This window comes from Spermophilus citellus, assembly GCF_964194105.1.
Source record: "Spermophilus citellus genome assembly, chromosome: 12".
NCBI lineage: Eukaryota > Metazoa > Chordata > Mammalia > Rodentia > Sciuridae > Spermophilus > Spermophilus citellus.
This window is the reverse complement of record NC_138198.1, coordinates 129,153,892-129,225,980: the sequence shown is the minus strand read 5'-3', so window position 1 is coordinate 129,225,980 and position 72,089 is coordinate 129,153,892. Positions and strand designations below refer to the sequence as shown.

The 72,089-nt window shown below is 48.1% G+C and overlaps 1 protein-coding gene across 1 annotated transcript; it reads right to left on the bottom strand.

The window, feature by feature from the left end:
- Positions 1 to 52,738: 52,738 nt before the first annotated feature.
- GALR1 (galanin receptor 1) lies at positions 52,739 to 66,325 on the bottom strand (the record flags this gene model as incomplete). Its single annotated transcript, XM_081263294.1, has 3 exons — positions 52,739 to 53,056; positions 61,090 to 61,155; positions 65,660 to 66,325. 3 exons carry the CDS (start codon positions 66,323 to 66,325, stop codon positions 52,739 to 52,741), a joined length of 1,050 nt encoding a protein of 349 aa, XP_081119420.1.
- Between the last annotated feature and the right edge of the window lie 5,764 nt (positions 66,326 to 72,089).

The following is a 72,089-nucleotide window of genomic DNA, read 5'->3' as shown; positions in this document are numbered from 1 at the left end:
AAAATGGGTCTTTGCCAGTGTATTTAAGCACCTGGAAGCAAGACCACCTTGGATGGTCCTGGGTGATCCTGGGCTCAAGTTCAGTGCTCCTCCTCAGACCTCCCTGTGCGCTCTGACCCTCTGAGGCCGGCCACGAGGGAGTCACCAGCACTGGTCTGCTCTGCCAGAGCCAGGGCCCAGCACTCACCTTCCCTGGAAGCCGTGAGGCCCTCACGCCGCCAACGTGCTGACGGGGCGTTCTTCACTGTCTGCTCCGGGGAAAATGCCCCCAGTCGTGCTATGATGGTTCTTTTACACCCGTGAGAACCAGGCATCCAGCTTTCAAAGTCCCTCAGCCACACCAAGGTGCTGAAAACACAGGTATGTGGAGGCCCACGCATTCCGGGCACTGGCTCTGTGACGCTGGCGACATCAGACACAAGCCCTGGCAGTTTGGTGAGGAAGGCAGCTACGAAGCAAAGAGCTACAAACACCGACGATTCTGAGGCAAAGTGCTGCGAAGAAGACAGCGTTAGTACCTCCAAGCGCAGGGAGGTCTTCCCACCGCCAACATCATGTGTCTAACCCCAAGGATGACTGGACATTTAGTGACGCAAAGAGAAGGCACACCCTGGCGCTTCAGCGGAGGGACGGTGGGAACAGATCCGGGCAGCCAGAGAGGCAGAGAGAAGGCGCGGGGGCAGGAGGACCCAGAGTCCACTTGAGAAGGTCAGGTGGGAAAAGAGAGAGACTGAGAGAAAGAAGGAGGAACGGATGGAGGGGAAGGGGGGTCTGTCCAAATCGGGGAACACAAACGTGACGAGGAGCTGGCAGAAGGAAAGGGGATGGTGGACTGGCTGGCTGAAGTGGCATGTTCCCTGTGCAGAGGGGACAGAGCACAATTCCTGGAAGGTGTCCCCTAAGGCTCTCACCCACAGTGAGGCAGGACAGGGAGTCCCGGCAGAGGGCCAGGAGGCGGGAGAGGGTCAGAGTAAGACTCCAGTGTAGAGGGTGAGCCCGGGAGGGTGGGATCCTGGGGCCGCTGACCTCCACACGAGAACCCAGGCCTTCCTGTGGTCTCATCGGCTGGGGTATCATTGTCTAGAGCAAGCTCCGGTCTGGCAGACCCCAAAGGATCATGGGATTCACCAGCAAAGCAGATGAGGTGCACAGGAATGAGGGTCTCGATGCCTTGGGAACCAAGGGTGTAGGCTGTGCTGTCCTGGCCACCAGGAGAGTGGCTGCGTGCAGAGGTCACCTGTGAGGGCGTCACGGCTTCCAGGGTAGGGCCAGGCAGAGGCGGGCTGGCTGGAGGCAGCGATGGCCTGCCTGCCAGGAACAGGGGGCCTCACCAACTCTGAGGCAGGGGAGGGGGCGAGAACCACAGGCAGTGCCTGGCAAGGACACGTTGTCCTTTGTCCCCAGTCACGTTGACATTAATTCTGGTGGATCAGGGAACAGTTTCGGAGAGCCTGGAGATTTGGAACCCAAATTCCAGAAGAAACAGGGTAGTGTTGAGACAGGGGCCCTGATATAGGCCGGTGGATTGTAATGTTCACTGACGGGCCTTACCCAGGCCACAGCCCAGGTCCACGGTGGAGTACCATGATGGAAGGGGAGCTGGAGGCCTCTGGGAAAGCCACTGCAGGGGCATGGGCCTGCAGCTAGTTCTGGGACGGATCAGCTCTGCAGCCCACGAAACTCTGCTCACCACACAGACGTCTCTTCCCGTGGCTGAATCAGAGTGTGACGCCAACCACGCAGGCTGCTGTGAAGAAAGACTCTTAATGCGAGGTTATTGAGGGCAAAAGCGTTCACTTCAGAAAAGAGATGCAGATGCATTTCGACAATGAAGATGATGCAAATTTGAACCCATGTGTCTTGGAAGGCCCGCTCCACCCCCCCAACCCCCCACCCCCCCACCCCCCCCACCCCCCCACCCCCCCCACCCCCCCACCCCCTCCCTTTCCCTCCCACCCCTCTTCCCTATCTAGAGTTCATCTATTCCTCCCACGCTCCCCCTCCCTACCCCACTATGCATCAGCCTCCTTATATCAGAGAAAACATTCAGCATTTGTTTTTTTGAGATTGGCTAACTTCATTTAGCATTATCTTCTCCAACACCACTCATTTACCTGCAAATGCTATGATTTTATTCTTTTATTGTTGAGTAAAATTCCATTGTCACATTTTTTTATCCATTTATCTATTGAAGGGCCTCTAGGTTGGTTCCACAGTTTATCTATTGTGAATTGTCCTGCTGTAAACATTGATGTGGCTGTGTCCCTGTAGTATGCTGTTTTTAAGTCCTTTGGGTATAGACCAAGAAGAGGGATAGCTGGGTCAAATGGTGGTTCCATTCCCAATTTTCCAACAAATCTCCATACTGCTTTCCATATTGGCTGCACCAATTTGCAGTCCCACCAGCAGTGTATGAGTGTGCCTTTTCCCCCACATCCTCGCCAACACTTATTGTTGTTTGTCTTCATAATAGCTGCCATTCTGACTGGGGTGAGATGAAATCTTAGAGTAGTTTTGATTTGCATTTCTCTAATTGCTACAAAGGCACTAAAAACATGCATTGGAGAAAAGATAGCCTCTTCAACAAATGGTGCTGGGAAAACTGGAAATCCATATGCAATAAGATGAAATTAAACCCCTCTCTCTCACCATGCACAAAACTCAACTCAGAGTGGATCAAAGACCTAGGAATTAAACCAGAGACTCTGTGTCTAATAGAAAAAAAGTAGGCTCTAATCTTCAGCATTGGGATTAGGCCCCAACTTCCTTAATAAGACTCTTTTGACACAAGAATTAAAGTCAAGAATCAATAAATGGAATGGACTCAAATTAAAAAGTTTCTTCTCAGCAAAAGAAATAATCTGTGAGGTGAATAGAGAGCCTCCATCCTGGGAGCAAATCTTTACCCCGAACACATCAGATGGAGCACTGATCTCTAGGGTATATATATAAAGAATTCAAAAAGCTAAACACCAACAAAACAATTAACCCAATCAATAAATGGCCAAGGATCTGAACAGACACTTCTCAGAAGATGATGTACACTCAATCAACAAATATATGAAAAAATGCTCATCACCGCGAGCCTCATGCTTCACAGGAGAAGCACCAGCACCGGCTGGGTCCTCCCAGGGCAGCTGAGCTGCGTCTCTGACCCTGGCTCCTGCAGAGACCCACTGCCGGGGGCCAGCCCCGGCGGGGTCCAGGGAGTCCCGAAGGAGGAGTGGCGTCGGCGAAATGATGAGACAGGAGTCGTTCCCTTTGAGCAATCTTCAGAGAGAGAGCTAAAGCAGCTTTTCTCTGGGTCCCCTTTTTATTACAATTTTTCTCATCATTATAGATTCACAATACGTCATTGATTATATAACTTAAAACTTTGCCAAGACATGACATTTCCTTAACCATGATTGAGAGCACACCGATCTACATTCTTCCAGGATATGACCCCCAGCCATACAATCATCAAAGTACAGATTCATCAATAAAACATGTCACCAATTTACATCCTTCAGATTTTCCCAAGATTTACTATTTTTCCCAAGATGTTATTTCCTTATTAACTAATGTCAAACTACGTAACCAGACTCTAAGTCTCCTAATTAATCATTAACCTAAAGTACACCTGTACTTTATTTTTAATCTAAAATTCCCATCTAAAAAAGTCCCTTTAAATCTTATATTTAAAATGTCCTAAAGTTTATGAATCATCCTTAAAGCATATCAGAAACCTATATAACTAAAGACTTAATAATTTCTAAACTTAAGAATCTAAATAATATTTTTAACATTATTCTAAAACTGTGTCTTATAAAGCTATTTTAATTAATTCCTAAATTTATTCTCATAAAACTGGTTGAGCTGCTTTCTCAGAGAGTTTCTTTTGTTTCTCAGTCAAGGTACACTAGTTCTCAAAGAATTTGTTTCTCAGTCAAGGTGTACTAGTTCTCAAAGACTTTGTTTTTCAGAGGATGATTGTTGTCTGTTATTAGGTTTGTCCACAATGTACTAAGATAGAAGAATAGCCTTTTATTTTGTCCTTGATATGCTGAGGGGTGGGTAGCAGAACAGCTTCCAAGGCATGAACTACCTGTTCTGTTCTAGCCATCTGAAATTTAATTGTTTGGCATTTAACATACTCATGCCTCCTGTGAGAAACATAAGCATGAAAATGCAAAGTCCCAATTACATAAAAAAGGGTCTCATGGTTTCAGTTACCCACCAACCAGTGTGGCTTTGCCAGCATTCATCCTCACTGTGACCCTGTCAAGACAGTGGGAGAGCGGCTTTGCCAACACTTTTTCTCACTGTGACCCTGTCAAGACAGCGAGTGGGGGATCGCCTTCACCAACCCACTGTGGGGCAGGGATGGCTGTGTTGGCAGGACTGTGGAAAGCTGATCCAGGGAGGAGGTGGAGCTGAGGTGGCTGCAGGGCATGCCCTGCTCCTGAGTTTCCTTCTTCCCCGGGGTCCTTCCTGGCACAGGGACCCCTCCTGAGCTCCCCTCCCTTAGAAGTTGCTGAGACTGTGCCGTGATGGGACAGGAGGGCTGAGGACAGCAGTCTTGGTCCTGCAGCACCGTGCCTTTCCTAGGCCCAACTTCCCATCTGTCTAAATGGGTCTTCACATAGGAAAACCTTCCCCTGGATAAAAGCCATGCTGTCTGACATGCCACTCTCACCAGGGACACATGCTGACCCCCTCAGAGCTCACTTCCACCTGGAAGGGTCCCCAAGTGTCCACATGCAATGTCTCGGGCACCAAAAGTGTTGAATGTCACCATGTGCAGAGACCTGAATGTTGCACCTATGGGTGAAGAGGTCGCCAGGAATATGACCCTTGTGCAGGTCTTGTCTTGGGGTGGGGTCTCACAACAGCACAGGAGGCACCCCAGGAGGGGTGGGTGGTGACCAATGCCCTGAATGTGTGGGTGCTGTGTCCAAGAGCTCCGCTGTAGGCCTCCCATGAGGCTCAGCCTCTCTGCTGTGCAGGTGCTTGCATCCTCGAGCACAGTTCATGGTCTTCCCTGGGCGGCAGGAAGTGGCTGGAAGACCTGGGGACAGAACCAGCATGCACCACTGCTTCTGATCCACCAAAGTCAGACTCTTGCAACTCACCCAGGGACTTTAGAACCTACTAAGCTGTAGATCATACACAAGCAGTAATTATCTGGAGATCGTAAGCTAAAAAGTGCTCAATTACATGCAGATAATTGTTGTAATTAGAAAGGTAATTCAGCTTGGAAAAGCTGCACATAAAAGTGCTACAAATAGTCTTGGTATTGAGTGACAAAGGCAGTGACATAGGTCAAACATAATTTTGGTTTTAGAGTCCCTTTGGAGAGGGGCATCATTAGTACATGGAGACTTTTAATTAATCCATCTGCTTTACTCCGGCGCACAGACTGAACCTGGGCACACCCACTGCATTAAGGCAACGTCTTCCTTCAGGGAGGGAAATGGGGGATACTAGTGTGTCATTTTACCCACTTATGCCAAATTTATTAGTCTATGTGGCTTCCTTGCCTTTGAAAGACTATAACCCACCGTTTTTAAGAACCAGTCTGTCATTTACTCACTGAACAGCCACAAGGAGAGTTGACATTTTCATTAAAGGAACAAGAGCAAATGATTATGCCTGTGACATTCATCTAATAAATAAATTTTGCTGACCTTCCATGTGTGAAAGTCCATGCCATTTCTTTAATTATTTCACTCTTGGGAATCTCAGAAAAGGAAAGATAACCAGAAGAGAATTTTAAGCTCCAAAACTTAAAGTACTGGGAAACTGGAGTCGGATGGCCCAGGGTACACAGTGCCTGAGGGATTCTGGACCCACAGATTTCAGAACCTTGACTGCAGCTACTTGTGTGCTCCTGGTCTTGGGGCAGATGAATTTTTAAGTGGATGTTTTGTGGTGGTTGTGGCTTCTGCTCAGGATGAAGAAAGCCAGGACACAGGAGACCAGGGCACAGAGGGCTGCTCCTGCTGCCCTGAGCTGCAGCAGGCCCAACACCTTGTCACGACTTGGCTCTAGACTGTGCCCCAAAGGCTCGTGTGCTGAGGGCTTGGTTCCCAGTGCAGCAGTGTTCAGAGGCAGGGCTTTGGGGAAGGACTGGATCACGAGGGCTCTAATTCTTCAGTGGATTGATTATTGATTATTGATAATTGATTATTCCATTGATAAGTGAATGGACCCTCAGCAGATGGCAGAACTTCAGGTCCTGGGCTTTGGAGGAAGTTGGTCACTGGGAGATTTCTCGTCCTGGGTTTTTTCCTTCTCCTCTCAGTAACCTAGGAGGAAAGCCAACAATGAGCAGAACTAAAGAAACAGATTCCAAAATTAAAGAAAGAAAAAACACAGATTCAAGACGCTCAGGATACACTAACCAGAATGAACAACCAAAAGTGCCCTCAAATTTCTGGGAGGCAGGATAAAGAGAAAATCTCCAAAACAGACAGAAAGCATAAATATTGGTCATCACAACCAGCAAAGCGGGGGTCGGCAAGCTGACTCCGTGCACTGCAGAGAGTGGGGCGCCATTGGAGAGGGGCTAATGAGAGGAAAATCACTTCCTGGGGCAGCCCTACATTCAGAAACTACCTGTCAATGAAAAGCTGAGATAAAGAGTTTCCAGACCTCCTGCTCTCCAAAAAGAAGCTGAGACAGTTCACTGCCAACAGATCTGAGCTACAAGAAGTGCTAAGAGCTGGGGCGCAGCGCAGGGGTGCACACCTGCCCAGCCTGTGTGAGGTTCCACCCTCGGCTCCAAATAAGAAAGAGAAAGGCGTGCTGAGCTCTTCAGACAGATGTCTGATGTCAAATGGCACAGGGATTGCACAAGTCTTGGAAAGGGGGCAGACACAGGTGGATACGCAACAGGCTTTGGGTTTCATCCAGTTAAGTTTCGTTGGCCTCTAATACTGAAGCAGTCACAAAGCATGAGAAGGTCACTAGCATACAGGGGTGGGCAGAATGACCAGCTCCCAGAGCTGTACACTTCTGGAACACTGAATCCTTCAAATATGTCACTAACCAGGCAAAGGACCCGGGGACAGGGAGAGCAGTCTGGATATGCAGTGTGATCACATGGGCCTTGAACACAGAGAGCTTCTCCCACCTGCTCGGAGGGAGACTGGCTAAGGAGGCACACTTGCAGAGCTGCAGTGTTGCTTTATTTGAAGATGGAGGAAGAAGCCAAGAGCCTGGAAAGGCAGGCGGCTCAGAAAGGCAAAGATCAGTTTCTCCACCCATGCCTTCAGAAAGGAGCTGCTGACACCTTGATTTTAGCTCAGGGAGACCCTGTGCAGGACCTCTGACCTCCAGAACTCTATTAAATACATATTACTTTTGTGGTGGTTTGTAACCATGTTACCATGAAAATTAAGAAAATTAATTACTATGCAGAAGTGAAATACATAAGAACCATATGGAGGATGTGCACATCTCTCAAAGACAGGAGCAGGGGACGCCATCACACCCCTTCCCACGGAGGCGTCCACCCTGGAGCACTTACAGAAATAAGAGGTGCCACAAGCAGGCAGGTCTGGGGAAGACATGGAGCCACACAGGGCTCAGTCAACCCAGGAGAAGGGAGGGACTGAGGGAAGACCACACAGGACCAGGACCTCACCTCCAGGGCAGGGGATAAGCCCCAGCATGATAATAGTTAGTGCATGACACCCAGAAGCAGGACAGTCCAGTCAACAAAAGAAGCTCACTTTAAGGTAAAAGGATAGAAAACAGACACCATACTAATAAGGGGGAGGCTAGAGCAGGTAATGACTATCCAAGAATATTCTTAGAGACAAAGTGAGACACAATGAAGGCACTGATTCAACAGGAAGACGCAAAAATCCCAAATGTGCATTCACCTAGAAACAAAGCTTTAAAAAATAATAATAAACAAAACAAAAAAAAAAATAGACCTGCATTTATCATTGAAAACTTCCATAGTTGCCCCTCAAAACTTTACAGAAGCACGGCAGAAAACCAGCCAGGACATGGGGAAGTGAACGAGGTCCATAATTGATTTAAGGCAGTGAGTGCAGTCCACCAACAGCAGCAGAAGGTGTGTGTTTTGGGGAGTCCACAGGAAGTTTGTCACCAAGGGCTGTACTCTCAACCACAAAGCAATTTTAAATGTTTGAATGTAAAAGAATTGAAATATCCAAAGAAACGTTTCAAACTCCAACAGAACTAAACTATAAATAAATAACAGAAAGGCACCTCAATATCTGGAAATTAATCCACTTCTAAGCAGTCCAGTGGGACAGCTGAAGAGAATTTGGAAGTATTCTGAACGGAAGCTCAAACATATCAAGACTTGTACATTGGATCCCATCAACATTAAACTTAAAAGCCTTCCCTCTTCTACGTGCACCTTTAATAAAATGAGATTGTTGATGAGAGGATGGGTAGCCATTTTAAGATTCTTCTTTTGTTTTGTTTCACTTTTGTTTTAAGTTGCCTGTCCCTGGAGATGGGTGAGATGGAAGAAAAACCGCTCACATCTGAGGAAAAACTATTTGCGTCTGAGGAACAGATAGGGAGAAAGGACTGATGGACATTTCAGGAGGATACAAAGGCTGATATAATGATTTTTTGTTGTTCCATTTTTTTTTCATTCTGTTTCGGTTTCGTTTGGTGTTATCTTGTTGGATTGTATTATAGTTATAGTAGAAATATGGGATCAGAAATTAGTGAAAAACAAACCGAAAGAGTATTAAATAAATTGTTAGAGGAAAGAGGCATCCCAGTAAAATCAAGAGCAGTCAGGGCATACGTTGATACAATATAAAAATGTAGCCCATGGCTTTTTAAGGAGGAGTTGTTAAATATATCACAATGGAACCATCATGGTGAAGATTTAAAAAGAATAGAAAAGAAAATCCCAGGGACTCTGCCAGTTGGCACATTGCCGTTGTGGACGTTTGTATCTTGTTTGCTTAGTCCAAAGCCTTCAGTTCAGACAATGGTAGAGGAAGGAGAAGACACATTGATTCAAGTAAAAGAGAAGGTCTCTCAAGCTAGTCAGACAGAGGAAAAAATTCAAGTAAAAGAGAAGGTCTCTCGAGATAGTCAGAAAGGGGAAGAAAGTTTAGAGCAGAAAAAGCCATCAAGGGAAAAGTTACAACAGGAGACTGCTACTAACACCTTTGTATCTCCAGAGGGCGTAAGTGTCCAACCAACAGCGCCACCTCCATATGCTGGGAGCCCCCCAAGCCCCGTAGTTGATAGATGGGATCCTGAGACAGGACCTCAAATATTAGCATTCCCTGTATTTGAGCAGGCAGGAGGGCAGCGAATTCACCATGCTTTAGATTTCAAAACAGTGAAGCAGCTAAAAGAGGCTGTAACAACCTATGGTCCTCAAGCATCCTTCACTGTAAGCTTGGTTGAATCCATTACCAACTTGAACATGATGCCAGCAGATTGGACTAGTATGTGCAAAGCTGTGCTAAATGGAGGACAATATCTGTTATGGAAGGTTGCCAATGAGGAATTTTGCACAGAGATGGCTAGGCAAAATGCAGCAGCCGGTTATCCTCAGAGAAATCTAGATATGTTGTTAGGAAAGGGACCTTATGAGGATCAGCAGCAACAAAATGCATATGATCCTGCCATATACTCACAAATTGCTGCAGATGCGGTTAGGGCATGGAAGACTTTACAAGGACATGGAGGTTTACAAGGTCAATTATCTAAGGTAATACAAGGAGCTAATGAACCATACCCTGATTTTGTAGATAGGCTTATTCAAACAGCTACCAGAGTTTTGGGGAATACAGAACAAGCAATGCCATTAATAAAACAACTGGCTTATGACCAAGCGAATCGTTGGTGCAGAGAAGTCATTAGACCATGGAAACATGAAGATTTAAACACATATATTAAATTATGTAGAGACATTAATGAACAAGGGCAAGTCTTGGCAGCTGCAGTACAACAGGCTTTAGATGCCAGGCCAAAAACATGCTATAATTGTGAACAAACAGGACATTTTAAAAGGAATTGCCCCATAGGACGTTTTAAAAGGAATTGCCCCATAGGCAATTATACTCCTTTGATACCTAGTTTTGTTAAACCCTCCATAGGAGGAGGGTTTAGGAGGGTTTAACAAAACTAGGTATCAAAGGAGTAGAATACTGGGTATTTGTCCACAATGCCATAGAGGGAGACATTGGGCTAATGAATGCTGTTCTCAAACCACCACAGAGGGTACTCCACTATCAAAAAATGAAAAAGGACCAGGTGTCTATCCACGATTTCGTGGAGAAAGGAATCGGGCTCCATTGCCAAAAAATGGACAGGGGGCCCAATGCTCCGGGGCCCATGACCACAAATATATGTGTCACTAAAGGAAACCAGCAACACCATTAGGGTAGTGCCCAGGACACATTATCCATTAGATCCCTCACTAAACAAACCAGAGGGTGCGCAGGGTTGGACATCTGCGCCTCTGCCAGATCAGTACTAACTCCAGAGATGGGAGTTCAAATCATTCCCACAGGGGTAAAAGGACCTCTTCCCAAAGGCACAGTAGGCTTATTATTGGGATGCAGTTCTTCTACTCAAAAAGGATTTATGATAAGTTCTGGGGTAATTGATCCTGATTATGAAGGTGAAATAAAAATTATAGCCAGTTCTCAAAGGGGTATATCAGTAATTTCACCAGGAGATAGAATAGCATATTTATTAATAATACCCAGCCTGCATGATAAATTTTCCAGTTGTAATGTAGAAAGAGGTTCCAAGGGATTAGGCTCCACAGGTGTAGATTGGGCAATGCTGTCTTTAAATTTAGATTCTCACCCAATGCTAAAACTAAATATTCAAGGACATGAATTTAATGGGCTACTTGATAAAGGTGCAGACATTAGCATCATATCTCATCAAGAATGGCCAAAACATTGGCCATTACAACAAGCCACTCAAACACTTCGAGGCCTAGGAGTGGCAACTAATCCCCATAGAAGCGCAATGGTATTAGATTGGAAGGATCCTGAAGGATGTGAAGGAATTATACAGCCATATGTATTGGATCATCTTCCTATAAATTTATGGGGACGAGATGTCCTAGATCAATTAGGTTTGACATTAACAAATAACATCAATCCAAATGTGCCCACTATTAGGGCTAGACAAGGTTTTAGAAAAGAAAAAAGATTAGGAGAACAAGAACAAGGTATAGCAGCACCAATTCAAATAGATCAAGGAATAAATAGACATGGATTGGGTTTTCAGAAGGGGTCACTGAGACAATAAAAATTACTTGGAAATCAGAAAGACCAGTATGGGTTCCTCAGTGGCCCCTGACTAAAGAAAAGATACAAGTAGCCCATGACCTGGTCAAACAACAATTAGTGGAGGGACATATACAACTTTCCGTATCTCCCCATAATACTCCCATTTTTGTCATCAAAAAGAAATCTGGTAAATGGAGATTATTACAAGATTTAAGAGCCATTAATAATGAGATGGTTATTATGGGACCTACTCAATCAGGGATTCCCCAATTGTCTGCTTTGCCAAAAACCTGGTATGTTTTAGCTATAGATATTAATGATTGTTTTTTTTTCAATTCCAATTCATCCTGAGGGTAGTCCACGTTTTGAATTTACTATCCCTGCACTGAATCATGAAGGTCCTGATCAGAGATATGAATGGAAAGTACTCCCTCAAGGGATGGCTAACAGCCCAACTATGTGTCAAATTTATGTTAACAAAGCAATCCAGCCACTTAGAAATTAAAATCCTGAACTACAAATATTTCACTATATGAATGATGTATTATTGGCACATAAAGATAAAAACACATTGCTAAAATGTTATGCCACACTTACAAATTTATTAAAAAATTATAATCTAGAGATAGAAATAGATAAAGTACAATTAAATTTTCCAATTAATTATTTAGGAGTTCTATTATCCTCAACCATGGTCCATCCACCAAAAATTCAAATACAAGTAGATCAACTCAAATCACTTAACGACTTTCAAAAGTTATTAGGAGACATAAATTGGATAAGGCCTTATCTAGGCATACCAACAGGAGAGTTGGGACCTTTATTTGATATCCTAAAAGGTCCATCAGACCCAAATTCACCCCGCATGTTAATGCCTGAAGCAAGAAAGACATTAAAATTCATTGAAACATATATGGAAAATATGCATTTGGATAGAATTGATATAATTTTGCCTTTATTATTTATTGTAATACCAACAAAAAATATTCCTACAGGAGTATTTTGGTAAGAAGGTCCATTATTGTGGATACATTTATCTTATTCTCCTAACAATAGTCTTACTAGGTATCCTGAGGCTGTAGGACAATTACTACTCAAAGGAATAAAAGCAGCAAAGGGAGTGTTTGGAATTTCTCCCAATAAAATTATTACTCCATATACTATGGATCAAATTGATGAGTTAGCTAATGAGTTAAATACTTGGGCAATAATCATGTGCAAATCTAATGTTTCATTTGATAACCACTTACCATCTAATCCTTTATTGTCTTTTTGGTCTTCGCATCCTGTAGTTTCTCCAAAAATGACAAGAAAAACACCTATCATGAATGCTCCAAATATATTCACTGATGGGTCAAATAAAGGTACAGCAGCAGTAGTTACACCTGATCAAACTTTTACATTTTTAGTACCCAAACAATCAGCTCAAAAGGTAGAGCTTAATGCAGTATTACAAGTTTTTGTGATGTTTAAAGTTTCTGTATTTAATTTATTTTCCGATAGTCGGTATATAGTTAATGCTAGAGTATCCCTTGAAGATGCTGGTAGGATTTCCCCTTCCTCTACTGTTTTCTCTTTGTTTTCCACTATACAAAGTCTAATCTGGGACAGAAAAGATCCATTCTTTATAGGACATATCAGGGCACATACAGGATTGCCTGGAGCCCTTAGTATGGGCAATGAACTAGCAGATAAATCTACACATGACATACATATTTTCTCTACACTAGAAGAAGCTACAAATTTTCAAAAAAAGTTTCATGTCAATGCTAATACTTTACAAAAGTGTTTTAAAATAACTAAGGAACAAGCTAGACAAATAATAAAACAATGTCAAAATTGTGTGACATTTTTACCACAAGTTAACCTTGGAGTCAATCCTAGAGGACTGATACCTAACCATATTTGGCAGATGGATGTCACACACTTGCCAGAATTTGGAAAATTAAAATATTTGCATGTTACAGTTGATGCTTCTTCCAGATTTTTTATGGGCTCCCTTCATACAGGAGAAAAAATTAAAGATATCATAGCTCATTGCTTACAAAATTTTGCCACTGTGGGCGTTCCAAAACAATTAAAAACAGATAATGGTCCTGGCTATACTTCTACCTCTTTTAAACAATTTTGCTCATCATTTGGCATTACTCATATAACAGGAATCCCATACAATCCACAGGGACAAGGCATAGTTGAAAGAGCTCATCAAACTATTAAAATGTACTTATTAAAGCAAAAAGAGGGAATTGGAAAGGGGTATATATCCCTCAAAGATAAACTTAAAATAACCCTTTTTACTCTAAACTTTTTAAATTTCGATTCATCAGGGCTTAGTGCTGCAGACAGGCATATGTGTCCAAAAAATGTACATAAGCCCAAGCTACTTTGGAAGGGTATTCTAACAGGACAATGGAAAGGTTCTGACCCAGTGATTGTCTGGAGTCGGGGGTCTATTTGTGTGTTTCCACAGGGAGAACAGCAGCCAATTTGGATTCCAGAGAGATTAGCTAAAACGATTTCTACAGACCAAAAAGAAGATGATTTGGCTCAAATCCATAACAGCTGATATCCAGAACTCCAGTTTGGCTATCCTTACATATACAACAGTGGTTCTCCCACACCTGGAGGCTAATGAAACCAGGATGCTTTTTTTAATATCTATTTTATTATAGCCCTTTCCCACATCATGAAGTTCTACTTTGTTTTTTGAGCTCATACAGACCTAGGTTAATGTTTTGCTGATCAGTTCTATTTTTTGACTATAGAGTTTTTAAACATTGCAATGGAGATTTCACCTGTAAAAAGTTATAAGGCCTTTATTATTATGTTATGTGTTGTATGCATTATATTATGTGTGCACACTTGTGTTTTATGTTGTGTTTGTATGTGCGTATGTCCGTATATCATATATGATGAGCGCTCATGAAAAAATGGATCCAAATATTTTTTTTCTTATTCACTATTATTTAAATCGTTTAATTTAAATTGGGTAAACAGCTGTTGAGGATTGATTTAATATACAAACAAAAAAAAAGGAGGTTAACAGATCTGTTTGTTTACTTTCACCTTTCCTTTTCATTATATTTAATAATTCTGTTCAGGATAATGTAAATTGTTCAGAAAATTGTTTTCTTTTAGTCCCTGCTGGAATGTTACATAATTTTTTCTTTAGCCATTATTGCCAGAATTTCTATCTTCATCCCAGTGCTGGTGAAGACAAAGATAAAACCAATCTTCAGCTTCTGCAATAGCTATCACTGAACTGCTTGCAGAACTTGCCTGAACTATGAATCTCTTCTATGCATTGTGAACTCAATTGTATGCATTGTGAACTATCTGTTGGTGCATTGACTTGTGGTAGTGTTGGAGTATTTTTGCTGATGGTGTCATCGGTGGTACAATTTTTCCAAAAGAAGCCGTCAATTGGCTTGGTGTATCCTCCTCCCTTCTGCTTGTGATGGTCGTTCAGCTAAAATTTGGGGGCCAACAGAGGTGAGGCAAAGAACCTCATCCCCCCCCGCCCCCCCGCTGGTACAAAGACCTATCCACAGGTGTGGCTGTATGCTGGACCGGTAGTCAATGATGGGTAAGATCCAATTGCAATGATACTAACCTACGACAGGAGGCTGATGCCTTAAGGTCAGCTCATCGATGACGGATAAGGACCATAAGTAGTATTGGACAACCTAAGGCAGGTATGGTACCTAAGCCACATGCTTGTTGTTTAAACAGTGAGGGGGAGATATTGAGAGCCACAGCCAAAGGGGCCCCAGCAAACTTCCAGCTGATTGGCTCACCATGGCCCCAGCAAACTTCCAGCTGCCAGCTGATTGGCTCCTCTGCAGTGATACTCATTGGGCTGTTTCCTGGCCCTTTCAGACCACAGAGCTGCTCATTGGGGGACTCTTTTGGCTCCACCCACACGACCCAGCCAATCGGCCTCAAGAGCAGGAGGAGTGGGGAGTTGAGAGGCTCGTAGGAAGCCGTGGTGGCAGTTGGGCTCTGAGGGAATTCCTGAAGAGCTCGTGTGGTGCAGTGTGTGTGTTCTAAAAATAAAGTTAATTTCTTCTTGACAAGTAGCTTGTGAATTGTGCCCAGCCAGACTGCGGCATAGATGACACCTGGAGAAAGCCGGTGCACACCAGTGTTGGGTACGTGGCTTACAGAGTGCAGACAAGCACATAGCTGTTCACAACTCAGCTGTCCAAAGACGGCCATGCAAATGAGCACTTCACCAGGGAAGAGACTCATACTGCCAGCAAGCATATGAAAGGGTGTCCGTCTCCATCGCTTAAGAGGGAAATGGTAACTAAAATCACGGCTCTCAGGTGGCAAGTTTTTACTTTTTTTTTCTCTTATTGGTGCATTGTAGTTATTACACACAGAGTTGATTCATTTTGAAATAATCATTCAAGTGTGGAATTTAACTTACTCCATTTCAGTCCTCAGTGTCCCCCTTTCCCTCCTTCCTGGCTCCCCCATTCATCTTCCTCCACTCTACTGTCTATCTACCACCCACTGTGTGTGTGTGTGTGTGTGTGTGTGTGTGTGTGTGTGTGGTGCTGGGGGTTGAAACCAGGGCCTTGGGCGTGCGAGGGAAGCACTCTAACAAGTAAGCTATGTCCCAGTTCCCAGGAGGAGTTCACTGTGGCACAGCTACACGTGCACACACTGCAGTCTTATCAAACCTCCCCTCCACGTTCCTCTCCCTCCCGTCCTCCCCAGTCTCCTTCTTCTACCCCTCAGTGCTTTGGTCTTTAGGATGCCCACCCTCTACCCTCAGTGCTCTGGTCTTTAGGATGCCCACCCTCTCCCCTCTTTTTCCCTCTTCCTCTGCTCTAGCTTCCACATATGTGAAGAGAAAACATTTGGCCCTTGATTTTCTGAGTCTGGCTTATTTCATTTAGCATGATATTCTCCAGTTCCATTCAGTTCCCAACAAAAGCCATAATTCCATTTTTTTATGGCTGAGTACAACTCCATTGTCTATGTGCCATTTTCTCAATCCATCCCTCCATTGACAGCAGCCTGGCTGGTTCCATGACTTAGCATAAGTGAGCTGAGTTGCTATGAACACTGATGTGGCTGTGTCACTCTAGTGGGGGATTTTACTGCTTTTGAAGAGTGGGATAACTGGGTCATGTGGTGGTTCTATCCCTAGTTTTTTGGGAGTCTCCCTACTGCTCCCCAGAGTGGTTGTACAATTTGCAGTCCCCTCAACAGTGTCTGAGTGTACCTTTTTCCCCACAGTCTTGTCAGCACTTGTTATTTGTGTTCTTGCTAACTGCCATTCTGACTGGAATGAGTGAGATCTTAGTGTAGTTTTAATTTGCTTTTTCCTGATTGCTAGGACATTGAACATTTTTTTTTTCGTTTATTTGTTGACAATTTGTGCTTCTTCTTCTAACTGATGTCTGTTCAGTACCTTTGTCCATTTATTGATTGGGTTATTGGGGTTTTTTCGTGTTCAGCTTTTTGAGTTTTTTCTGTATTCTGGATATTAATTCCCTGTCAGAGAAGTACCTGGCAAACATTTTCTCCCATTCTGTAGGATCTGTAATCACACTCTAAATCATTTCCTTGGCTGTGCAGAAGCTTTTTAATTTGATGCCATCCACTTACTAATTCTTGGTTTTATTTCTGGAGCTTCAGGGGTTTTGTTAAGGAAATCCGTGCCTGCATCAGTATGGTGAAGTGTTGACCGCTATGTTTTCTTCTAGTAGTTGCAAGGTCTCTGGTCTAATTCCTCACTCTCTGATCCACTTTCATTTGACTTTTGTACAAACAGGGTTGTAGTTTCTTTCTCCTACATATGGATATCCAGTTTTCGCAGCACCATTTGTTTAAAAGGTTGTCTTTTCTCCAACATATATTTTTGGCATCTTTGTCAAGTGTCCGATGACTGTGAGTACGTGAATAGAAGTGGTGATAGTGGTTATCTTATTCCTGATTTTAGAGGAAATGCTTTCTGTTTTTCTCTGTTCAATATAATATTGGCTTTGGGTTTGTCATATACAGCCTTTTGATGTCGAGGTAATTTCCTTCTATCCCTAGATTCTCCAGTACTTTTGACATGAATGGGTGCTGGACTTTATCAAAGGCCTTTCTGTGTCTATTGAGATGACCACATGATTCTCGTCCTTGATTCTCTTTATATGGTAATTATGATTACTGATTTGTGTGTTGAACCAACCTTGCATTCCTGGAGTGAAGCCCACGTGATCATGGTGCACTACCCTGTTTTCAAATATGGTTTGTCGTATTTTGTTAAGGACTTCTGCTTCTGTGTTCATCAGGGATATTGGTCTGTAGCTTTCTCTTCTTGATATGTCTTTGTCTGGTGTTAGTATCCAGCTGATACTGGCTTCATAGAATGTATTTAAGAGTGTTTTCTCTCTTTTGATTTCCTGTAATAATTTGAAAAAGACTGGTATTAGTTCTTCTTTAAAATTCTAGTATAATGTGATCTGCAACCAGTACACTCAGAAAAATGAGATATTATATCCCATCTGATTCGAATGTATGATATGTCAAGGTCATTGTACTGTCATGTGTAACTAATTAAAACAAAAAAATGCAAATTTTTTTAAATAAAAATAAATAAATAAATAAATAAAATTCTAGTAGAGCTCAGCTGAGAACCCCTCTAGTCCCGGGCTTTTCTTTTTAGGAAGGCTTTTAATTGCTAATTCAATTTCATTGTTTGATGTCGGTCTGTTCAGGTTTTTTATGTCTTCCTGGTTCTATTTGGGCAGGTCATATGTGCCTAGAAATTTGTCAATGTCTTCTAGATTTTCCAGTTTATTGGAGGATAAATTTTCAAAATTGTTTATAATTATCTTTTGAATTTCAGAAATGTCTGTGGTGATATCTCCTTTTTCGTCTCTAATTTTATAAATTTGAGTCTTCTCTCTCTTTTTTCTGTTGGCTAGATTGGGTAAAGAATTATCAATCTTGTTTATCTTTCCAGGGAACCAACTCTTTGTTACGTTGATTGTGTGTCTTGCTTCTATTTAATTTAATTAGCTCCTGCTCTGATCCTAATTATCTCTTGTCTTCCACTGATTTGGGATTAGTTTTTCCTTCCTTACCTAAGGCTTGAGATGAGCACGTGATTATTTATTTGGAATCTTTCTATTTTTTAACGTTGGAACTCAGTGTTATAGACTTTCCTCTCTCAGCTGCTTTCCTACAGAGATTTTGATATGTTCTCTCTGTTCTCTTTCGTTTCAAAGAATTTCTGAAATGCCATTTCTTTAATTTAAAAAGTTAAAAACAGAGCCTGTTAACAGCAAGTGCTAGCAAAAGCAAACAGCAGCTGAACTTTCTGCCTGCTGCAGTTGGGCACACAAAACGACTCCGACACCCAGGAGAAGCACAGCGTGAAATTCCTTAAACCCTTAAACTCAGCAATCCACTGCACCCCAGTATTTATTCAAGAGAAATAAAAACACACGTGACACAAAGCCTCACATGGGAATGTGCGGAACGCTTGCTCCAGGTGGTAAGACTGGGAGCCTCCTTCTAGCAGCTGTCTCCTCTTTCCAGGACAGTGTGGGGCAAGGCTGTCCCCACTGGGGGACATGGTGGTGCTAGTACCAAAGAGTGTGTGGAGTGCTGTTTGCAGACAGCGACAGAGTGAGGCAGGGCTCTCAGGTATCGTTGGGGGTGCATTTGAGATTTCTGGATGTGAACTAAAGTGAAACCTGAAAGCAAATGATCAGGGGGAGCTGTTGGAGGTCATCTGCCAAGTCTTTCACAGATATTCCTGGAAGCAGCTCTAGCCTTGGGCACCTGCTCAGCAACAGGGTCTCTCCCGTGCTGGAACTGGAGCTGCTGCCTGCCCGGGAGTTCTCACAGGGAAACCTCCCCATCGCCCAGCAGGTGCAGTCAGTGGACTGAGGGGGTCTGACAGCGGCACTGCCAGGGCAGGCTGCATCATGGCTGGTCGCCCCGCTGAGCCCCAGTTTCTCCCGTCTGAATGGGAATAATCTTGCTTCCTTGAGCAATGTTAAAGTTAGATCATCAGCTACATAGGACGTGTTTAATGACTACCTATTTTCAAAATTATCACCCTAACTGGAAACCTCAGCCATTTGCGTTCTCTGATACAGAGGAAAATATTTTATTGGCACTTTTTCTTAGAATAATTACTTAGAACAAAACCAGTCTTTAAAAGATATTTCAAATGAAGCTCTCCCACAGTCTGGCTGGGCACAAATCACGAGCCACTGAAGCAGGAACAAACTTTATTTCTGAACTCCACCAGCACACTCCACACACGCTCCCCAGGAATTCTCCCGAACACCATGCGGCTCCTCCCGGGACCACCCTCCGGAAAATCCCTCCTCTGGCACTTCCCCAACCAATGCGAACTCTTCAGGAATCCCCTAGAGAGCTCAACTGGAACTCAACGGGAACTCGCTGGCATCACCTCTCAACCACTACTTCTGGCAAAAATGCCATGCAGGGCTGGAGATGTGGCTCAAGCGGTAGCTCGCTCGCCTGGCATGCGTGCGGCCCGGGTTCGATCCTCAGCACCACATACCAACAAAGATGTTGTGTCTGCTGAAAACTAAAAAATTAATATTAAAAAATTCTCTCTCTCTCTGGCTTTAAAAAAAAATTTTTTAAAAATGCCATGCGTCATCCTCAACAAAGCTCTAAAGCATTCAGGTTAAACTTCTGCAGAGGCCATGGAGTCGAGCCATGAAGGTGAGCCCATGGTGGTTTTGAAAATGTTGAAGCCTTTTTCCTAAATATCTGTCACCTCTCCCGCCCGGTCTTGGCAAAGCAGACAGATAAAAAGGCAAATTGAAATGCAGACCATGAAGCGACACCCTCTGGTGGGAATACAGAGGGTACCAGGTGGCAGGCTCCGGGCAGGGAGCGCCATGCCCCATGCACACAGGTCTTCACCCAGCCTTGTCCCCTGAGTCCCCACGGGGCCCTCCCAGCCGCCCTCTGAAGACAGGCCTGGGAGCAAGTGACCTCAGCACTAGCTTTATAAAAACAACAGAAACCACCCAGAGCTACTTCGAAAAATCACTTGTGCAATTCTCCAGAAAATGGAGTTCTCAAAAAATATACACAAGACTGAATAACAAAGATGAGTGTCTGTGACAAAGTAAGAGAATTAAAAAAAAAAAAAACATTGGGGACGAGTGATATCAATGTCAGAAAATGGCCCTGAAGTCCCTTCCTAGGACAACACATTCAGGGATGTTAAAACAAGTAACCCCCCAGTCGGGGAAAGGAAATTAAATCATTGCTCTTATTACACCCCAAAATCAATTATGAGCAGACTAAATAATTCAATGTTCAGAAAGGTAAGGAGAACCGGGGACAGAGACTGGCAGACTCAACCACATGAACGAGCCAGACCTCTGTGCCCCAAAGATGGCAGCAGTACATCACAGTGGAAGGAACCTGTGCATGGCAGGAGTCACAGTGTGCGTGTAGCTCGAGGAGCCCTCTGCCGCTGCTGCTAGTAATCCTTCCTGGAGGATTGGTGCCTGACAGTTCAGTGCCTTGGAGACTGCGGGTCGGTGCTGACCTATCTGCACATGAGAGGCTTCCTTTGCTCTTCATCATCCCTCACATGTGTGTAGACTCCATCCAAGAAAAAAATTATCTCTGAAACTTCGGTTTTCGTGGTTTGTTGACCCCAGAGCTCAGCAATGAAAAGAGGAGGAAGAATTGACAGGTGACCAACAATTTTCCTTCATAGCTCTGTACATCAATGACTGTTCCACTCAGGTCGCCACCTTTGTTACCGCCGGCCCCTGGAAACAATCTGTCTGGAACAAGCTTGGTCTCTAAATGACAGTGCACCAGTGTGAAGTCCAGGCCCTGCGTGTGTTCCGTGGCCTGATCTCCTTGCCCTGTTCACGTTCACACTGCTAAACATTTTCTTATATAAAAGTCATCCTAGGTCAGCCCTTCTCCCCAGCCACCTGTCCCCAGAGAGGAGGCATGTAGTCATCAACTTGGAAAGGGGCTGGGCTTCCATCCCAGCTCTGTAATCTATCAGCAAGGAGACCTGTAGTAAATTGATGCATTATGGGGACAAAATGCCTGCCCTAGGACAGCTGTAGAGTGACGGAGGCTCATGAGACCCCCAGGGCTAAGCCTGTCTTCAGTAAGCTCTTAGTGCCTGGCCGTCATGGTCTCAGCGACGGTAGGGGGACCTTCACCACATTCCCTGATGGCTTTGGGAGGGGTGCTTGGCCATTGCTTTGAGACAACGGAGGACACAGATGCTTCTGGCTCATGCAATCTGACCTCGGCCATGTGAGTGTGGACAATGCAGCTGTGGCCTGACTACTTCTCTGCGGGTTGAGAAAGCTGACACCTCCTGTCCCTGCTGTCATCACACAGCCAGGCACCTCCGCCCTGAGAGCAAAGGAGCAGGAGGACGGTCTCGGGAGGGTCTGGGAAGCTCGCCTCCTGTTCTGACTCACGTGGTCCTGTCACCCAGCCGGTCGGCTGTTCTTCAGGTCTCCTGAGTCCAGAGTGTACCAGCTGAGGATCAAACCACTGCTCTGAAATCAGGAGTTTCCCAAACGACACTGGATGCTTACTCCGATTGACAGTGCACAACCACCTGGGGGTGAAGAGGGGCTGGCCTTCCCCATCCAGCAGGGGCTGGGACTCAGCCTGCCCCCACAGGAGGGCTCCAGAGCCACCAGGGCTGACCACCACCTCTTCCTGCACATCTGCCCACAGCTGGCCCCCAGATCCAGCAGCCCTGTGGCCCCCACAATGGCCACTTCCTCACAGGAGGGATGGTCCACTGGGATGCGGACCGGGGCACATGCCCGACCCACATACCTTTGAAGGAAGCAGGAGTGTGGGCATCAGCCTCCGATCAGTGAGACGTGGGCTAATTAAGGGTCCCCACGAATCCGCTCCTGGCCCCACACCATGGGACTTGAAGAGCCCATCCCAGAGTTGTGCAGTCCAGGTGGCCCTCCTCTGACCCCAGGGGCAGGGACCGGAGCCTGCAGGGCCCCAGCTGACATGACTGTAGACACAGACAGAGACCACGTGTCCGTGCCAGAGCCCTGCGCGGTGAGGCCGGGCCTGCTGCAGCTCCCAGCTGGCTCCCACAGAGCAGGGCAGGGAGGGACGGCCATCCCCTGAGGTCACCTGCCCCCTCCCCCTCCTGCAAACCCTCACACCCCTGGCCACCTGGACCTGAGCAGGTCACGGATCTGCACCTGCGTGGTTTTCTCCCCGACTTTGCCCTCTCCGGCCTCTCTTCAGAAGGAAGCTGCCCAGACGGACGGACTCCCACGGGCAGCCAAGACAGTGTCAGGGTAAGGCCAGGTGGGCCCCCTCCTGCTTCAGGGAAGCCACGGTGCCGCTGGCTGTGCACCCCACAGACCTGCTCTGCAGCCTCCTGGAGACACCAGCTCACCTGAACCAGGTCCCCCTGCTCCCCAGGGCTCCTGGGGCTCTCCTCCAGCTCTGCCGCCATCACTCAGAAATGGTCTGAGACAACACCACCCTGCTCTTCCACAGCCCTGGAGACAAGGAGGCCAAGGTCAGTTTGCTGAGCTGCGGGGGAGGTGTCTGGGCTGCTGGTGCCTCCGAAGGGCTCGGGAGTCCATTTCCCTGGCTTCCCCAGCTGCCTGTGGACGGATTTCCTTGGCCTGGGCCCTTCCTCCCTCTTCAAAGCTCTCTCTCTCTCCCTCTGCACCCGCCCTGTAGCACCGGCTCCTGTCTGGGAAGTTCCCTGTGAACCAGGTAAAGCAGGCCAATCAGGGGGCATGTGTATGGCCAGAAAGAGCCACAGCCACCACCCCCACACTGGCCCTGAGAAGAACAAGAAAACAGATTGACATGAAGTGACAAATTCGACCAGAAAACAAAATAAAAATCCGAGCAAATCCTTCTCAAATCTTCAATGAAATGGGAGGGAGCACGCACCCCAAGGTGGTGTGCTCAGAGGAGAGATACCAGGGTCAAGGAAGAAAAACAGCAAAGCTTTACCGGTGAAGCCATATCACAAGCATTGCTTAAAATAAAAGCTTGATTAAAATAAAAGTTTTGATTAAAACAAGGTAAATGAAAAGAAAGGTGGGAGCGCGTGGTGTGTGCTTCATTCTCACAACAATCTAGGAGAGATCAGTAGAGGGAAGGAAGTGGGGGAGGGAGGTGGAGAGGGAAGGGACTTACTGGGGAATGTTATTGGGCACATTATATTGTGCATTCTGTGATGTACAAAAATATAACAACAAATCCCACCATAAGTGTAACTAGAATGCACCAATAAAAAGTATGGAAAATAGAAAAAAGAAGATATCTTCAAAGGATTGGAGAAAAAAATGCTGTGTGCTAGATGTCATGGTGCATGCCTCTGATCTCAGCTACTCAGGAGGCTGAGGTAGGATGATCGAAAGTTCAAGGCCAGCCTGTGACACTTGGCAAGAACCTGTCTCCACACAACTGGGGTGACTCAGTGGTACAGTGCTCCTGGGTTCAGGCTTCAATATAGAAAGGAAGAAAGGAAGGAATGAAGGAAGGAAGAGAGAGAGAGAAAGGAAGGAAGGGAGGGAGGGAGGGAGGGAGGGAGGGAAAGAAGGAAGGAAGAAAAAGAGAGAGAGAGAGAGAAAGGAAGGAAGGAAGGGAGGGAGGGAGATGGGAAGAAAGGACAAAGCCTTTTCTAAAATAAAAGAACACCTGATTCTCAACATTAAAGGGCGCACCGCATATCCAGAGAATATCGGCTCTGACCAACACCTCAGCACGTCCTCCTGCAGCCGAGTGGGGGTGGAGAGCAGCTGGGGACACTCAGCCGAGGCACAGGCACCTGACAAGGTGACACGCAGGTCGACCAGGACAGAGTCGGCAAGTTCCAGTCTTCCAGTCTCAGGAACGTCCGCTCCCCTGACTCCTCCAGCCATCCCTAGAGAGATGCATGGGCACCGAGGACCCAGCAGCACACAGCCGACCCACCCAGGAGTAGGCTAAAGATCCACGGGTCATTGTGTCAGGCAAAACCAAGGCTGGAGCTCCGCAGTGTGCAGACAGCTATGCCGTTATTATCTAGGTGCACTGGAGGCTTGCAGGCCTGGTGTGGCCTCCCCCTCTGTTTTCAGTCCTAAGACCGCTTTTCACGAAGCATCTGACACAGTTAGCGCTCTGCCAAGTCCACCTTGGCAAACTCAGTGGTAAATAAACAATTTAGGCTTCTAAAAATGCAGACAGATTTCCAGCAGGTCTGCCGTAAAAAAATGCCTTCCAATTTGACGTTGGGGCCACTTGTTGGTTTTGGCTTTTTCTCCTGAAATTTGGAAACTACAGCTACACATTGTTGCCAAAGTCAGCAGCCAGGGCCTCCCCCACACTGCCGTCTGTGAGTTTCCCGTTTTCGGGTCTCACATGGGGTCTGTATTCCTCCTGGAGATGGCTCTTGTGCCCAGCATAAGGTAAAATCCAGCTTCATCTCCCTGTAGAGACCCAGTTCTCCCACTGACTGCAGAGACTGGGCTTCCCCAGTGTCTTCTTGGTGGCCTGGTAGCAGGGGTTGACCACACGCGCTGTGTGGGTTTGTCTCTGGGCTGGGCCAAGGCCAGTACCGTGGGGATCTGGTTACTAAACCTATGTAAGGTGATTTGAAATCAGCCAGTGGGATGCCTTTGACTTTGTTTCTCTTTCTCAAGACTATTTTGGCTATTTGGGATCTTTTGTGGTCCAATATGAATTTTAAAACCTTTCAATTTCTGTGAAAACGCCATTGGAATTTTGATAGGATGGCATGAATCAGTACATGGTTATATTCAATAATATTAATTCTCCCAATTCAAGACAGAGCAATGGCCAACAGTTATGTGGAAAGTCAACGATCTTACTCACAGGGGAAGCACAGATGAACCCTAGAGTGAGCTATCACCACACCTGTCAGCATCGCTGATGATAGAGAAAAGCACACAGGAACCGGTAGAGTGGTTCCTCAAAACACGACCCAGCCAGACTGCTTCCGGTATTTCTCCACAGGAAACAAACTCTGCACACAGTAGAAATGTGTGCCCAGGTCGGTTGCATGTCTTCTCAACAGCCAAGATGTGGAAACACTGAGAGTACACACACAGAGAAATGGATGAGTGCAGGGAGGGTATGCAGACACAGGAATATCGTTCAGCCTTTAAAAAGCAGAAAAGGAAATGTGGTTGAACCTGGAGGAGATCATGCTAAAGGAAAACTCCAGACATAGAAAGATAAACACTTGATCGACTTGCTCATGAATCTCTACTTCAAAAAGAAGCCAGAGGCACAGAAACAGAGCAGAGCAGTGGTCACCAGAGGCTGAGAGGGGAGGAAGTGGGACACTGAGGTCGTGGGGTACAATGTGCTGTTTGCAGGATCAACAAGGGCTTGAGGGTGGCATGAAGACCACAGTGAGCAACGTGTAGGACACTGGAACTCACTGTCCCCATAAATGAAGGGGAGAGTGGACAGGGAGCCAGGGAAGGCGGAGGAGCCAGGGAAGACAGAGCCAGGGGCACGGGAGCGTGAGCACCGGGTCTCCGCCGGCAGCTTGCCCGAGAGTCAGACGTGCCCGCTGGGAACAGTGCCCCCTGGGTTTCACGAACGTGGGTCCTGCCTGCGTCCACACCGCAGGCCTAACTGCAGGAGAGGCCCAAGGCCGAGCTCGCCTGAGGCACTCTGATTGGCGGCAGGTCCACTGAAACCCCGAGGGTCACTTCACTCACACCACCTCCTCCGACCTGCTGCCGCGCCAGGTGTGGGCAATGGCTGTTCAGTTAACTTAAGGGCTGAGTGTTTTCAGCCAGAGATTTAAAAAACGTTCCAGCAAAGATCTTCCTAGGATGGATCAATTGGTGGTCACTGTCACCCACCCACTTCGGAGGGATGAGGTCAGAGATTGTCACCTGGTTGACACAATAGGTGGGGCCCCACACACAGAAGTGCCCGGCTCCATGCCCTCTTGCCCACGCTCATAAGGGGCTACTTCCTCGAAATTACTTCCCTCAAGATGAATTTCAAATAAAGACAGCAGGGCTTTTCTCCTTGTGTGTCTCCATGTCCTCTTGCAAATTATGTCCAGTGTCCAGCTCACGTGCCAGTGCAAAGTGCTTTAAAATAGTGTCGTCCCCCCTTGGACTTAATCCTTGTAACTTACTCGGTGTTAATTTAAATGGCACATTAACAATTTTTAATCTGCACTATCTGATCTAGTCATGTGTCTCTTCAGGTGACAATTGTTGTTTGTTTACTTAAATTGTCTGTGACACTGCCAAGAGTGCTCTCAGCAGCTGGCAGTACTGCAGAAAACACAGTGGACACTCCTCAGGACTGCTGGAAAGCTTGGGATGCAGGATGTGGAGACCCAGAGACCCCTTGGATTCCAGGCTTGGAAGTCCTGTTGGACAGCCCAGTTCCCCTACTTCTTCCAGGCACAGGAAGCACCAGCTGTCCCCGGGCCGCAGCTGCCCTGTCTGAGCAGCGTGCCTCAACCCAACGGGCCTGTCTGTGGGCCTGGGTGGGAGGGCGTTGGCAAACACGCCTGCAGGCGGCACCATGAGTGCGGGCACGGGAGGCAGGAGCCGCCCACAGGGAGGCCAAGTCCCTCCGAGAGGCCCGCCCAGCAGTGGCTACACATTGAAGAGTTCGATGACCCCTGTGGCCAGGCCTCTGCCCAGGCACAGAGTGCTCATGCATGTCTTAAATCGGAGTTGGCCAGCCTGGGCCAGTGGCCTCTTCTCAGCCCTCGTCCTCCTGTGCACTCTGCCACTGCTTTCTTCCTGAAACCCTGCTCTGTGGGCTCCCTTGTCACCCGCTGATCTGTGTCCTCCAATGAGCTGCTTGCCCTCTCCTTCAGCCTCAGCACTGGGTGCTGCAGCCCCAGCTCCACCCTCTGGTCCTGGATGACCCATGGCTGTGTGTGCATTTCATTCCCCACTTGGTGACGCTCACTTCTGCATCTCTGGCCCAACTTTTCTGCTGAACCCAGACTCCTGCAGTTCCACCGTGCGTTGCATGTGTGCCGCAGTCTTGGCTGGGCACAGAATCACGAGCCACCACACAGCTTTGTAGATTCAAACAGCAAATCTTTATTCCCGAACTCACACCGGCCTCCACACACGTTCTCTGGCAATCCCGTTCTCCTGCCACCCAATTCACCTTCTCCACGAGGCTTATTTCCCAAAATGCTCTCTGAATCTCACGAGAGTTCAACAGGAGCTTAGGCAGCAGGAACGCCCTAATTCCAGCAGCAATAATCCTCAACATCGAACTTCCCTAAAATCCAAGGTCTTAAACTGGGAACGCCTTAAACTTGTCTTAAACCGGGAACGCCCTAAACCCAAGGATTGGGATACTTCCTCAAACTGCAGGATACACCCTAATCCTGGATCCACCCTCGTCCTTGGGCAGGGTCACCTAACATGCAATGTCAACAGCGAAATTAACATGGGGTACGCTGGCAAGGAAATTTCCTACTTGGTAATGGCCCTCAGCACATGTGTTTAACTCTGAGTGACACAGAACGGGCTGCTGGCTGTCAGGAGGCCCCAGAGGGGGAAAGGCAGCGGGGAGGACAGCTATGTCACGGTGGGCCAGACTTTTCTCCCCTTTGGTGCCACCTTACATGCAGGGTGCAGCTCCTTTGGGGCTCCCCAGAGCGCAATCAACCACAGGAGCCAAGCGTGTGCTTATGGGGTGATCTCAGGCAGCCACACTGCTCAGAGCTCCAGACATGGGGTCAGGAGCCAGGGCGTGGGGTGCTGTGAGCCACGTGTCACCAGCCAGGCCCCAGAAGGCGGGCAGCAGCTGTCCTAAGTCTGCTGGCTCACGTGTCCACACCAGGACAGGGACATATGACTCTCATACTGGCGGGAATCTCCATTTCTTAGTGCTGCAGGGTGGCGGGAGACCCAGAGAAGGAGCCCACGAGTTTCCGGTCGCCAGTGTTTTGCTTTAGGATGGCTCTGCCTGGGGGCTGAGTGGGGTGGGCCAGGGAGAGGCAGGTCCAAGGGCCTATCAGCCTGCCTCCTTCCAGAAACTCACAGCCCTGGTTCTTTGGAAATTCAGACTTATTTTAAGTTAAATGCTGTGCATGAGCACGTCCATCTCCACCTTCTCTTGATCTCAGATAGAATCGAGTCCTGCAGGGACACGCACAGCAGTGATCGTATTTTGGTAAATTTTCCCTGCGAGAATGCAGAGGAGGGGGAAGAGGCCGGTGAAGAGCCGTGACTCTGGTCTCTTTTCCTTCCACATCTGTTTTAGAACTGTGGACAGCTGCTGAGGCTGCCAGGTCCTGAGGGACTAGGGAGCCAGGAGCCCCACACACCACACTGGGGGGAAAAGGATCGCGAGAATGCACAACAGAAAAAGCACAGAAAATTAAAACACTCGAAGCTTCTACTGGGACAAACTGACATCCTACAAACACTCTGGTAATTGGGTTTTGTCTGGGTTATTGTCTTATTACCACAAAATTGAGCTGATAGGCAACACGATGCAGAGCACTGAGGAATACTGAACACAGAAAAGCAATATTCACATGAAGTAACTCGGAACATGTGAAATATAAAAAGTATATTAGAATCTCACAATTATGCAAACTAACACAACCAAAGGGGTTTGGCTACAGTTTATTTGCATTTTAATTTAGTTTTTCCTCATGTAGTAATCAGGTAGGGAGATGCCTATGGGTACAAGGAAGACACTGTTAAATGAATAAGGGTATAATGAAGGATAGAGATACTCAACAGGGGCTGCTAGCAAATTAAAAAAAGAAGAAGCTAATAATGTGGAGTGCCACAGGGGGGCAATTCAGAAGCCAGAATGCAGCTCCTTGCCTTGGCCAGGGCAGGCTTCTTGGGCCACCAAATAATGAATACACGTTATTAGATCAAAGTTAAGGTACATTTGTCAAAAATGAAAAACATAACGAAGCAATATTTAGGGCACCCCTATTCTGAGAATTTAATTTCTATCCTAGTAAATAGACCACAAAGGCCTTCAGGGTTACAGCAGAAAGGAACCTGAACATGTCCTCCTTAGAGATGCCCTGGGGCCAGGCGACATCGCACTGAGGTGGTGGCTGGGAGGGTGGGCAGGTGCTACCCCAGGAAGGACCAGCAGGAAGTGCCGGGAGGCGGGTGGCCCTCCCCAACCCTCCCGACTCCAGCCGTGGAAGACCTGCTCCTTGAACTTGATAGATGGCACTTGGCTCTGGCCTTTCGGGAGCCCTCCTTCCACATCCCAGCCAGGCACGCTGCTGCAGGAGGACCTGCGAGGCTCAGAAGGAGAATGGCTCCTCAGAAGAGGCTGCTTTTTAATTAATGGAATGAAAACTAGGTTTCAAAGGACGGCCCTAAAGCCAACCCGGCCTTGTCACACCCAAACGCCCCCCGTCCACCAAGAGGACAGGTTTTGGAATCCACATGATCCTTACAAGCTCAGATGCTCAAGTGGGCTAGGATGCCCAGGTGGGTCCGAGGTCCCCATCCCCAACACAAGCTTCGTTCTATCTCTGATAATTCCACGAATTAAAGGTAAAATCAGAAAAGCCTCAAATATAAATGCAGAGGCGTGCATCACATTCAAGGAAGGCTGGCTTTCTCTTTTTTTTGGCAATTGTGTGGTTGGGTCTGTGGGTCCTCCCGATGCTCATTTTTAGGCTGTGCAGCAACATTCAGAGGTGCAGCGATTGGGTCATGAGGGCTCTGACCCCATCAGCAGGTGGACCTGAGTGGACACCTGGGAAGGAGCTGCAGGCAGGTGGGCGTGGCTGAAGAAGTAGGTCAGTGGAGGGTGGCCTTGGACTACACCTCTCCCGGGTCCCTTGGTCCCTCTCTCTCTCTCTCTCTCTCTCCTTGGCAGCTGCCATGAGCTAAGCATTTTCGTTCATCTCAGATACAGACCCACAAATAATAAACTAATACCCCACAGCAACATGAATCACGCTTCTGAAATGGCTTTCTGTTTTAAAAAGGAGCAGGTCTGACATTTTTCTGCTCATATAATTACTGCTTATTAACTTGACTAATTTGGAAAATATATATTAAAGCAAAAGAAACTAAAAGTGATGCATAATTTTTAACCAGTCTCTTCAAAGTATGTGTTTATGATATACATGTTTCCATGAGCATGTGAGTAGACACTCATGCACACACCAAAAAAGAGGTTCTTTTTGTCAACTTACTACCACATGCACGTGGCTGTAGCCACGTCAACACTGAGAAGTGGGACCCGGGGGACCAGGTCCTGTCTGACTTTAGGGGCCTGCTTCCTCCTTCTGACAACAATCAGAAATGGCTAAGGCTGTTCACGATCCAGTGGTCATGGGCTGTTCTTGTGTGACAGGATGCTCACAAAGCCTCTCGTCTCCTGCACGTATCACAATTCTGGTCATGCTCCCGCGATGCTGGACGAGGTGGTTCCCTGTCACCCAGGGAAGTGTCTGGCTGGACAGGTTCTGCCCAGGTGCGTCTCATAAAGGCATCAGTGGGACACAGAAGGGCAAGAGTAGGCCATGGAGCCCGTGGAAAGGTTGTGGAAGGTTCCAGGCAGCAGCACCCAGCAGCTGCTTCCCAGAGCCTGCGCCATTCTGAGGGCCCGGAAATGAGTGTGGCCGAGGATGGGGGAGGCTGCATGGCCTGTCACCTGGGAGTCACACACCTTCCCTGATTCCTCACCTCCTTGCAGAAATGCTCGGTTGGTCCTCACTCGGTTTCATTTTACAGAAATCCCCTGACATCTGTGGAACCTGTTGAATCCCAGGGTTTGTTCCTGATTCTCCTGGGACGCTGGGATCTCCACTCTGGCTCCACCTGGGCCCTGCTCACAGTTCAGTGGTCAGCTCTTCATCACTCTGTGGGCACCTCTCGTCCATGACGCCTTGTGTCAGAGAGTCGCATGCCCACAGGACCTAAGTCCTCACCCCTGGGCCTCCCCTCGCCTCTGGGACGCGGGGGCCCTGATGATTACCATGTGTCCGAGCCCCAAGCTTTCTTCTTTGGTTGAAGCTTCTATTCTACCAAGGATTCCAGTTGTTAAAATTTAGAGGAAAATCTCAAGCTTGCTCTTTCCATCCTACCTGGTGTTTCGGGGCTCCTGTCTCTGATAGGTGCCCTGTTGGCAGGACGCAGGGTGGAGAGAGAGATCCTGCTGGCTGAGCGCACTCACCTCTCCGCGGAGCTCAGGCACAGGCTGGGAGGGTTCCTTCCCGCAGCCCACAACCCCACTCCCCGAGACAAACCAGGGCGGGCGGGAGGGAGAGCACTCTGCACTTCTGTGACCCTCTAGGGTGCTGGGTTTGCTGTCTCCACTGGCACCGAACTGAAGAAGAACGCAGAGACAGCAAGCGAGCAGCAGGTTTATTGTAAAAGCCACAGAGACAGACTTCTCTGTGGGGAAGGGGCCCTGGAGCCGGATCCGATGGGGGAGTCTGGCCTGTTCTTTTATGGTCTCTGGACCTCCCCCTTTATCCTCCCCTGTCCACACTCTCCTCTATTGTTCTTTGGTGGCCCCTGTGTCCACGTTCTGCTTTGTCTTTTCTGCTGGAGCCCTGCTTAGGTGCAGAAGTGTCTGTCTGACTGGGTCCCCGCTGGTGTCCAGAGCACTTTGGTCCAGCAGGAAGTCGACCTCCTCCCAGGACCCTCCCAGCTCCCAGGTCCTGTCTGACCTCCCCCCGCCCCCCCCCCCGCCCCTCTCTTTTATTAGTAGCATTTCAAAGTGTCTAACTTTTCCTGTGAGATAATAATGTTTTTGTAGGTAAAATGAGAAAAAAAGATGTGTTCAGAATTGACTACCAAACCACAATCCCACTTGGTAAATTGTTTGATTTACCAACTTAAGGCAACATATTATACTGCAGATAATTACAGACACGTAATTTATTCAACAACTAAATAATTGAAAAGCAAGGCATAGCAAGCTGAGAAGGATGTACGCATTCTAATTCTGCTGGGTTCTGGTGACATTAGAGAAGCCAGCGCTGTCACAGTGCAGGAGTCCCTGAGGGAGGAATCTCAGTGCGGAGAGGAGAGGATCTTTCCTCAGGTCAGTGACTGGTGAGCTCTCTCTGGAGAGCCCCGCCCTCTCGGGCCCTGTGAGCCTGTGTGACCTAGGGATTCCTAGCCTCTGTGATCCTGGTCACCTCTTCTAAACAAGCTTGAATTGTGCATCCTCTGAGGTCTGCGGGGACAGCCTATCCGGATCACCCCACGTTCCCTCCACCACTTCATCTGGTGACATGAACCCCATACCTGTTCTGAGCAGCATCCACGGTGACATTAGGGACAGTCCCACAGGATGTGCTGTGGGGACAGCCTGTGGGACAACTGCAGGTTCTCAGCCGCTCCCCTCTGTTCCCTGCAGAGCTGCCCGGGAGGCGTCTGCTTTCCAGGAGAGCAGCTTTTGTTTGAAAGCTTTTGCTGGCAGCTTGGGGCTGATTGAAGCAGCATTGTGTGGCTATGGTGGGAGTGTCTAAAGGAAATCAGCCCTGGGAAAACCTGTCCTCCTGCTCTGGGCACCAGCTCCTGCTGGGGACTGCAGGGGACGGGGTGGTGCTGCTCCCCCATCCCCAGGCCTGGCTCTGGGTGACTGTTGTCAGGCCACCTGCTTTGTGATATCAAAGTCAGAATGCCCAGCGGCTTTCCCTGTTGTACTGGAATGTACCACCCCTTCCCTGGGTTGCATCAGTGAATCCGTGTTAGGGTTTCTTTTTAATTTTTTATTTTTTTGGTTGTAAATGGATACAATATCTTTATTTTATCTATTTTTATTGGTGCTGAGGATTGAACCCCATGCCTCACATGCGCTAGGCAAGTGCTCCCAGGGAGCCACAGCCCCAGTCCCCTGAGTTAGGATTTTACATGGTATTGAGTGAGCCTTACAGAGCTTTAAAGTTTCAAACCCTTTCCCCCAGTTAGCACTAAAGAGAGAAAGTTGCAAATGAGAAATAGCAATAATTTGAGAATATAGAATAAATCTTTCCAAAAGCTCCACCTGGCATATTGAAATTTAATCCCAACCCCATGAGAAACCACAGGAGGAGCAACAACCTGGTCTCCGTCAGTTCTGAGAGCCTGCAGTTGCCCCACAGGCTGGCCCCACAGCCCGAGTCCCGTGGGACATGTGGTCCGTTTCTAGGCTGGACCTGCCGGTGGCCTCCTGAGGGCACAGTCCTGGTGCCCCATTCTCCTCCAGCTGCCCAGCCTGTATCACTGCATCTGTCAGACACCAGGTGTCCAGAAAAACTGTCGGACAGACACACAGATGCCGTGCTGGGAAAGGTGCCCCACGAAGGGCTTGGAGCTCCCCCGCAAGGCTGTTTTCCATGTTTGCCAAAAATGGGGTGTTTACAGCCACAACTTCACCTGCCTTGTGCACGTGACCGCAGGAAGAGCGATGGCCAATTTACGAGGTGCGTGTAGGACTGGAATATTCCATATGTCAACGTTCCAGCTCACCAAGTCCCCCGGTGTGTCATGTTCCCTAATGACCCTCTTCTCCTAACTACAGGAGGCTGACACAGGAAACGACAGGTGATGAGTGTTTGGAGAGTCGGTGAAGTGGAACGAATGCCTACAAACAGTCCACTACAACGCAGACGCTTGATACAGGCCAGGCTGTGACCGGCTGTGACCCGGTCACCAACTAAGCCTAAGCAGGGAAAGTGCGGGCAGCTGGGACTGCAGGCGGAAGTCGGAGGGGAGCGGTCCCTGGGTGTGTTGTGCACCCCACTGTATTCTAAAACTGTCAGCCGAAGCGTCACTCTCCAGATAATGCGACCTCATTATGGGTGGCAGAATATGGTCATTCGTTTAAAGAGCCCTCTAAATTGCACAGAATTGAGACACTTTAACAAATGAATGTTTCATTACAAACCATCAATGTACATTGTTCAATAATAATGTTACCACGGCAATATTGAAAAATTTTAAGTTACATTATTGTATCGTCTTATTAAACAAAAGGCATTCAAGAATACTAAGATTTTAAATAGAAGAAACTAACAATGGAACAGAGTGCAGGTGAATTCTAATTAAGCTTTGCTAAGGAAAGGCCTTTTGAAGCATTGTACTAAGACAAAATAACCTAAAGGAAAACTGTAATAAATTCTCCTGTAAAAAAGTCAGTTTTTATAACAACAAAAAAACAACCCAATCAATCAATGGGCTAAGGAACTAAACAGACACTTCTCAGAAGAAGATACACAATTGATCAATGAATATATGAAAAAGTGTTCCACATCTCTAGTAATGCAAATCAAAACTATTCTAGGATTTCATCTTGCCTCAGTCAGAATGGCAGTTATTAAAACCACAAGCAACAATAAGTGTTGACGTGGATGTGGGGGAAAGGCACATTCATACAACGCTGGTGGGACTGCACGTTGGTTCAACCACTTTGGAAAGCAGTATAGAAATTCCTTAGAAAACTTGGGATGGAACCACCTTTTGACCCAGTATGCCACTCCTCCAAAGGACTCTAAAACAGCACACTACAGGGACACAGCCAGTTCAATGTTTATAGCAGCACAAATCACAATAACTAAACTGTGGAACCAACCTAGATGACCTTCAGTAGTTGAATGGATAAAAAAAAAAAAGACCTGTGGAATATTACTCAGAAGTAAAAGAGAATAAAATCATGGCATTTGCAGGTAAATGGATGGTGTTGGGAGAATATCATGCTAAGTGAAGTTAGCCAATCCCCAAAAAGCAAGGGCTAAATGTTTTCTCCGATAAGTGGATGTTAATCCATATGTGGGAGGCATAGGACGAGTGGAGGAACTTTGGATGGGGCAAAGGGGAGGGAGGTGGGGAGGGAAGGAGTAGGAAAGATGGTGGCATGAGGTGGACCGTACCCTAGGTACAGGGATGATCGCATGAATGCTGTGACTACTTCTTGCACAACCAGAGAAGTGAAAACTTCTGCTCCATTTGTGAATGGATTGAAGAGCTTTCTGCCGTCATGAATAACTCATTAGAATTAATACATTTTTAAAAGTCAGTTCTTCACCAAAATTGCGTGCAAATTAACAGCCACCCAGCAAACCGCAAAGTAGCAGTCACTGAGGAATGACCACATTCGGTCCTATGGAGCCTCGGACCTGCCCCCGGGGGCCTGCCAGGCAGGGCCACACCAGCCCCACTCCGAGTCTCCTGCCAGGGCTGCCACAGCTGCTCACGGTCATCTCCCGCCTCACTCCCGACCAGGGGGGTCTTGACACAGGGCCAGATTTCACCTGATCTGTGAGGCCAGGGCAGCCGGGCCTCGGGTCCCCTTCACTTCCGCCACTTCCCCTCTGACCATCACACCCCAAATGCCCCCGTGGTGCCTCGGCTGCTCGAGCTTCCTGGGTGCCGCTAGGTCTGCAGAAAGCACAGCCTGCACTCTGCCCAGGGCTGGCCACGTCCTCGCTGGATGTCAGCGCCTCAGAGACTGCTCCCTCTTCAGCACCCCACCGAAGAGCTCCTTTTCTTCACCAGCCGGGGGTGCACCCACAGCCCTGTGTGTGAGCTTGTTCCACACCCGCCTCCTCTGCAGGACTGAGCGTGTGGCGGGGGTTGGGCCAGGCCTGGCTCTTCTTGGACACCCTGCTGAGGGTGGAGCGTGGCTGAGTGTAGACACTCTCAGCACTTCCCAAAGAGTATGGGAGGAATGATTGTGTGAGTGCCACATGCCTGTCACCAGAGCCACCAGGGCAAGTGCTGTGTGTGTGTGATCCCATTTAGTCCTCAAGGGACTCTTGAGAGGAGTAACCAAGGTGCATGTCACAGCCGCTCAGTAGCTGGCCCACGATGTCGGCGCTCATGGCAGATCTACTGCAGATCAATGTGACCGAGTCTGTCCATCCACGCTCTTGGTCAGCAGGCTTATGCCATGGCATGAATCGAAGGGCTAAGTCCAACATTCCTTTTTAAAGAGCTTTTCATAAACTAGTTTTGTTCTGAGGGACTCCAGGGATGGGGCTGCATGGAGGCTCCACGTTCCCGCTGTCCAGCTGCACTCAGCACAGAGCCTGAACAGAGACGTGCTCAGGACGCAGCCGCCCGCACCGCTGTCTTGCACCAGGTTCCCTGAAGGCAGACAGACGTGGAGGTGAGCTGTATCAGGATGTTGGAAACAAAAGATGCACAACTGTCCACAATGTACTCTTTGTCCCTCGGGGACATCTGGAGATGAATACTCTGGTCACAGCTGCTGCTGGCTCCCTCCGCAGCCCCATGATACAGGAATTCATAGCCCATGTGTGCTGTGAGGAAACCAAGCTCAGAGAGGTGAGGGAGGAGCAAGGGGAAGGGCAAGCATGGGGCTCGGACCAGAGCCCAGAGCCCTGGGGAGCCAGGGCACAATGACCAAGTCAAGGATTAGAGCCCACCAATGAGCTGCCGCTCACCCCCAGCCCACGCAGAGCCAAATGGGGCAGCTTTGGATGGGGTCCGCCCTGCCAGAGGCCTGAAAGGGGAGCGGCCCCTGCTGCAAGCCTTCACCTCCAAGGCAGGAGGGCCGCAGAGAGAAGCACAGGGAAGGAGTGATCGATGGCCCAGAAACCTACAATGTCACCTCACAGCAGTCAACCCCGAGTTGGTGGCTTGTAGGTCAAAGTGAGCTGCATGGAGCTATGGGTTTGGGATGGAGTCATTGATCTTTAAGCTCCTGGAGCTACGAGGGCCCATGGAGGTCCTGACAGGTCAATGAAAATGTATGGATTTTCTGACAATAATAAAAACAAAGCCAGAGCCTCGGCAATGGGAAATGTCATCCAAGCAAGACCCCACAGTGTGCAGGGTCGTGAGCTCGGGGTGCTCAGTGAGGGGGTGGCCTGAGAACCAGCAGCTGAGCCAGCACCCCGGGGGACAGAGTTACCCTTTCCAAACAAAAGCATTTCACCTAGGGCAGCTTGGATGACAGTCGCCATGCCCAGGGGCTTCTCACCTGTGTACCTCCTGTGTCATTCACTCCTGTGAACTCAGGCATCAGCGGCTTCTTGTGAAAGGAAAATAACTGATAAACCAGTAAAGTTACTCCCGTGATTTAGCAAAGATCTGTGGCATTTTATAACTTCTGTGGAGATTGTGACCTAGGCCTTCCACCCCATGTGGGCACAAAACAGGAAATCATCCTGCGGACCACTCCCACGTGTGGCCCCGCCCTGTGGAGGACCTGGAGAAGTGGGCAGGAGCCACCCCTGGAAGGGCCCTCTACCTGTCTGCCTGTCCTGCCAAGGTATGGCAGCCTCACTAAGGACCGAGGTGACGATGTCGGTGACAACAATGACGGCAGTGACATTCAAACAGCACTAACAACACCTGACAGCACTCTGGGACACCCGTTAGCTCCTGTGGCCGCACAGGGGTCCTGAAGGAGGTTTGTCCTTGCATTTTGCAGTGTGGGGTCTCCGAGTCTTGCAACAAGAGCAACTGAACCAGCATTGAGCAAGCCTCCCGTCTCCTGAGTTAGGGTGGATGGCAGTCGGCCTGAGTCTGACTCTTCAGTGAGCCGTGGCTGTGAAATAGGAGACATGTCCATGTTGTGGTGACGCCGAGACAGGAAAGGCATCAATTGTTTGCTTAGCAAATTAAAATTTTTTTATGACCCGAACACACAGGATTCTGACTTATTTTGAAATCATTCTTTTCAAAACATCTAAAAATATCAGCTGAAGCAATATTCAGAAGAAACTCAACTCAACCAAGAAGCAAATTTCCCCGGTCCTTCCTTGCAGGAGGAAATTGCATTTTAAGATTTAAAGATCTTTTCAGGCAGGAAGACCTCCTCCGCAGAACATCAGTGCCGTGTGGTGGGTGACCATCCAAGGGTCCTGGGTTGTTTGCTCAGGTCTAATGCAGGCAAAGGCAGGGCGTCCCAGCACACCGCTGTCCTTTCTAAATCAACATCAGGCCAGCCCTCCAGGACCACGGAGGCACGTGGAGAGCAGCGCTCTTGCTGTGCATGGGCTGGTGACGTGAGGAGCGGGACGGGGAGAACCAGCAGGCAATCCTCATGGAGAGAGATGCTCTTCCTCGTGCATGACTTTCCTGCCAGTCCCTCCAGCTCAGCACAGACCGTGAGGCTGCCTTGGGGACCCTGGAGGGCTGCCCATGCGCTGCGCTCCTCTTTCTTCCCTCCCTCAGCTGACCCCTCCCAAGCTCGCTGATTCTTTCCTCCAGTGCTCAGATCTGCTGTCAATCCACCCCGTGGGACCGCCAGCTTCATGCCCGTGCTTCCCAACCTCGGTGCCACTCGTTCATTGTAGTCACGTCGACCCTTCACAGCATCCTCCTATTACCCACCCATCACACACCCCCTCTAGGCTGGCCACTTGGCTTCCCTCAGCCCCGTGAACACCTTCACCGTGGCTGGGTCAGAGCCTCGGCGTACCCACGCAGGAGCGCACCTGTGCGCTGCCCAGCTGCTCACGGGCCCATGGAGGGTGGCTGGAGCCCAGGCACCAGGGCCACCAGGGCAAGAGCTCTGGCCACCTGGACAGCACAGCAAGCCTCTGCCTCAAACCCCAGACACCACCGTGGTCTGGTCAGCAGCATCTGGCCTTCCCCAGGGACAGTCTCCCAGTTTATTTCCCGTATGGGGATCATACATTGCTGTTGGGTGCAGAGCAGGCTGAACTGTGTTGTCTGCAGGGCAGGCTGAACAGATGTTGGCTGCAAGATAGCCCACGCACTCAAACCCCCCTCTATCTGGTCCTTTATCACCTGTTTGCCTCAAGTCTAAACATTCAACCCCGCTCAAGGCTGAACACTCAACCCCCCTTGGGCCAACAAGGCAGCTTGCAGACCCAGAGGCCCCATTAGATTTGGGCTATAAAAACTCCCTCCTGCCAGGCCCCCCTCTCTCTTGCTCTCTTTCTCTTGCTCTGTCTCTCTCTTGCTCTCTCTCTCTCTCTCTTGCTCTCTTTATTTTTCTTGCACGTGCTCTCTGTCTCTCTCTTGCTCTTGCTCTCTCCTTGTTCATCTCTTCTCTTCTTTCTCTCTCTCTCTCTCTTTCCTTTCTTCTTTTCTCTTTGTTGCACTGCTGCAATAAAGATCTTTTGGTTGCTCCGATTGTTGTGGTCACTTTCCTTTCAATTGCTCTTTCCTCTTTTGTCTCACATTTTCCTCCTGAAAATTGGACATTTCAAATGACATGATGTGGCAACCCTGGAACCCCATCCTCCCTCCCAGGGTCGTGATGCTTATTGATTGGCTGAAGCTTTGTGTTTGATTTCTCTTAGTCCTGCAAAGCCCATATCTGTGACAGGTGTCACCATAGAAGTCTCCATTTGATCCAAGGAGTGGTTGGCTACAGATTTGACTGAGATTTCCTTAGACACCTGGGACCAATAAATCTTCAGTGTTTGCCTGAAGCTCTGTGTGAATGTCACAGAAGGTCACACCTTCAACATGCGGCCAGGTCAGTTAACTCTGCCTCAGCCTTCCCGGCCTCTTTGTTCTAAGCCTCAAGGTCGGGACAAGTGAGAGCGCAGGACTTTCTCAGGATTTTTTCTGAGGATGTACAAAGCCCTGTGTGTACACACAGCCCTACACATGCATATGGCCTTCTAAATTCCCAGGGCTGCCAGAGCTTTTCAAAATCCCTATGGACATCTGTAGTAGTCCATTTTTCATTCCTACAACAAAATGACTGAGGCTAGGTAACTTATAAATAAAAGAGGTTTTATTTAGCTCACAACTGTGGAGGCTGAAAGTCCAAACAGCATGGCACCTGCTTGGGGGAGGGGGGTCCTCCCACCACATCACATCGTGACAGACAGATGGTGCTGAGAGCCTAGTGGGAATGAGCATGGCATTTTTGCCAGAACACAGTGGTTGAGAGGTGACACCAGCAAGCCATTGAGATGATAATGGTTATGTTAAGCTTTGTATTCAATTGTAAATTAGACCCCTGTTGTCCTCAGGCCTGCTACTTTGGAGTTCTCACCGGGATTCCTGGAGAGTTCCCATTGGTTGGGGAAGTGCTGGAGGGGGGATTTCCGGAGGAGGGATTTCAGGTTGGTGTGGTGTGTCCCGGGAGAAGGCCACGTGCATGGCGTTCGCGGGAGTGCGGAGAATAAAGGAGTTCTTGTTTTAAACCTACAAGGCTGTGTGGTGGCTTGGTTATTTTGTGCCCAGCCAGACTGCGGCAAGATGGGGACTGCATGTGACAGCAATCACAGGCGAGTCAGGAAGCCCCAGGGCAGGGAGGGCCCAGGCTCCCTGTTTTGTGAAAACCCACCCTCAGAGCAGGAACTGGACAGGCTGCTTAATCCCTCCCCGGGTGGTGCCTCCACTGGCCCTGTCACTTGCAGGGGGCTCCCCTCTTGACGCTGCCACCTGGAGACCGAGATCCCAACACATGGCTGGAGGACCAGCCCCATCAACCCCAGCAGCTGCTTCTTCCCCGGCCTTTCCTCCGGGCGTCCTGGGTGGTCCTGCAGCTGTCTGACTCTCGCCCTTCTCTCAGGCAGCGAGGACACTGAGACATGTGACCACACCCTGGGGAGAAGCAGTTGGGCCTGGCTCAGGCCAAAAGGAAACAGGCAGAGGTGAGTCTCCCAGGGACCCAACAGGGCAGCCCCTACCACTGTGGAGCCCCACTGCCCGCGCCTCCTGGTCCCAGGGAGGCCACCAGGTTAGGGAGCGGAGAGTGGGCAGGTGGTCAGAAGCCGCACAAAGCACGTCCCCAGCCTCCACTGCTTTTCTTGACCATGTTCCCTAAACTGCTGGAAATCTGGTTAATTTCACAGTTAAAAAGAAAAAAAAATGGTTTGGATGGGTCTTGCCAGCTTTTCTGTTGCTCTGATGGCAGCGAGGTTCTGCATTTCCACTGGGGCTCCCGAGGGTGACTTACCCACTGTCTAACCTTCAACTCCTGCATCGTTCCTGCCTCAGGAAAGCCGAACATGCAGAGCGCCGTCTTCAAAGGAGAAGAGATGTGCGGAACCAAGACCCAGGTGCTTATGATGTGCTGACCTAACTGGAAGGCAAGAGGCCCCTCTGACAGTGGTTCTCAAAAGATCGGCCATGGACCACCTTACAGAGATGTAAAACCCGGATTCCCGGGCCCCTCCCACCTTGTGAGTTGGGCACCCCACGCTGCAGCCTGGATTTCCACTCCCACAGCGACCCAAGTGCAGGCAACCGTACAAGTTTGCCAAGTCTGTGTGTTAATGGAGTGGTGCGTGGCTGTGGGGGGTGTTCAAGGACGCACAGGAGAGACGCGGTCAGCCGCGGCAGTGGGCTACCCTCCTCCCAGGCTTCCTCTGTGACTTTGCCAACCCTGGATACCAATGGCCTTTTCCCGCGGGATGGAAGGAAGATTCACCCCTTTCCAAGAGTCAGGTGCCACGACCCTGGCACTGGGTAGCTGCATCACAGTGGTGGAGACCGGAGCGGCAGTGTCAAAGGGAACAGGAGGGCGACACCGGGGTCTCCAGGGTTTAACACGGGAGCTCCCAGGGAGTTCTTGTAAGGTTTCTGTCTCTTAATTCTTATAAGACCTTTGTTATTTTTGTGAATTTGTCTCATTTTACTTCTTCCTTAAAACTGCTTGTTCCTTGAGGACAAGGATCAGGTGTCCCATTCCTTTGCATCCCTGCAGTGCTTCACATGCTGAGTTGTTGTTCAAGAAAATGTTAGTTGATTGACTAAGTGAGAAAGAGGATTCGATTCAAGGAACCCCTATGTTTGGACTACAAATTATGATTCATTAAGATAATGTAATCTTCATGAAGACATGTTTATGAAATACTTTATAAGAGACAAATTATAGTAAAATACATCATATTGGCTTATTCTTTAGTTCAGCAATTATTAAAATAATGTATCTTAATTCTTATATGAATATAAGCCTATGTCTATTCTATACCTACCGAGCAATTGCCTGTGCAGAATGAATTCCTGGCATTTCATTCATTCTCCCCCATTCCTTACTTCTTCAGAGCTGCGCACTAGAAAGGTTGCCTGATGAGAAGTCTGTTAGGTCAGACTTCAGAGGGTGAAGTGCATTTATGGGTATTAATGCCTTCATTTCTGTCTCTGCAAATGGTCAAAGCACATTATGCTTCATAGTCTAAAAGACAATGCGCAGCTTCAAGTGTAGCAATTTAGTTTCTAAGCTGAGGACCTTGGACAGCAACTACATACTCTCAGGGTAGCTCTGAGCACTGCCACATGATTTTCTGAAGACAGCATCTCTGAGCTGGCCTGCAAAAGCATGGAGTGGAGGTTGTCTTCATGGGCATGAGCTGCCCATCCCCTGCAGGGAAGGGTGCACCAGGAACAGAGGGTGTCCAAGCAGGGGGCTCACCCCTTCAGAGAGCCCAATCCCCTCAATGCCTGGGGAATCCCTGTCATAATGACCCCTGGTGGGAACCGAATGTCATCTTCCTGTGTCTTCAAGTCTCCCGGTTGGGAAGGGAAGTCCTGAACGTCATGGGTGGGGGAGAGGCAGGAGACCTGTCATCCCTTCGACAACCTAGGAGCTCCTTGGGTGGGTTTAGTGACAGCCCTGAGTGCCCTTAGGTGCAGAACAGATGAGCCGCAGAAAAGCGACCGTGAGAAGCGAGTGGGAGTGGTGTAAAGCCGTGATGACCCCAGGGAGTCTCAGAAGACCCAGCTGGCATGGGCCATCCTGCCAGCAGAGAGAGACGCACTGACGGGAGCCAGGGTGGCAAGAGGGACGTCCAGGAGGGGGTGAGAAGACAACCATGCTGCAGCACAGCCTTGTGGGTGGACTGGGGGCTCTTTCCATGTTACCCCTCTGGGCCCATTCACAGGACAGCACTCGGCTGGATTTTTTTTTAATATTAAATTACATTTTTCTGTGCCTTAAACGTTACCTATATCTAGGGAAAATAGTATTGGAAGCACATTTATTTATTTATTTGTTTGTTTATTTATCGGTACCAGTGATTGAACCCAGGGTTGCTGAGCCAGATTCCTAGTCCTTTTAATTTTTTTTTTGAGCCAGAGTCTCCCTAAGTTGCTGAGGCTAGCTTCCAACTTTCTATCCTCCTGCCTCAGCCTCCCAAGCCACTGGGATTAGGGGCATGCGCCACCATGCCTGGCTTGGAAACACATTTTTCAATGTCTTGTTGAAGACATTATTTGTCTCTTAACCACTACCTATTAATCTTTTAAATAAATAGTTTTTACTTAAAAGACACATAAATGACTGTTTTTTATTCCAAACATAATTGCAATATTTTTTTTAGTTTATTTTCTTAATTATCTTCACTGAGGATGACAACTCTTTCTCATGAAAGTATAGAGAAAACATCAAATTTGTGCATTGTGCCAAAAAATATGGTGTTTCATCTCACTAAATAAAATACTAAATATGATGGAAAGTGGGAAGGAAATTTCGGTACTAAGCAACTTCCACAGCATTAAAGAATTGAACACGAGGGTGTCAGAGAACAATGATATTAAAAATCTTTACTGTACTAAAACTGGATTTCATCTCAATATCTCTTAATCATGATTGCAATAGGGACACCACACTGGACAGACCTGGGGGCTCAGCTCTGACATCCCATGGCCAAGCCCCTTATTTAGAGTCTCTTAATTTGAGGTAGGGAACAAACAAGTCCCAAAATTGGAGGTGGGAGCTCTGACGTTTCGTCAATAATCAGGTCAGTTTGAAACAGCTTTGTCCACAGACTGAATGAAGCACATACAAGCCTCTCGACCTTGAGCGCCTGGAAGTCACTCTGTGATTGATAAAATACAAATCACTCAAGTGCACCCGGTTCCTGTAACAGTTCTCACTTTGTATTTCATGTGTTGGTCTGTTATGCCGCGACCTGCTGACATCACTTACTGGTTCAGCCCTCTTAAGGACTTGGCGGAACTCCTGTGGAGGCCGTCCTGTCACTACAGTAGTCTGACCCTTCCCTCCTGGCTGTGAGCCCTTTACTTTTTCTTGCCTTATTGCAGTGGTCAGAACCTCCATACTGTGCTGCTGGGACAGTCTCCTCAGCCACAGGGGAAAGCATTCAGTCTTTTGCAAGTAAGTTTGATGCAGCTGATCAACTAGAGGAGTTTCCTCTGGTCTTAGTTTGCAGAGAGTGTAACAGACTTGGCGTTGGGGTTAGCCTGATGCTCTTCTGTATCATTATGACCGTAGGATTTTTTTCCTTAGTGGCCTGAGACTAGGATGGATTCTACTCACTGATGTCTGGATACGCACCAAGCCTTGCCTTCTGGGACAAATCCTACCTGGTCATAGGGGTAGGGTTTACATTTAGAGTATAAAACACAATGTGAAGAGATCGCTGCAGCCAAGCAAGTTGACGTAACTAGACATCTCACAATCATCTTTTCTGTGTGGAAAAAGTACCTAAAACCTAAACTAAACTCTTGGTGAATTTCCAGCAAACATTACTGGATGTGATTTACCAGTGTTTTGCTGAGGAATTTCATATCTAAGTTTGTGAGAAATATTGATGTGCAGTTATATTTTTCACATTGTATTTTCTCTAGCCACACATAGGAAAAGTACATTTACTTTTATACAAAAGTCCAAGAATTATTTATGTATAATAAAGAATTCCTATTCTCTAAAAGGTTAGAAATCACTAGGCTAAATGATCACTAATATCCCCTTTGCTTTTATGTGACCATAATGGATGTTCCCCCACCAAAAAAATGAAATAAAACAACCCTATGACCTAGCAGTGGCACTACTAGGCAGACATCCAATGTATGTATGCCAGAAAGAATCTGCACTCCTTGCTTAATGCAGCACTGTTCACAATGGCCAAGAGATGGAATCAGCCTGAGCGTCCATCAACAGGTGAGTAGGTACAGAAAGTGAGGTACATGTACCCCGGGAACATGGTTCAGTTCACCTGCATGACCCTAGAGGGTGTTATGTCAACATGAGGCAGACGGACAAAACTGCATGATCCTGCTTACATGTTGAATAGGAAGGAGTTCATATTGAGACGTTGAGAGTGAGCAGTGGGTACCAGAGGCCATGTGGAGTGGGCAGGAAAGGACAAGGACAGGTTGATCAGTAACTGCCAAGTGACAGCAAGACAGGAGCAAGAAGTTCTCTATGTGACTGCACCGTAGGGTGACTCTAGATAATGATAATATACTCTGTGTTCCTCAAACACTAAAAGAGAGGATTTTTTAATGTTCTCATCACAAATAAACGATAAATTTTTGAGGTGCTGATATGCTGAGTACCCTATTTGCTCCCTACACAATGAATTCATGTATCAAAACACCACATTGTGCCCATAATTATTTACAATTATTGTCAATTAAAAAGAAACACTCACATGAGCTTCTCATCCCACACCTGAGTGAATCAAGGAGCGGGATTCAGCATGGTGTCCAGAGAGGGATCACAACTGTATTGAAATGCAGTCTAAAGGGTCCAAAAGGTGGAACAACAGAGTTTTTAAAAAAAAAAAAAAAAAGCCTGTTGGTAAGCAATTTATCAATTTGTACTTGTAAATAAAGTTCATAAAAGATCTAAATATAAGATGAAGTCAGGCTTGGGGGCTGGAAGGAGTGAGTAGCTCATGTCTGAGCAGGAAAGGAACCCTGCCACGGCTCACTGCCTCTGCAGAAACATGCCAGGACTCCAGTTCCCAGAATTTTGATGATCTTTGTTTAAACTTACAGCTATCAGCTATTCAAAGTCCAGCAACTGACCCAAATTCACTTCATTTGGTGGGGGATTTAAGTGAAATGGAAGTCACTGATTTTTTAAAGGATTTGCACAGTATAACCAGCTGCCGTTCCTGCCCAGCCAGTCCTGCTGCCGCCTGACCCTGGAGGCAGTCCACGGGATGCTCAGACGGTGGCAAGGAGGCCACCTCTGGGGTGGAATTGTGGCAAATGTTACTTTCTTTATAATTTCTTGTAGTAAATTTTGTATTCTTTTTAAAAAAAATAAGAGAATTCATTATTTTTAAAAATAGATAAAGGGAAAGAGAAGAGGAGGGCGAGAAGGGAAAGAAGAAAACATTTACAGATATAAGTGTCAATTTTCCTACCTTCCATAAGGGCATCCAGTAATAATGAAGCTAACTTCATTCACAACGGCAGGTTGGGCTCCCGTATTCGGGGAAGTGCCTTATGAAATGGGGGGAAGCACACTCTTAAACTAAACGCTTTGAAGAACAAATTTTATTTCAATCAAAGAAAATGGATTCAAATCACAAAGTCCAGCCAGATTTCATGCAGCGCACAGAGGTAGGGTGATTCAGAGTGACTCTGTGGTGGTAAATGGACGAAGTTGAACTCTTAGTTCTGGGTTCTGGCTTTGAAGCCTGGGGCATTCATTCTGGAGCTAACAGTGATGAGATGAGTCTGCTCCCGGCTCCCTAGAGAGTGAGAGCCCCAGCGCCCACCGTCGGGAGACCGGTGTGAGCAGCCACAGGTCAGTGAAATCAAAATACAACACCCACGGATGGTTTTCCTTGCTCACACCACTTATGTTATCAGGGAATGTTTAAGCAAAAGTTATAATGATAAAGAATATTACATTTATCTCTTGTAGAGAATAACGTCAGCAAAAACTAACAGCCACATAGAAAAACATGCACATATTTAATTTAAACATTAAGTTAAAACACTAAACATCCCGTTCGAAACTCCATATACAGCCATTTTGACCTTTGTGTGGTGGGGGCAGAGTGAATGCATAGGTGCCCCTTTCCTTTCTGCCATCAGCTCTAAACCTCCAGGGCAGGCCATCCAATCCCTCCTGCTCTTGGACACCCCAGTTCTGTGGCAGGCGTGACGTGGTATTTGAACAGATATTGTGAATCCAATCAATGTAAACAATAAGAAAATGAGTGATTTAAATCCCATGCAATTTCCTTTTCCCACAGAATCATAGAAGTTGAAACCTGTGAAGGCCCATCTCTCAACCTGGAAAGTTCTTGACTCTGGGAGTGCAGGTGGAGGCCATATGGCAAATACCATGGACCCTGGGCTCCAGCCTCACCTCCTGACCAGTCACCAGCTAGTGGTTCTCAAAACCCGGCCTCTGGGCCAGCAGCATTGACTCACCAAGAGAATGCCCATCTCAGACCTCACTCCAGCCCACCCTGGTGCCAACCAGGAGGTGTGCCCAGCAGTCTGCTGACCAGCCCCTGGGGATTCTGTGGCTCTGTGAAGCTGAGGACCTTCTCCTAAGGAGACCAGAGCATGGCACTGCTGCCGCTGCCCTCTGAGACCGCAGCTGGGACCTTTCTCATGCTGCTGGCCAACGTTGGCTTTGAGTGGCACCATTTCAGAAGTAAGGACACAGGCCCACCACTCCCAGGGAACCAGTTCTCAGGGGCACAAAGACCGTCGGGGGCAGCACCCCAGTGAGGCCTGCTCTCATGCATCTGACTGAAGGCCCCTGAGATCTGGTACAGAGTGATTTGCTGATGAAGCTCCTGTTTCTTACACTCTGCTGTACAAACAGGGAAATCTTAAATCCAGACACAACCGTGAGGACACGGGAGGTGTGGGCCTGGGCTTCTGCAAACCCCTCAACCCTGACAGACACTGCAAGATCCAAGTGCAGAAATACAACTAACCATAAGAGAGGAGCAGAAGAGAATGAAAAACAAACACAGGGGGAACACTGGGTGGGAAGGAAAGAGTCCCTGGAAACGTCAGCTCCACAGAGGGATGGCCGCTCCTAAACCACCTCTTCTCCAGCTGATTTTCAGTTACTGCTCCAGGCACGTCCACGGGCTGACTGAAGCAGAGACGTGTGGGCGGGTCTGGGAGGAGGAGCCCGGAGGCTGCTTGGGCCCTCAGCCCTGTCCACACCATCCCCCCCCAGACACAGAAGGTCCGTAGAAGACTCTGAGCCCCCGTGAGCCTATCTGAAATTATGCCCTGTGATTTCATGAACGATTTAGGTGCCTGGATCAACCCGTGACATCCAGAAGGCCTGAGGTGTCACCCTGGTCCCAGGACAGGCACTGACCTCAGTCCCCGAAACCCTCTTCCTCCATGGGACACATCAGCAGGTGGGCCCCACAGACAAACCTGCCCTGCCAGGCCTCCCCACACCCTGGCGAGCACCTGGAGGGCCAGCCCCACTCCCTGGGGTGCCTGCCATCTGGAAGAGTGGCACTGGACCCCCCAGGTCCTGGACACCACAGGACACCATCCCATGGCATGGTGGTGTGGCTGTCCCAAGCCAGCCGCTGAAGGGAACTAAAGTGCTGGCAGGTCCACAAGACCTTCAGAGTAGTGAGGACGAAGACCCCTTCACCAATCCACATGCAACCAGCCGAACTGATTCAGTGTCCAGGGTCCCATGAACCTGAGGGCACGGAACTCAGCCCAGCCCAGAGGCAGCTGCAAGGATCCCCATTCCCCATCCGACTACAGAGTTCATTTACTGAACCCAGTTCCACATACTCTGGCGGCCAGTGATCTTTACTTCCCTTTGACTTGTCTAGCGGTTAGAAATCTGGAGCCGTGCAGTGTACTCTGTGATATCCAGAAATCCGCTCTCCAGAAGAAAGAGGAAGCTTTCCCCACAGACGCACCATTGCAACCTCCCGCTAAGGGATCTGCTCCTTGAGCAGTGATCTAACACAGCAGGAGCAGCAGTATTGAGAGAGGGATGGGAAACCCACCTGGGGTGGTTCCTCACACGCCACCTTCTCTGTCTCGGCACTGCCACCCACCATCCTGGCCTTTCCTCTACGGATGCACCAGGACAGAGCCCTAGTGTGTAGGGCACTTGACAAAGCGGACGGGGCACAGGAGAGCTCACCAGCCACTGCACGGGCAGCACTGAGTCCCGCAGAGAAGCATCTGCTCGGGGCCTGCTGGCATTTCTACAGCTGGCTCAGGAAGTAGATATGGTGGACTCAGAACGCCAGGATGGCAGGCCAGCCTGCCACACCAAGAAAAAGACACCCTAACCAGCAAGCAAGCAACACCCCTGACCAATGCATCACAATGCCAACATCAGAGACAGTAGATATGCTCGCCCTACCCAGGCACACCGTAGCAAAGGTGTCTGAGCATCGCAAATGGTACTTCAGGCTCAGCTTCTCCACTTCCAAGGGAGAAAACACCAAATTCGCTGTCAATTAAAACCTGGTATAATTGCCATATGATCATTTTTATTTCCATGCCAACAAATTAGGATGAGAATTTAAGAATTTCACTCTATCTGCAGTCATAAAATAAGCAAGTCATGAACAGGTCATTAGCATCTAATGAGAAGAAACCTAATGTGCAACATCTTAACAGGCAAAAAGAATCTGATTCCCTCCAACAGCCACCGACAAGCCGCTTTAACACATAGGAAATATTTGCAGCCCATGCGAATGAAATTCACACTGGGCAGACGGTGAGTTTCCCGAGAAGAAGCCACACGGATGCATTCACCCAGTTGCCTGGCTGCGTGAGTCACACGCATGGATGTGGCAAGTCATTGAAGCAGAGCATGAGGAAGCTGGTGGCACCTGGCTTTCCTCAGGACAGTGCTCTCCAACCCCAGCACTTGAGCTCTGCGAGGTCTCTGTGGCCACAGGGGAAGGGAGCCAAGGCTCAGGTGTGCTGTCCTCCCCTGCACAGAGGCTGCCAGTCTCCGATTCTATGAGCAGTAGAATTACCACTGCAGGTCTCAGTGCACCCGAGAGGACCAGCAGCAGGACTCAACGCTGAGTCACAAGAAGTCTGCACCCCGTGTGACTCATGTGATGCAGACATCCCCTCTGCTCTCGACTGACTCACGCCGTCAGGGTTGGAGGAATGCAACCATGGTAATCATTAGGGTGATGAACACTGCAAGAAGCTAGCAGAGAGAAAAAGATGAGAGACAGGAGGCTGGGGAGGGGACAGGAAATGATGACTTTACTCCCAATGTGTAAAATAAAACACTGTAGACCAAGCAAAAGTGATTGTCCTAAAATATCCTGAAACTGGCCTTAGTCTGCCATACTGCTGAGCTCATGCGTGATCAGAATAACCCAGAATGACTCTTTAAGGATATCTCCTAGGAAGGTAAAATAGGAGAGTGTTCCCACCCACATCACCATGTTCATCAGTGGGAAACCGGAGTTGTCATCTGCACACATAAAAGAGCAAGCATTTCATCTGTTTAAATATTCCTGAACCCATCTGTTTCCCAATGTAAAAGCAAAAATCACAGAAAAGTGGCAGCTGTTTGGGCCCTGAAGCAGCCAAACCTGGGCAGAAAGCCTCAGTTCTCTTTGAAGTACACTGAAAGCGTGGTTCTCACAGCCTGACTTCAAAGGCACAGGCAGCACCTCCTCACTGCCTGGCTGTCTGAAGGAGAGGTACACCTCTCCCAGACGCACACCTCTCCCAGACACACAAAGGCCTCACAGCTCAGTCGTACAAGGGAAGGCACTTCCACACCAGGCATGGTAATTAATATTAGGGACAACACCTGCAAACGTCCGGCAGAGGCACAGGTCTCCTACGCTTCTCCAGGTAACAGCTCTGCCACAGAGCGCCCAGAACCACCCATTTTGATCATTTCACATAGGTTTAGATTACTGCAGGAAGTAAGGTACTGCCCATACTCAAATTTGTTTTAGGAGAAGACTCGACCTAAACTCAAAATAGGAGCAACTGACTAGAATGACAATGTGCAGGAAGAACATCCTACTTAAACATTAAGTGTAGCAGTCTGCATTCATGTTCCGCAGCTTGCTCATATGTAAAGCAAACCGGGGTGGGTGGGGGTGCAAGTGCATTATTACTCGAGCCTGTGCTGGACCAGCAGCATCAGGGGAGGACCAAGGCAATGCAGGAACAGGGGAAATAGACCCTGAAGCAGGCTCACTCATGATCCAAGAAAAGCAGCATCACCCCTGTGTTTTCAACAGTCCCATTCAAGTGCTGTGAACCGAAGCGAAGCTCAGGCAAGCAGGTCAGAGCACAGGCAGTACTCCACAGCGTGGCCCGTGCACAGGCTGGCCCTGCGGTCTGCAGGTCTGCAGCAGCAGCTTCCCGCTCCCCAGTCCCATGGGGTCTCATCCCCAGGATACTAATTTTCTGCTCCCGTATTTCAATAAAGTGCAAAAACCGTCCATGCACAGGACTTACAAAGCTCTTTCACCTCCACCTGTCCCACCTCCTTCCCTAGAATAAACATGAAACCTCATAATTTCTCATCATCCTAACAATTTTCTCCTATTCTGTCCAGAGTTACTTACACCTTTCCAAAGGTAAACCCTGTGCACCTGGGTATAGTTATGAACTAGCAAAGTTAGAGTTCCAAAGGCTCCCGCTGAACTTGGGTTTTTTAATCTAAAATTTTACATTTCACATGGAGTTCTGATTTGACACAGGCATATGTTTCATAAAATCCTTTTCACAAGAAATCTCCCTGTTTTAGTGTCCAAAAATACACTAGTCTTGCACCTGAAATGACTTTCCTAGTACACACGATTTGATAGTCCACATCGTTTTCTCATTGTTAACATGAATAAACATGAAATTCTTGTGAAAATCACATTTAGAACTCAAATGTGAAGGTCTTAACTCCAAATCAACATTACCAGAGGGAATGATATTTGGTGAAAAATACATTCAACATTGGTACAAATTTGATGAAAAAGCCTATTCTCATATAAGACGGAATGTTTCTGGTATTTTCTTTCATGAGATTTGTTTTCATCTAATGATATTTAATCAAACAATGAGCATGCCTTGTCCATGTGGCACGACCACTGCTCGTGGGACTTACTGATCCAACCTTTGTCCAATGATTTACTGTCTCCACATCGTCCTCACCGACTCTCTAAGCCCTCATGGTGGCTCCGCTGCAGGCCCAACTCCGGGCTTCGCCAGCTGCACACGCCAAACCTCAGCGCCAGCCTGCGTGCAAGACGTCCTGTGCAGCTCCCACATGCGGGGCACAGCAACCCCTTCCTCTGGTCCACACAGTGAACCATAAGAGCCCAAGTTCAGGGACAGAGCTCCTGCCACAGGCTACACTGTCCTCTTGAGGTGGACTTGATGGCCTCGGGGTCACAGACAGGTGCAGCCTATCTGCAGAAGGTCTGCCTGCGGCTGACGAGGGGAGCAGAGGCCACCCACTCCACAGACTCCAGGGGGCCTCTTTCCACAGTGCAGACGTGTGTAAACGGCTGAAGGATGACAGTCATCACTCTACGTGCACAACCATACTTTAAAACACACAGCTTCTAATATTACTTCTCTTAAAACTGAGGATTAAAACACCAAAGTTTTTTTTCTAAATAAATCTACTTTAAAATGTAGATTGCAAATATTCTTCACTACATTTGTGGGGCCTGTTCTTATTTCATGAAGAATTGAACACATTATGGAACTCTACTGACCTCTTTTAGAGGTCTAGAACTGGTTGGCCTTTTTGTTTTGTTTTTGAATTACAATTTAGGAAGAAAATAAGACTGAAGAATGCTCTTCACTGAACCTGGGAGTTCCTAAGTGGGTCAGAGTTACTCTCAAACACGCATCTGAAAGGTGGGAACCGCGGAGGCTGCCCAGGGCCTGGGCTCACACGTGAGTGCAGTTGGTGGACGGAGGGGTGTCCACTCGACTCCTGGTCTCTCTGTTGCCACTGGGCGGGGATTCGTTGTGCACGTGGCACCTGAACACCTGCTTGTAGGCCTTCCTGAAGTTCTCGGAGAGAAACGCGTAGATGATGGGGTTCACCGAGGAGTTGCTGTAGGCCAGGCAGTGGGCGGCGATCCTGAAGAAGAAGGAGGCCTGGGTCAGCGGGAAGACCCCGAACTCGGCCCAGAGATGGATGATGTGGTGGGGCAGCCAAGATATCCCAAACACCACCACCACCACCAGGACCGTCTGCGCCGTCTGGGGGAGAGAGGGGAGGGGAGAGAGAAAGAAAACTGTCTTTTACCACAGAAAGAACGCAGCGTTCTAAAGAGAAAGGAGGAATTCTGTACGCGCTTCCCTGGGATCAGGGAAAAGGCATCCAGACTGCTGTCGGGGTCAGCCTCCACTTCCTGTAGAATCTGTGTTTGAAACTGCATGGGACCTGCCAGGACCTTCCACGGCAATTTTGTGATTCGTGTGGAATACACAAGGATTGAACCGACTGTGCCCCATGGCGTCGGGCAGAGAGGGACAGAGGCTAAGGACCTGGGCTCTCAGACGTGAGGACGCGGCCAGTGCCCCTGAGCTGCTCTGGCATGAAGCTCCGAGGAGTGTGAACTTTGCTCCTCGTGGTCACCTCCATGACACACCTGAAGACGCTCACTTCTCCTCATGAGCCGCGGGGACTCAGGAGCACAGTGACTGGTACGCTGACCTTTCGCCCAGTTTCACGGGGGACCACCTGCTCACCGGCGGCTGATTCAGAACAACTTGCAGAGTGGAGGCAGGGTCTGCGTTTTCCTCTGTGAATGACAGGAGGAGGTCGTCCCTCAGCGGTGCCCTGACACAGCGGACTGCACCTCGGTCCCTGGCGCCCATGTGCGTGGACGTGGACAATACCTTGCCAGCTGGTGGCACTCTGGGACGGCTGGGACAAAGCCCCAGGAGGACTCGGGCCTTAGGAGGACGACTTTACTGCTCACTACATGTTGAAAGGCAGCTCTAGACAGCTCACTGTGACTCACTGAAAACCACCGCGAGAATTCAAACAGGAAACAAGTTCCATTTTATTTAAGTGCCTTAATTAACAGAATATCTTAAAGGCACTCACTGTATGGCACACATACTACAGGATATGAGGAGCCACTGGGGCTCTTCCTTAAGAATGCAGCTCCAGCACCACGCAGGGCCTCCAGGGCCTTGGAGGTGGGACAGAACCAAGGGAGTCCTCCTGCCGACCAACCCTGACCCATGCCTGGCTGCCTGCTCCTTCCACCAAGTCCCTGCCACTGCCCTGCGAAGCGACCCTAAAGGATCCATAGGTTGTTGATGGGGAAACTGAGGCTCAGAAGATTGAGGCAAATGCCCAAGGCCCCACAGGGATGCAGAGTCAGAGCTAAACCAGGCCTGTGTGCTCCCAAATCTACGTGCAGAGGCTGGCAGGAGGGCCCACAGATCTCCCCGGGCACATCAGCCCCTCTGCCGCTCACTTGGGCTGCTTCTCAAGGACAGCAGGTGGCAGTGACACGGTGGCCAGAGAAGGCAGGACTCGCCTCTGCTCTGTCAGTTCATCAGACAAGGACACTGCTGGCCTCCCCATGTGACCACTGCTGGCCCCAGCCCTCTGCCTCAGTCCTCGCTCTCGGAAAGGACCAGGAGCAGCAAAGCATTGAGGCACATTCTTGCCTCCCCTTGTCCAAGGGGCAGAAACCAATTGACCTGTCCTTTCTCACAGACAGCCAGGGTGGTGCACCTCACATGTGGAGTGGTTAAAGGGCGGCTAGATCTCAAGTCAACTGCAAACGTCAGCAGCCAGAAAGCAGAAGTGAGCTCACTGTCAAGAGGCAAGGGTCTGGGACTGACAGCAGGTCTGTGCCAAAAGCCAGTGGTTCATGGCCTTTCAAATATGATATGACCTTGCTGGATGTGCAGGAGGATCACAAGTTCAGGGCCAGCCTCAGCAACTTGGCAAGACCCCATCTCAAAATACAATAAAGACTGTAGATTAGTTCAGTGGTAGAGTGACCCTGGGTTCAATCCCCCATGTGAGATATATATAGATACGTGTGTGTGTGTGTGTGTATATATATATATATATATATATATATAATTTACACACACATACGTATATTATCACATATACCTATTTTATATCTATATCTATATATCTATATCTATATCTATATCTATATCTATATCTATATCTATATCTATATCTATATCTATATATATATATCTCCTCCCTGAAACTCAACTTACTCATTTGTGAAGATGGTGAACCAAGGAAATGGTTCTTAGACTGAGCCAAGTCCATTTAAGCAGTAAAACAACTCAACTATAAAAAGCTGTGGACAGGTGTTACCGGGTGGAAGCTGGCTTGTTAAAGGCACTTACTGTATGGCACACAAAGCAAATGGAAGGTTTGCTTACCTATATAAGGGGTGTTTGCTGTCAGTCCATTTATCCATTAGAGTAAGAGAAACGCCATTCTCAGATGATTTAACCAAACAATCCAGATATGATTATAGCCACAAATTGATCGGAAAACATCCCCTTTTCTTCCCAAAGACAATCAGACTATCTCTTCACTTCAAAAATAACAGCCCTTATCGATACTCTATCCTTTTCATTGCTTCTTTTCAGAAATGTTTACTAAGAGCAAAGCTTAGCGCAGAAACAGATCCCAGCACCTTATTAAGATCCATATCTTATCAAGATCCACAGGGCAGATGAGAGTGTGTCCTGAGTACAGAATATTTTTTATGACACTGTTTGTTTCCTTGTTTGCAAATTCATAAAAATTTTGCCTTTAGATTTTTAGTAATTCCACTAGTTTTCTCATAAACATGAAAGAAAGCCACTTTTTTCTTGGTTAACGGTAGTTTTGAAATGTGACTGAATTATGACCTGCAATATAAATATTGGAAAGCATACCAAATAGGTATTTGCATAAACGATATTTATCTAAGGCTCCTAAAAGCCTGTGATGGTGTACTTGTCCCACTAACTGCTCTCAGTGGAGGCTCTTCAGCGCTTGACTGCTGCTGGGACCCTCATCCAGCACCACACCCGCTGGGCTGGCGTTCCCTGGCAGTCACACGTCACCCTGCACACAGGCCCAGTGTGCCTGGTCCTCCAGAGCTCGGGCTGACTCCACCTCAGCATGGCTGGGGACAGTAGATGGTTTGGGTGCTCTTTCTCCCTTGAGCGGGTGCTGGTAGACCTGAAGGACAGGACATGGGGCAGGAAGAAGTTCCACACTGGTAGGAAACCACCTTTCTCGATTCACAGCTTCTTCCAATACGTCAAACTCCGAAAACTGAGTGTCTGGAATGCACTAGCTCAAAAGTAAAGATCTAGGCAGAATAATGCCTGTGTGCTAAAGTCATCCCTGGGACTTCAGTAGATCAGCATGCCATCAGGACCCAGCCCAAGGGCCTTGGAAATTCAGAAGTCTCGACCGGGTCTCCATGGCTGATTCGGTCAGTAGTGGTTAGTGGATAGTGACCTGGGAACCGGTCTTTTTAATAAGCTCCGCCAGGAGCTTGATGAATTACAATAAAAGTGAATGATCTCACCCATCTCAAGTCAATGACAACCCAAGACGTTTCACTGAATACCCGCGGCCCCCGAGGCTGGAGCAGCCTCCTTCTCAGAACAAGCAAGAAGAGCTGCTTCCCTTCTTTCCCTCTGAAATACCAGGGGGAGACTCCCCTGCACGGGCATGTCAGAAGCAGAGCAAGGCTCCCCTGGTGGAAAAGAAGACGGACTTTTTTTCTTTTCTAACATGATAATTTTTCTTACAGAATCATTTTGCCTCTCCCAGAGACAGAGTTATGCCCCATGTACGTGCCACTGACCTAACTTGCCAATTTAGAGAACAGAGTCCCGAGATTCTGACAGAAAAGTCATGGAAGTTGTACCAAGTTTCTGTACTCATCTTACCATCCTTGAAATCGGGTCATTAGTATGGCTTCCTTTGGTTCCTTAAGCTAAGAGGAGAAAAGCTATTCTCTGGTGACTGCGGGACCCTCTTTTCGAGTCATCTGAGACATCTGTCCTTCTTCAAGCAGTCTCACCCACACTGTGCCTCCCGGACCTCGACTGGGGAGGAAATAACTAAAACACGAGAATCATCGCCTCCGTCGCATAAATAAGGCCAACACTGCAGGAACACTTCGAATCGGAAAAACGGAAAAGAAAGGGGGAAAAAGCAGCTGGTGACGACCCCAGCCGTTGGAGGGACCTGACGTCTGTGCCCGACCTCAACCTGGGGCACCCACCCAGCACACTTGCACCCTGCTCTGAAGCACTGCTTAAGAATTTATTCTAGAATCCAGTCAATCTCATGCCAGAAAGACATCTTCACGTCTAACCGACCTTAAACAAGTATTTCATCAATTACAGGCTCTACACTATTGCTTCTGCAAGAGAATCACATCTTCTCTTGTATTTTCCTCCAAATATGGAGAATAACTGCTTAGCATGTCTTTTTTGCTTCAAAATAATGATCAAATCCTACCCAGGAAACCTGTGAACATAGAGATGGTCTGAACACTTGTGCCCTCCCTCTGAGACTCATGCTGGACCCTGGTCACCGTAGGAGGAGGTATCAGCAGGCAGGGCCTTAGGGAGGCCACTGGGTCATGGAGTGCATCCCTGCTAAGTGGGATTAGTGCCCTTTCAACACAGCCCAGAGCTGCTCCACCTCGGGAGTGGGCAGAGAAAGCACCATCTATGAACAGGAAACAGGCCCTCACCGGAGGCCAGAGCTGATGGCACTTGACCTTGGACTTGCTGCCTCCAGAAACGTAAGAAATAAATGACTGTTTTCTGTAAGCCCCCAGGGTGTGGTATTTTGTTGTGTCATCCTCAACCCAATAAGAAAAACAGACAGAGCCCAGAGAAAGGAAATTTTACTCAGCCACTGAGAAGGAGGCCTGGAAAGAAAGGAGTTGAAAAGTGTGAAATATCAAATCTTTATCTTTTGGTCCACATGTATCAGAACCTGTGGCCATTGGTCCGCTCCCCACAGTCTGCATCACCTCCGGCGCTCCCCACCTGACTGCATCACCTCCATCCATCTCCACCTGCCTGCACCACTTCCATCCATTCTCCCCGAAATGTGGAGGACGTACGCACAATAGCAGTGCTTTGCACTGAGACCCAGGAAAACACCACCGTGGGTCAGCTGTCCACGGCCAGGGGACTGGCCTGTCCTATCTCTGGTCTCTCTTCTCCCTCCTCTGTCTCCCCTCTCTGCACCTCTTCTCTGCCCTTCCTCTCTTCTTCCTCCCACTCCCTCCCCACGCCCCTCCCCTGCACCTCTCCTATCTCTTTCTCAGACACCCTCACCCCCCCTCCACCACATCTATTTGTTCTATGCAAACAAAAGTCAATTAAATAGATCAGAAGAGATCTGACATCTGTTCAGAGGCTGCAAGGGGGTCAGAGGTTGGGAGAAAGAAGATGAATTTTCTCCCCTTCATTCTTATACGGTAAAAATGAACAAAAGAAAACTACATATAAATATGTATTTACATATATATATATATACATATTTATATATAGTAGATATATAAACACGTATTTATGTATATATATAAATATATACACACATACATATGTGTGTGAATATATATACATTAATATAAAATAATTGTTAAACTAACCATTCATCTTTCTGTTTTTATCATAAAATAGCACAGAAGGCTTCTAGTCATTTCTTATATTTTTTCTTTCTTTTAAGCACTTTGCTCTGCAACCCTTAGAGCTTTTCTCCAACACCTTTTCAAATACACAGAATAAAACTAACCTCAGACACTAATAAAATCTATAGACTACTAAGGAAATGTCTTATTTCATTCTAGTAACGATAAAAATTCTGAATCGATAATAAACATTTAGCATATGTTGTCCTCTCTATTAAAGTCTAATGAGTCCCTCCCTCCTGAAGGAAATTAACATCCCCCCACCCAGGATCTTGAAATGCTCCTCACATTGAGCAAGACCTTGGGCTGACATGTCTGTTCTCTGGCACTCCAATGAGGCTTCCAAGGTCCGGTCCTCCAGCAGGTGGTCAGCTATAGATGACTATCCAAGGGGAAGTCATAAACCATCTTTCATTATTTTTAAAGAACTGTTTTCTTGGGAGATGAGAAATGGGGTTCAGAGGAAACTAAAAGACTGGAAAAATGTAAAAACCCCAACATAATACAGTATATCATTAAAAACAGGGAAGGATGAATGGGATGGAGCTGCGTTAGGGGGTGCTATGGTTTTGATATTGAGTGTCCTCAAAAAGCTCATGTGTGAGACAATGAAAGAAAGTTTAGAGGTGAAACGATTGGGTTATAAAAGCCTTAACCTGATCGGCGCATTAATCCACTGATAGGGGTTAACTGGGTGGTAACTGCGCAGGTAGGGTGGTTAGAAGAGGCGGGTTGTTCAGGGCATGCCTTTGGGGCAAATATTTGTCAGTGGTGAGGGGAGTCTCTCTGCTCCGGGGGCCATACCCCCAACTGCTTTCCTCCACCGCACCCCACACACCGGTGCCAGGATGGTCTGCCTCACCTCAAGCCCCAAGGAATGACATTGACCATTGATAGACTGAGAGCTCTGAAACCATAAGCACCAATAAACTTTTCTTCCTCAAAAGAGAGAGAGAGAGAGAGAGAAGAAGAAGAAGAAGAAGAAGAAGGAGGAGGAGGAGGAGGAGGAGGAGGAGGAGGAGGAGGAGAAGGAGGAGGAGGAGGAGGAGAACACCATTTTTTTAGTTTATTTTGTTCATGTAACTTAACACTATATAACACTTATAACTTTATAAGAACTTGTCAGATCTTAAAGAGGGGCCTAGAGGTTTAGAATTAAGCCCACATATCCCCCTGTTTAAACATAAAGAAGAATGAATGAAAAGAAGCCATGAGATGTCCTGTTACGTATGTTGACTTTTATTCTTAGGCACTTAGCTGAGAAAAGGTGTGGTGGCATTTCTAATGCAAGCTGGTTTTGCTTCCCAAAAAATGTCTCAATGTTTTGTACTTTTTAACCAATTTTATGCCATTAGTTGTCAGCTCTAGGAACAGGTGGGTTTTAGCCACATGGCTGTATGTGAACCTGGAAATCAGGAAGAAGTCTTCCTATAAGTTAATAGATTTTCTTAGAGAAAATATGATTATCTAAAAAATATATAACTTAATAAATATTTTTTTTAAAAAGCAAAGCATTTTAAGATATTATAACTAAGAGTTGTGGGTTAGAATGCCTGTATAAATGGTCCCTAATCAGATTGCCTAATAATCTCAGTCCACTGTCCAAAGTCACAACTGCATAGATGTTATCTGAGTAAGAGTCACATCAACCTGGTGTGTCACATGGTTCCCCTCAACATGCAAACATCATGAATCCTCGAAGCTGGTGCTTCAGTGTCCTCGGTGAAGGCTCTTAGACTGACGGGGCTCTGGGGAGGCGAGGATGTGGGGAGTGGCATGGTCCCCAGCCTTCAGCTCTGAGCCAGCACCAACACAGGGGTAGGGAAGAGAGGCCAGGAAGGAGCTCTTGGGCTCTCGGGCACTTACATCAGCACTCTCCCAAACGAGAAGCACCAGGAAGGTAGACAGAATAAAACACTCCACTTCCTCGCAAACTCGTCCATCAGCACCCGCGCACTCACCAGGTCAGCCTGCAGGTGCCCCCCAGGGGACCCCTGCCTCCTGCCAGGATTTGGATATGGAACGGCCACCAGAGGCGGGCGTGTTGCAGGCTTGGACACGGGCACAGCCGTGTCCAGAGGAGGGAAGTGATGGGATCGTGAGTTAATAGCTGAATGGACCTCTGGGAGGTGCTGGAAATGTGGGGGGCATGGTTGGAGGAGATAGGTCACTGGGGGGTTCCTGCACCCACCCCCACCCTGCTTCTGGCCGCCATGTGCCGAGCAACTTCCTTCCTCCATGATCTACTTCCTCACCTCGGGCCCTGAGCAATGCAGCCCGCTACCCACAGACTGAAGCCTCTGAAGCTGTGAATCAGAAGGATCTCTGTAAATCATCCAGACGAGGTGTTGTGGTCACAGCGTGGAAAGTCGCTGAGCACACCTCCCCGACGCCCTGCAAGTTTGAACATGATGGTGCCCCCACCAGCCTGACCTTCAAGCCACCTTCACAGTAAGAGCTCATGCCAGTGTCTGTTCCAAGGGGCCAGCACTCACCAGGTTTGGGGAGGGTGTAAGTATGATTAAAAACCAAAGTGAACGAAGCTTGCACAAGTGAAAGTTGCAGTATTTGTTGTGTTACCTTTTTCTTGGACGTTTCTGACTTCTTTGACATGTTCTTCAGCTTTTTATGCAAATGAGTAAGGACCTGCAAAACACAGACCAGTGAACTCAGTTTGCTCCACATTCAAAACACGTTGCCTGCCTGGTACTAACAATCACTGACATTGCAAAATGGCAGTACCATTGCTCATAAAATTGTTAAAACAGAAATACATGTTGGGCAGCAAAATAGCGAGTCTGAATTGCACAGTGCACCTGTTTCTCCAGCATGTAGGAAGGACTGTCTGGGAAGACTGGTGCGCCCAGGCATGGTTTGTACCCACAGAGTCTTTGTGCAAACAGACCTGAAATTCCCTCCAGAAAGAGCCACCCCAGGGCCCACTTGTGCATGCTATTGGTCTATCGTCTGCCTCGGTTTCCTGGTCCACGTGTCAACCATTACCTGGGCCCTGCTGTATGTTGGGCACAATATTGGGTCATAAATACACTGAAACCTAGATATGCACATGTGGGAGGTCATCAACCAATGTGGACAAGCAGGTGATGTGACCAGCTGTCTCTTCAATGTGGCCACACCAGATCACACTGGCATTCACTTCAGCTTATTTATTCTGTTTTCCCGTGAAGACCTCTTCCCACTGCAAACCTCAAAGCAAAACCCTGCCCACCAGGCCTCCTTTCATTGGCTGTGTGCTTTTAGACAACTTCATCTCGAGAACCCAGTATCACTGATGGTGGACGCACATTGTGCAGGGCTTTGCAATGGATGTCCCTGTCGGGGAGCACCCTGGAGACACACTGGCTTCATTAAATTAAAAAACCATTTGTGTCTTCTCTTGCCAGTGTAATATTCAGAAGACGTGAAAAGCTTTGGTTATGTATAGGAATTTCCAAACTGAACTTGACCAACAGAGCCAACCCTGCAGAACTGATGCTGGAGTTCATTTTTCAGTCTCCTCCTGGGGACAACCTGCAGCAAGCGTTGTCTGGATGACTAAGGGCTTTAGACTGACTGTGGGTTGCTGACATGTCTCTCGAGAAGTAAAAGCAGCTTCCTGCCACTGTTCTGTCTCCCTCTAGCACCGCAGCATGGAAATAATATAAAGAAGTAGGCTTCCTGCAGACCCTGCTCCCTAGCTACAAGGAGCACATTCGGCCATCAGCCAGGTCCTCTTTGGGAAACCACAGGATCTGCCTACCAACCTTCCAAACCCTGCTCAGCTTGAGCAGCCGTCACTGGGGTGTGCATTTTTGGTTTCACATTCTCCATGATGCTAAAACACTTCTCTCCTCCTGAGCTGGCTCAGAATCCTTGATAGCAAAACAAGCCCCACTGTACAGGGGCATTAGGGATAAACGCAGTACATTGACAACAGGTAACTGTCCTGCCAATGGAAATGGGTCCACAAGCTAGATAAAAGTGAAGACAGAAGGGAGCCTTCACTGCAGCATCAAAGAAGAAAGTCTCCAGGAGGAAGGAGAGGGCTAAGGCAGGAGCCTGCCCCAGAGGACAGTCCTGGCCAGCAGGTCAACAGCAGCCTAGCCACATGAGCCCACAGGGCAACAAAGGGCACTGAGGGCAAGGGACACAGGAGCAACCAGAACAGAAGCCACCCACCTGAAATCAGAGGGGCACACCCGCACAACCAGCAAGCTTCACCAGGCTAGTGAGGGTCCACGCACACCATCAACAACCAAGGGCGAATCACCGCTGAGCAACTTCAACACACCTAACACCGAATGCCGTTGAATGTTCAAAGGAGAAGAGTCTCGAATATACTGTGTAGGTGTTTCTCCTCAATAGCTCATGCTGTGAGTGCACATGACACATTGTGATGCACCCTCACCAAGACTTGCATCAAAAGAGAAAGAAAGGAAGTGGCGATGGTTGCAGTCCCTGGAAGATAATGCTGGCGTGGTGCCATTTCTCCACATGCATTGCCCAGTGTGGGGGGAAGGTGCCCACCCAAATACCAGCCAGAGTCACACTGGGCACACCCTGGGATGTGGAGAAACCAGGGAGGGCTCCAGACAGTGATTCATGCTCAGTGAAGCACGTTTAGGGGGTGATGAGTCTACAGCAGCAGGAACAAAGCAACCCAAGGGGACAAAGGGCCCACCACCAAGATCCCTCTCCAGTCACACCCTGTGCCCTTCCCAGGACTCTCAGGCAAAGAGCTGCTCCACAAAGCACTTACCAAAGGTGATTCCGGAATCCACTTCTGTCACTACGTTAGACACACACACACACACACACACACACACACACACACACACACACTGTAACCCAGGTGCCCTTCTGGCCGATGTGTGGGCATCAGACCTGCTCCTCCAGCAAACAGCCATCCTGATCTGAACACTCAAGCACCAAAATTCTCATTGGCTAGTACACACTTAGGGCCTAAATCAAGGAAAGGCGGCCCAAAATAACTGATCTCCAGCATTTAGCTCCTAAAGTGAATTTGCAAATATTATCTTGGATGTAAAAGGTTTTTTTATTTATTCTTGGAAGCAAACTATTTCCATATGAAAAATATCCAAGTGATCATGCATCTCATTATTGTTTTTTTTTAATTAAATTTTAAATCTTTGTTTTTAGTGTGACCTTTAAAATTCTAAGATGATAGTGCAATTTAGTCCCCAAAATTACCTTATCGTTCATTTCTATGAAAATAATAAGTGATTTTTCTAAAGACTTTGGGGAATTGAAGAAAGCATGTCTTCAGTTCAAATACAGGGGCTTGGGAAATTAAGAGCCAGACAGTTTACGAATCCCTTTGGCCCAAGCTTTACGTCCTCCAGCAACCACCTATCATCCCTTCCTAAAAAGTCTTTCTGAATGCCAGATTTTTGTATCTAAGTGGCTTGTCTAATGGTGATGGTACTCTGAGGGGAGGATGCAGAGCCTTCTAGGGTTCACCCCCCAGTACTGCTATCATGGGACTATTAAATCTATACTTGACTTAGTTACTCAAACAGAAACAAGTTGTACCAAAGAAGCTTGCTTCACACTTCCAACACTCCTTTGCCTTAATAAAATAGGGATGATAGCTCCTCCATAGAGGTGAAAATTAAATGAGATAATGCACATTTCAGATAGCTGTGCTGTTCACAGCTGTTTTTGGTTTTTTTGTTTGTTTGTTTTGTTTTGTTTTTGTTTTTGTTTTTTTCAGAAAACTAAATAAATAAAATAGCAAATAGCTAATAGCTAAGCTCCAGTTAGTTTCCAAATACCTACCTCGACTGTTTTTCCTTATGTATGCCTTTTGGTGCAAGCTATTTTTTCAAATAATATCCAAAAATATTATCATTCAAAGTAGACATAATCTACATAGATGGTTCAAATGGGGGATTCCGATGACTCATATTAAACATGTTTCCTGGGGAAAATACCTTATGATTGAATATTAAAAGTGGCTATTGTTCTATCTTCCATGGTTACTTATGGTCCTATAGCCAGCCTTATTTATCAGAGTCAGAGAGGCTGGGAGAGATGAGTTAGTTGGGAACTTCAGAATTTGCTTCCCAAGGGTTTTTTTCTGATGATGATGATGGCACTTAGCCGGGAAGATACTGGGGACCCGGGAGTTCACCCTAAGTACTGCTATCAGACGACTATTACACATACTCTTGGTTACTCAAACATAAACAGGTTGTGCCACAGAAGTTTCAGACTTTTTGATCCATGTCAACTCTTCACCCTGAGTAATTCATGATGGAGGAGGGGATCATGGATCTCTGTGGGATCTGTAAGGCAGGATAAGTATTAGCCCCCCCCCCCCACCCCGTGAAGGGAAGAGAGGCAGAAACCACGCCAGCAGCCAGTCCCCTCTCCTCTCCAGCATGGGGATTTTAGAGGACCACCTGAAGCCCTCAGCACTGTCCACACCTTTCTAAAACCTGATGGACATGGGGAAGCAGCACTCCCGCCCCTTCCACCCCTGGGGGTTGTAAAGCTAAACTTCTGTGTAAAGCAAAATCCGAAGCGCTGTCCCAAAGAGCATCGGCCTCAGAGAGCCTGGTCTCCACCAAGTTTTGGCTTGCAAGGGCGAGGGTGAGGGCGCGCGCGGGGAGAAGAGCACCCAGCCAGTGAGCCTCCCAGCCGGTCCCAGGTGAAAACTACCAGAGGGTGACTGCGACCCCATCCGCGCAACTAGCCTGCGCTCTCTCGGTGGGTCCCACCACAGTGCCCAATTACTGCCTCGCGCTGGCGGGTTTTGTTTGAGTTGCTGCAACACCCGGGGTCTCTGAACCGCAGAAGTGCAAGCGCGCTCCGGCCACAGAGGGCTTTACAGGCCATAGTGCCCAAGAAGCGAAGGGTGGACAAAGCCGTTCTACCCAAAGTCTAGAGAGCAAACCCTCCCAGCCCCCAGACTCCACCTGACTTTCTTGCCGGTTGTGCAGGAGCCTGCAGAGGAGAAGGCAAACTGGAGTGGGGAAATCCCCCCGTAAAAATCAGGCTGCACCAGACCCGGGAGAGGGCAGGGGGCGGGGATGCAGAGAGGCTCAGCCAGGGTGTGGAGACCAGAGGAGCTACAGGGCCCCACTGCCCCTCCATCCAAGCTCTCCCTCCAAGTCGCCGCTCCCACCTTGGCGTAGCAGAAGCAGATCAGCAGCAGCGGCAACAAGTAGCCAAAGACGAAGGTGCACACCACGTAGGCCTTCTTGTGGCTCTTGTTGGTCCACTCTTCCCAGCAGAAGGTCTGATTGCTGACGTCCCGGTGGAAGAGGCCCTGGTGGTAGGCCACAGGTGAGGCCATGGCAATCGACAGTGTCCAGATGAAGCCCACGCCCAGCAGCGCATTGCGGGACACCCTCAGGGAGGAGGAGCGCCGAGAGTGCACAATGGCCACGTAGCGGTCCACCGACATCGCGGCCAGGGTGAAGATGCTGACCAACATGGACACCGTGAAGAAGTAGTGGATGAACTTGCAGATGAAGGCGCCCAGCACCCAGGTGGGCAGCACGTACACGGTGGCCTGGAAAGGAATACAGAAGAGCAGGTAGGCCAGGTCGGCGATGCTCAGGTTGAGGATGAACAGGTTGGTGGTGCTGCGCGGCTTGCCGGGCTTGCTCCGCGCCAGCACTGTGATCACCAGGCTGTTGCCCAGCACGCCCAGCGCGAAGATCAGGCTGAACACCACCAGCGTGACGAAGTTCTCCACGCCGATGCCGAAGAGCGGCGGTGCCTCCGCGGTGGGAGGTTCGGGCCCGCTCGCGTTCCCCTCACTGAAGTTCGCAGTCTCCAACTCCATTACCCGCTGGAGAGCAGGGTGGCGGGGCGCACAAAAAGGAGTGCTTGCCTGGGAAAGCCGGCGCTGGGAGTCGCCGGGGATTCCAGCCCAGAGCACTGAGCGCTCGCTCCACTTTCCTAGGGATCCTCCCTGGATGAACAGGACTAGGGACGCTTGGATCGCTAGCAGTGCGTGGCGTGCCTTTGTGCCGGGTCTTGCGGACCCAAACCGGAGATGGTTGAGATCCCAGAGGTCCCCCAGACTCCTGGGTGCCTCCAACCGACCGACCGCTGCGCGGTCACCGAGCTGCTGCCGTCTGCAAGTGGAGAGAGCCCTCTCTGCGCCTTATGGGCTCTGGGTACCTGCTGGCTGCGCTCCTTTGCCCCTGGAGTGGCTCCCGACCATACCTGTTGCTCTGAGCCTCTCCCTCCCGCCGCGCTGCACTTAGCTGTTAGGGGTGAGGGCTCCTGGCGCACCCACGCGCTCCACGCCACCTCTCCAAGGCGCTGGCTCTTCCGACTCACTCCCAGTGTCTGCCTGGCGAGTTGTCCACCGGGCGAGCGCTCTCTAGGTTCCTCCCGGTGGTGGGCAGAGTCGGGTGCTCCGGGCTCTGCTGCCCTGAAAGGGAATGAAGGTCAACCCAGTTGAAGTCTGCGTGCCCTGTGTCTCTCCCGCGTCCCCCCAGAAGTCACGGTGCTCGGCAGAGACTGGGGGATCCTCTCGGGATGGATCACCGCCCACCTCCACAGTTCGGCAAGGTGCTGACCCGCCTGGAGAGCGCGAAGGCGGCGTCTTGGGATGCTGCGCGGCCAAGGAGGGCAGCAGAGCGCGCTCCTGTGCGCGCAGACAGGAGGCGTGGGCTGCGCGGGCGGAGGGTCAGTACCACTCCTTTCTCTGTGAGGAGAGCGCTTGCGCCCCGGGAATGCACCCCAGGAAATCGAGATTTGCCACCGCTACGTGAAATTTTGTAAAACACGAATGGCCTGAGATCTTCATAAACGAGTATGAGATTAGAGCGGAGTCTATGTGTATATTCGACTCCACCACAGGCGTGTTTCCACATCATGGACAATCAGAAGAAGGAGAAGTTATACCCCACTTATTTATAGTGTGTCAAAATGCATTCTACTGTCATGTGTAACTAATTAGAACAAATTTTAAAAAATTAAAAAGGAGAGGGTGTGCTGTGTACACTTTACAGTGCCCATTTGAGTGACATATATAGAAGTATTGACAGGTGAAGTATTTGTGAAGTGACATATGGTGTTTAGTATGGAGCCACTGCTGTGAAATGTGCCTACACCAATGAGAAATTGAGCTGTTTAAGGACGGGAGGGGTAGCTAGCATGATTCTTCTTTGTACTCTTGGTAGCTCCCAAGGAGAAAGCTAAAATTGATTCACTAGGTACAGTGTTTATATGATTTATCTAGGTTTCCTTTCAAACAGGGGGGTTTCCAGTGTTCTCCAAACAGAATGAGTGTCCATTGTGTGCTTGACACAGGGCTGGAGAGAATGGGTCCTACAGAGACTTGCAGGGCACAGCATTCCTGGAGAGGCTCCCTAGGCAGGAGACATGAGATTTGGGTTTGGAACCAACAAGTGCTGTGAGAAAAGTGTACACAAAGATGAGGCAGGAACGTCTTTGGCTGCAGGTGTTTGGAAGTAAGTACCATCTCATTTCTGCCTCACTGGCTGCCCTCTGCCTCGTTCCACAAAGATGTTAGAGCAGTTCATTAAACATCTATTCTTTACTCCACCTATATTCTCTCCACCCAAACAAGGGATTCCTTTGCAAGGAAAATTATACCATTCACACATTTTTTGCAGAGGACAAAATTGAGCATGGGAAACTTGCATCTGTGAGTGTCCTACTGAACCCAAGGACTCTCTCAGCTGACCTGAGAGGGCGCTTCCTTGGGCTGTTGTGTTGCCCGCCAACATTGCCTTCCTTTCTCAGGTACACGCTAAGATTCTCATGTTGCCTGCTGCGTTGGATGGCGCTGCTGCATGAAAAGCTACATGTAATGTGACTTGAGGGAAAGCATTTTTATTATTATGAACTATTCCAACAAGGAACACATACGATGGAATGATAGCAACTCATGGAATGATGAACTCACGGACCAGCTTAAAAACTGAAACTTATGGAAAGTCTTGCAAATCACTTTTATATTCCCCACTCACAGTCTCCACCCAACCACCATCCCACATAACCAGATGTGCTGTCCACCAGTCACCGTCTTCCACATTTGTGGCCCACACATGCTCTTAAATGGTACCCGAGGGTGGATTGGGGCTTTCAGGTTTCACTTCATGTAGTTACATTATGATCAATGTTTTGTTCTGGTTTTTCCTACAACAGGTAATTTGTTTTTATCCTAGACACATCATTATTTCTTGCATTGTATTTGATGTCTTTTGTATACTTCCTACGTCCAGCAAACTCTTCAAAACAGCACATAAATTTATTTACTTTATTTATTTTTATGTGGTGTTGAGGATCGAATCTAGGGCCTCACATGTGCTAGGCGAGTGCTCTACAGCTGAGCCACAACCCTAGCCCTGACTTTTGTGTTTTTTGTGTTTTTAATATCTTCTCTTTATTCACTTGTGTTTTATAATTTCACTTCAAAATTTATGATGATTTTCACTTTCTATCCCCCCCCCCCGCACCTTTTTAAGCTTCTGAAGCGAGGATATTTTTCATCAATTCTGGAAACTTTTCAGTTCTTGTCTCTGCATATTGAGTTCCCCTTTTCCGATACTCTCCTCTCCTGACTCTGACAGACATGTCACTCTCTTCTCTGAGCCTCTTAATCCCTTGCTACACTGCTCATCTCTTTTTTTTTTAGAGAGAGAGAGGGAGGGAGGGAGGGAGGGAGAGAGAGAGAGAGAGAGAGAGAGAGAGAGAGAGAGAGAATTTTAATATTTATTTTTTAGTTTTTGGCGGACACAACATCTTTGTTTGTATGTGATGCTGAGGATCGAACCCGGGCCGCACGCATGCCAGGCGAGCGCGCTACCGCTTGAGCCACATCCCCAGCCCCCTGCTCATCTCTTTATCTGTGCCAATTTACTGATATTTCTCCAGCTGTGCACCCTCCAATTCGCTGTTGTTTTTGAAATCTAACAGGGGCCTCTCTTCCACTGTGCCAGGTCTATTTGAAGTTCCTCCTTCTCACTTAACTTTTCCGTTTACCTCTCCCACTTATTCACACACTTTGAATGTGCCTCTTCATATCCTCAGATTCTCATGCCCCAACTCCTTGGAGCCTAATTGTGCTTTCTCTTCTGTGCTCAATCCTGTTCTTGTGTCTTATTTATAATTTTTGGTTTTGTCTTTTAAATTTTGCCCTTTAGATTTCTGTTTAGCCAGAATGTATCTGTGTGGATTTTTTGAGGCCTGACTTAAGAGAACATGTCTACAGTCAGGAGTGGTGGCCATACCTATAGTCCCAGTAACTTGGGATCAAGAGGCAAGAGGATTGATTGCAAGTTCAAGGCCAGTCTGGGCAACTTAGCAATTTGGAAAGACTCTGTCTCAAAATTTAAAAAAAAATGTTTTAAAAAAGGACTTGGGGCATAGCTCAGTGGTAAAGCACACATGGTTTCAATGCCTAGTACAAAGCAAATCAATAATAAATAAGTTTTTTTTTTAAAAAAGAATATATTCCTATAAAATATGTTTATTTGCTTTGAACATTTGCCCCTTGGCACCATCAACTCAGGACATTTTAAAGTCAGTGCCTCTACGTGACAGGCCTCAGGACACACAAAAGCAAACTCACACTCTAGAAGCCACACAGAGAAGAAATGGGACACAATTTGCAGAGATGCCTGTCCCTTCTGGCCACCGAGTTTTCTGAAGTTGTCCTTGGGTAGGGCATTTGGTTGCTCCAGGTACTTCTCCACTCTTGGTAGGAGTTAATGCAACCTGCCTTCACCACGTGGCTCTCCATGGTCCTCTGGGGGCCAGAATGGGCCACAGTCATTCCCTTCTGGTTTTGCTGCAACAGAAGAACAATCCCAGAACCTACAGGCTGAACAGGACAGGCTTGCTCTTCAGTCCCCCGGGGTGTTCCGTCTCTCCTTGTCCTGCTGGGGGCACTCCTTGTCCTGCTGGGGGTCTCCTTGTGCTGTAGCTCAGGCTCTGGCCTACTTCCCATTCATGGCTGCACACAGAGCAGGAGGCCTCCTGCATGGTGACCCAGGTGCAGTAGAGGAAGTGGACACTTGCCTATGGACTGCCCCTGCTGCAGCTAGAAGTGATGACATCTCTCCTTTTGGCATTTGGGTGGACCCTGCAGCCATGGCTGAGAAATGCCTGGAAAGCAGAACTGCACACGTGAGCACTGACTGAGCTCATTGCCATTGCAGGAACAAGTTTGGGGTTCAACCAAGACAAGGAATGGGACCGTGGCCCTGATAGATAGCTTGGATCCTTGAAGGATGGCACCTTGGGCAGAGGAGCAAGCTCTGAAACACCCAGCACTTGAGTGCACCAGCAATTTTTGTGAGGTTAAGCTGTGGGAACAAACAGAAATTCTATTCTGTGCACATCCAGAAAACAGTCTAGAGAAGCAGCCCCTGACTTACTGGGACACGCAGAGCGATGGGATCCCACAGCGTCTCTCCAGCCTGCAGCTCCAGGTGACTCAGCCACCTCATCCTGTTCCCTAACACGGGACTTCACTCCATCCATCCGTCCACAGAAGTTATATTTAAGTCACCGAACAGTTGGTTCTTTTAGGAATGAAATGTGGGAAATTTATAAGAAAGGATTATTCTGTGCGGCTTTTTCTGAACAAATATGTCTTACTTGGTGTGTGTGATAAGCACACAGAAAAGCTGATACATCATAACTCTACGGATCAGCGTATCTTCAAGGGCCCCCCGTGGTCGCTGAAAACTGCATTTACACACCCCTTATAGCATGCAAGTTGCTGTGCTGGGAGCCAGCTGCAAGAGGGGGCCTGGAGCTTGCTTCTTAAGGAGGTTGTGTCTTGTAACAGAAGTCTCTGAGAGGCAGAAAGCATGACATCCCTAAATAATGTGGTCTCCTTTCGCCATGATCCTCATTAATGTCATCAAGTCAGGCAGAACGTCCCGGTGATGACCTGAACAGTTGTCAGCACCACAGTGAATGACTTCCTCATCTCAACTGCAGATAAACAGGGGTGGTGAGGGGCATAGCTCACTCCAGCACATCGCCCGCCCACCACGCAGCAAGTCGTCTCCTGCAGCGCAGACCTGTCTTCTGGCTAATTAAGCTGAAGAAATGGCCTATCTCCCACTTACATAATTGAGATTTTTATCTGTAGTATGTGAACTTATTCTTCCTGAACTTGTTTGACTCCTTTATTTTTTTATTTAATGCCACTTTAAATTCCAGTATTTAAAAGGTGTTATTGACTTCATCTCTCCAATCATCTTTGTAAATGTACTCCCTAACCCCTTTATTCCATTGCTAAGCTCTGCACTGAAGTAACTGGCCTGTGACCATCATCTTTCCTGTTAGGAAGAGCACGAGGACAGTTTCCCCCGCTGGCCTGCATTCTCCCCACTTCTCAGCCTGACAGCTCACTATGACCCTTCCCAGGAATCGTGGCTGCCAGACAGTCCCTCCTGGCTCAGTCCCACCTCTAAGTAGTCATCACAACTGACATGTCACAAGGGGCAGAGATAAGGGACACACCCTTTGAGTGTCCAGACTGCTCTGTCCCTTAGCATCTCCTTATTGGCTGAGAGAAGTGGTGGGGATGGGGTCAGCTTCACACTGAGGCT